Genomic DNA, 70,875 nt, shown 5'->3' on the forward strand with positions numbered 1-70,875 from the left:
AAGTAAGACAACAGTGAACTCTGCTGCATCAATTGACTCCCTTTTTTTTTGCGGTACGCGGGCCTCTCACTGCTGTGGCCTCTCCCGCTGCAGAGCACAGGCTCCGGACGCGCAGGCTCAGCGGCCGTGGCTCACGGGCCCAGCCGCTCCGCGGCATGTGGGATCTTCCCGGACCAGGGCACAAACCCACGTCCCCTGCATCGGCAGGTGGACTCTCGACCACTGCGCCACCAGGGAAGCCCCTGACCCTTCCTTTTATGAACCATTTCTCTGTAGCGTGCTGTGCTATTTGATAGCATTTTACCTGCAGCAGAACTTCTTTCAAAACTGAAGTCAATCCCCTCAAACCCTACCGCTGCTTTATCAACTAAGTTTCTGTCATATCCTAAATCCTTTGTTGTCATTGCAACAATCGTCACAGCGTCTTCACCAGGGGTAGCTTCCATCTCCAGAAACCACTCCCTTTGCTCATCCGTAAGAAGCAACTCCTCACCTGTGAAACTTTTATCCTGAGATTTCAGCAGTTGTCCCATCTTCAGACTCCACTTCTAATTCTAGTTCTCTTGCTGTTTCCACAGTGTCTGCAGTGACTTCCTCCACTGAAGTTTTGAACCCCTCAAAGTCATCCATGAGGGTTGGCACCAACTTCTCCCAAATTCCTGTTGATGTTGATACTCTAACCTCTTCCCATGAATCACGAATGGTCTTCATGGCATCTAGAATGGTCAATCCTTTCCAGAAGGTTTTCAGTTGATTTTGCCCAGATCCATCAGAGGAATCACCGTCCATGGCAGCTGTAGCCTTTCGAAATGTACTTCTTCTTTTTTTTTTTTTTTTTCCTTTTGTTTTGTCTGCACCGCCTGTCTTGTGGGATCTTAGTTTCCTGACCAGGGATCAAACCCGCGGGCAATGAAAGTGCGGAGTCCTAACCACTGGACTTCAGGGAATTCCCAAAAATGAATTTCTTAAAGAATAAGACATGAAAGTGTTAATGACTCCTTGCTCCATGGGCTGCAGCATGGATGTTGTTTTGTTACCGAATCCAAGCTTGTGCTGCTCGCTGTACGACAGGCGAATAAATCAAGAGATGAGGTGTTGGGGAAGGGAATAGCGATTTTACTCGGAAAGCCAGCAGACGGAGAAGATGGTGGACTAGTGTCCCAAAGAACCACCTTCCCCGAGTTAGAATTCTGGGTTCTTTTATACTAGAAGGGGCGGGGGTAAAGTTCTGGTTCTGGGTTGTGTTAATTTCTTCCTGCCTGCAGCCGCTCACAGGTGGGCCTGGTCAGGAGGTTTCCTGCGAGCTGAACTAAGGTGTTTTAAATTAACGCACATGGGAGACCGACTTCCCAGAGATGGGCCATTATGTATAATTTAAGCTTACAGGCAACATCCCTTTAGTGATTAACTTGTAATAGAGCACAAAGTTTCCTCCCTATATTGAGTTAGCAAGCATGAAAACAACATGAATCTCATTGTCCATCACCCTCAGAGCTCTTGGGTGACCAGGTGCATTGTCAATGAGCAGTAATATTTTCAAAGGAACCCTTTTCTCTGAGCTGTAGTGTAACCAAAAGTGGGGTCTGGCTGCTTGCAGCTCAAAAGCCAATAAAGAGGCACGTTTGGTGGAAAGGAAAGTTTGCTTTATTTCGGATACTGGCAACCACGGTGTGGGGGTGGGTGGGGGCAACTGTCCAAAGGCCAACTCGCCCCCCACTGACAATCAGTGGGCAAGAGCTTTTATAGATGGAGGGAGGGGGCTACACGCAGAAACAGCACAGGCAGCTCTGACAGGCATCTTGAAATTGATCATGGGGTGGTCTGACCAGCGTCATCTTGATTATTTTAAGTACAGTTAATCTTCGGTTCCAGGGTCGGTTTTTTCCCATTTCCTTGAGGCCAATTCTTGGAACTGTGGCAGCTTATGTCATGGCCACAGTCTGGTCATCATGTAGTTCACTTCTTCCACCTGGTGGACGTTTCAGTATCTACAAGACAGCTCACAGGATAGGGTTCAAAATATTATCTACAGCCCTTGAGAAGGAACTAAAAGTCCTTAACTATGCTTAATGACTATTATTAGTTAGTCTTGTTGGACTGTTTTCCTTTGTTTCTGCATTTTCTCACTGCTCTGAATAAGCTTATTCTTTGGTCAAAGTTTTTCCACAGACAAAGGCAGGCTGAGGACATGGCGGGGAGTGGCGGGGGTGGGGTGGGGAGGGACCACAGGGTCCTGCTGCATTTCAGTAGGTCTCAACAGTGGGCTTAAAATACTTAGCAAACCACGTTGTCAACAGATATCCTGTCATCCAGGCTTTGTTGTTCTATTTACAGAGCACAGGTAGAGTAGATTGAGCATAATTCTGAAGGGCCCTAGGATTTGGGGAATGGTAAACGAGCATTGGCTTCAACTGAAAGTCACCAGCTGCATTAGCCCCTAACAAGAGAGCCAGCCTGACCTTTGAAGCTTGGAAGCCAGGCATTGACTTCTCCTGTCTAGCTATGAAAGTCCTAGATGACATCTTCTTCCAATAATAGAAGGCTGTTTCATCTACATTGACAGTCTGTTTAGTGTAGCCACCTTCCTGAATGATCTTAACTAGATCTTCTGGAGAACTTGCTGCGGCTTCTACACCAGCACTTGCTGCTTCCCCTTGCACTTTGATGTCATGGAAACGGCTTCTTTCCTTAAACCTCATGAAACCACCTCGGCTGGCCTCACACTTTTTTCTGCAGCTTCCTCACCTCTCTCAGCCTTCAAAGGACTGAAGAGAGTTAGGGCCTTGCGCTGGATGAGGCTTTGACTTAACGGAATGTTCTGGCTGCTTTGATCTTCTATCCAGACCACGAAAACTTCTACCCTATCAGCAGGGACGCTCTTTCACTCTGTTATCATTCACGTGTTCACTGGAGTAGCACTTTTAATTTCCTTCAAGAACGTTTCCTTTACATTCACGGCTTGGCTAATTATTTGTAGCAAGAGGCCCAGCTGTTGGCCTGTCTCAGCTTTCGACATGCCTTCCTCACTAAGATTAATCATTTCTAGCTCTTTTAAAAATTTTATTTATTTATTTATTTTGGGTCTTCATTGCTGCCCGCGGGCTTTCTCTAGCTGCGGAGAGCGGGGGCTACTCTTCACTGCGGTGCGCGGGCCCTAGGCACGCGGGTTTCAGTAGTTGTGGCTCGCGAGCTCAGTAGTTGTGGCGCATGGGCTTAGTTGCTCCACGGCATGTGGGATCTTCCCGGACCAGGGATCGAACCCATGTCCCCTGCATTGGCAGGCAGATTCTTAACCACTGCGCTACCAGGGAAGTCCCTCATTTCTAGCTTTTGATTTAAAGAGACGTGTGATTCCTCCTTTCACTGGAATACCTGAGGCCATTGTAGGGTTACTAACTGATCTAATTTCAGTATGGTTGTGTCTCAGGGGATAAGGAGGCCCAAGGAGATGGGGAGAGATGGGGGAACACCCAGTGGGTGAGGCGGTCAGAACACACATTTATCCATTAAGTTCACCATCTTACATGGTGCCCCAAAACAATTACAATAGTAATGTCAAAGATCACTGATCACAGATCATCGTAGCAAATATACTCACAATGACAATGTTTGAAATTTTGCAAGGATTACCAAAGTGTGACACAGAGATACGAAGGCAGCAAATGCTCTTGGAAAAATGGCGCCGATAGACTTGCTTGACACAGAGTTGCCACAGACCTTCAATATGGAAAAAATGCAGTATCTGCAGAGGGCAATAAAGTGACACACAATACAACAAGGTATGCCTGTTCATTTATTGAGCGCCTACTGTGTGCCAGTCCCAAGATCCAGCAGTGAAGTCAGACAAAATTCGTGTCCTCGCGAAGAAGGCCAATAACAAAGTGTGCAATGAATAAGTGACTTACATTTGTCCAAAAGTGCTAAGTGTTATGAAACAATAGAGCAGGACTTCCCTGGTGGCGCAGTGGATAAGACTCCGCGGTCCCAATGCAGGGGGCCTGGGTTCGATCCCTGGTCAAGGAACTAGATCCTACATGCATGCCACAACCAAGAGTTTGCATGCTGCAACTAAGGAGCCCACCTGCCACAACAAAGGAACCCACGTGCCCCAATTAAGACCCAGAACAACCAACCAACGAAACAAATAAATAAATGAATCTTAAAAAAAATAAAAATAAAAAAATAAAGCAGAGTCAGGGGGATGGGTGGGTGCTACTGTAAATGTATTTTACATGGGGGCTCAAAGAAGCCTCCCTTGAGAGAATGACATTTGAGCAAAGATCTGGAGGAAGTGAGAGAGGGAGCTATGGAGGAATCTGGAGGAAAGACACCATGCAGCGGGCACAGCACGTGCAAAGGCCCTGAGGCAGAACCATGCCTGGAGTGTTGGAAGAACAGCGAGGAGGCCCATGTGTCTGGAGCAGAGTGAGCGAGGGGGAGAGAGGGAGGAGGCGAGGGCAGGGAGGGGACAGGGCACGTCGTGCAGGGCCTTGTGGGCCACAGGGATGACTTGGGCTTTTACCGCAAAAGAGGTGGAAGCGGGCTTCCCTGGTGGCGCAGTGGTTGAGAGTCCGCCTGCCGATGCAGGGGACACGGGTTCATGCCCCAGTCCGGGAAGATCCCACATGCCGCGGAGCGGCTGGGCCCGTGAGCCATGGTCGCTGAGCCTGCGCGTCCGGAGCCTGAACGGGAGCGGCCACAACAGTGAGAGGCCTGCGTACCGCAAAAAAAAAAAAAAAAAGAGGTGGGAGCCCTGGAGGGCCTTGGGCAGAGGAGGGGGCGGGGCCTGACTCAGATGCTCACAGTCTCCCTCTGGTGGCTGCTGCAGGGAGGACAGGCTGTGGGGACGAGGATGGGAGTCCAGGGACCAGGGTGCAGGTGACAGCGCTGGTCCAGGTGGGGGCAGAGGAGGGGAGAGAAGTGGGTGGATTCTGCACAGCTTTTTGAACGCAGAAGCAGGAGGACTGGCTGACAGGTCAGTCTAGGGTGACTCCCAGGTTCTCGCCAAGCAGCCAGTACGGAGCTTCCGTCAGTAAAGATGAGACGTAGGAGGAGCAGGTTAGCGAGGATGGTCAGACACCACGTGGCGGTGTTGAGTGTGAGACCCCCGTGAACCCCCCAAGTGGAGACGTAGAGGGGCAGCTGCACCCTGAGTCTGGAGCTCAGAGGAGGTCCGAGCTGGAGACAGGGCTGAGGGCATAGACGAGGCCGCCAGGGAGGGGTGGGGTGGGGGAGGGGAGAAGCCCGAGGGGGTCCGGGAGAGGCGGGTGGGTGGGTGGGTGGGAGGGAGAGCGAGGCGGGGGGGGAGGAGGAGTATGGGGCCCGGGGACCATGTGACAATGCAGTTCTTAGAAGGAGGCCGACTGGCCCGGTCAGACGCCTCCGAGAGGGGGAGGAGGACAGAGAAGTGACCTCTGGACTTAACAACTCAAAGGCACCCATGACCTTGACCAGGACAGTTTCTGCAGCCTGGGGAGGAAAGAGGGCTGATACTGGAGCAAACACTGCAGGAAAAATCCCACACTGGCCCTTCTCAGGGCTGACCCTACCTTTCAGAAGGCCCTTTATTAGCATGGGCAGAGGAGTAGGGGGTGGAGGTGGGTGTCGGCTGCAGAGCCTGCAGAAACTTCCTCCTTCCGGCTCCACTGGACTTTCAGTTTCCCGAGGCCCTGCCTGGCCGGGGTCTGGGTCAGGGTAACCTTGAGCTCCAGTGTCACAACGACCCCTGGCAAAGGCCCAGCACAAGCGCCAGGGCCTGGTAGGAGGCAGATGCTTCTAGAAGAAAGAGAATAAACAGACGCTCACTGCCTCATCGCGGGCCATCTGCAAACCTCCACACCAGCACCCTGGCAAACAACTCTGCCCAGACGTGTGTTTGTTGATTGATAATCTCACTGACCCGAGAGCCTGGGCACACCAGGTATATATGGCGCAACCAGAAAATAAAAGTAGGATTTCTCATAGTTTTGTTCTGCTTTGCAGTGGATTGCCTAACTGACCCCTAGGCACCCCTCTGCTCTAGCAATGCAGGTTCCAAGGGTGTTTCTCATACTGGTTATGAAGGGGCTCTCTGGAGGTGGGATACTATGCAGCCATGAAAAAGAATGAAGACACACGGAGTGGTGACCAGTGCTCCCGATAATGGGAGTGGCCTAGGAATGCAAGTTTATGTTCTGCTGAATAAAAGAAGCCAGACGCCAAAGGCCACATAGTGTGTGATCCCATTTATATGAAACGTCCAGAATGGGCAAATCCACAGAGACAGAAAGCAGATTTGTGATTGCCAGGGGCTGAGGAGGGGAATGCCCAGTGACTGCTAATGGGGACTTGGCTTCTTTTTGGAGTGATGAGAATGTTCTGGAATTACATAGTGGTGATGATTGCACAATATAGTGAAATATACTAAAAACCACTGAAGTGTACACTTAAAAAATAACATAATTCTCATAACAAAAAAAAATTCATGTTATATTTTTCATTAGGATCTCTGTTCCTTATAGGCTGTGTGACCTTGGCCAGATTACTTAACCTCTCTGAGCCTGTTTCCTCATATGTAAAATGGGAATAATGAAATCCACCTCTTAAGGGTATTGTAAGGATGTGGTAAGGATTGCACTAAAGCTCTTAGAGCAATCCTTGGCCCATAGTAAGTTTTATCGAAGTGTTTGTGCTTGTTATTATTATTATCTTATATAACGTAAGTCAGAGCAGACGAGAGGATTGGAGAAGTGCCATTTAAAATGGATTTTAGGGCATTCCTTGGTGGTCTAGTGGTAGGAACTCTGTGCTCCCATTGCCAAGGGCCCGGGTTCCATCCCTGGTCAGGGAATTAAGATCCCACGTGCCATACCTCGTGGCCAAGAAAAAAAAAGTCACAATCTAAAATATATAAAGAAAAAAGGGGAAACTTTTCAAAAAATTTCCCCCTATTTTTCTTTAAGGCTGTTTGGCCAAGACGGGGCATGGGACTTCTCCAGGAAATACCCCAGGCCCACGGGGCCATGTGGGTTAGGCTGGCCTCCGAGGTGGTGGCTGCCACCAGGGGGCTGTGGGGCAGCAGGAATTGTGGCCGTGTGTGAAGTTGCCCTTCCCTACGTGGTCTCCCCTCCAGGCCTTTGCCCATGCTGTGCCCATCCCCAGGGACACTTTTCCCCACCAATGGCTCATTCCGACTTAGGCCTCTGGTGTCAGCTTACTTCCTCCTTCCAGAAGATTCTCTTAATTCCCCCAAGGCTGGTCAAGGGTCCCCTTTGGGCCTCCACAGCCCCCTACACTTCATCACAGGCCTGATCTCCCCATAACTCTGTCTCTGGCACTGGACAGTGAGCCCTGAGAGGACAGAATGGGGGTGTCTCAGGTCACCTGAGAGGGTGACTACTCAGTCATCCCTGTGCCCAAGGGCCTGCACACAGTAGGAGCTCAATAATGTTGGTTGGCTAAATGGATGGAGGACTCCATGTCCTCTCCACTCACTGCCCAGTGAGCTCCATGGGGGCAGGGACCAGGTCTGTGTCCAGGGCACCCAGCATGTTCTGCACACAGTAGGTGCTCACTAATTGTTTGTCAGAAGGATTTACTTTACTGAACAGTTATTGTGTGCCACATCCTGTGCTGGGTTCTGAAAATACTGCAGTGACCAAGACACATGGGCCCCCAGCTCTCTCAGGGTGGGCAGGGTGTAGTGGAGAAGCCACAAATTAACAAGTAACAAAATGAACAGGAATATTTCAAAGAATTTAAAAAATCTAGGGACTTCCCTGGCAGTCCAGTGGTTAAGACTCTGCACTTCCAGTGCAGGGGACACCGGTTCGATCCCTGGTTGGGGAACTAAGATCCCACATGCTGTGCAGCACAGCCAAAAAATAAAATAAAATAAAAATAAAAAACGGAGGTCATAAATTAACAGGCTGGAGAGTCTCCATATGGGCTAGAATCCAGTAGAGAGATGCCTGGCTCCTTCTCCTGCCCCAAAAGGCTACTTATAAGCTGTGTGACCTTGGATAAATGACGTCAGCCCTCCTGGCCTCAGTTTCCTCATCTGTAAATTGGGAACATTTTTTCTAGCTCCTGGGGCTGTTGAGAGGATTAAGTGTGTTCATCCAGCACGTAAAGACCTTAGCCCAGGGATTTCAAAATGATCATCCTTTAAATATACGGGGTTGGGGACTTCTCTGGTGGTACAGTGGTTAAGAAAGAATACACCTGCCAATGCAGGGGACACGGGTTTGAACCCTGGTCCAGGAAGATCCCACATGCCGCGGAGCAACTAAGCCCGTGCGCCACAATTACTGAGCCTGTGCTCTAGAGCTCACGAGCCACAACTACTGAACGCCTAGAGCCTATGCTCTGCAACAAGAGAAGCCACCGCAATGAGAAGCCTGTGCACCGCAATGAAGAGTAGCCCCCGCTTGGCGCAACTAGAGAAAGCCCATGCGCGGCAACGAAGACCCAATGCAGCCAAAAATTTAAAATAAATAAATAAATAAATAAATGTATAAAAATAGATAAATATACTGGGTTGACACAGGGACATGTAGGTACTGGAGTTCCAGACTGGAGGTCACTATGTCCATGGTACAGGTGAGAAAGATGAGGCCCGGAAAAGGGCTGTGACTTGCGACTCACAACATCTCAGGGATGAAATAGGGGCTCACATTCTGAACGGGCCCACTTCTCCCTCCTCTGCCTCCACCCGGTCCAGCCCCCATCCTCACTGGCCTGGACCAGTCCCCTCTGGGCTCCCAGCTTCCACCCTTGCTCCCCAGTCTGCCCTCCCCGCCCCGGCCAGAGGTCGCCCATGAACACCTGAGTCAGGCCCCGCCCCTCCTCTGCCCACAGCCCTCCATGGTCCCACCTCCCTGGGGGTAAAAGCCCAAGTCCTTCCTGAGACCCACAAGGCCCTGCACGACCTGCCCCGTCCCCTCCCCCTCCCAGTCCTCACCACCCTCTCTCCTCCTCACTCACTCTGCCCATCTTTGCTGTTCATGCAACAACGCAGGCACGGTCCTGCCCCAGGGCCTTTGCACTGCCTGTTTCCTCTGCCCAGAAGATCTAACCCTTCCTTCCCAAGCTTTTCCTCCAGGTCTTGGCTCTAATGCCACCTCCTCAGAGAGGCCTTCCTGGCCACCTGGGCCAAAGTTCTTCCTCCTGAGGCACCCCCATCACCGTGCATGCCCAGTTTATTTCTTCTGAAGTCTCCTCAGTTTCTGAAATTATCTTGCTTCCTCATTTGATGATGATTCATTCACCGCTCCCTTCCCTCCACCTCTACCTGCGATTGAAAAGAGAGCAGGGGATGGTTCACATCTGTCTTCGCGCCCACTGCACCCCAGTGTCTGGGACAATCCTGGCACACAGTAGGAGCTCAATAAATATTGGTCAACTGCAAAAATGGCCTGTTAACTGCAGCTGACTCTAGCCTTAGTGATCCAAAGCCGTCTGTTTAGGAATTCCCTGGTGGTCGAATGGTTGAGACTTGGCGTTTTCACTGCTGTGGCCCAGGTTCGTTCCCTGGTCGGGGAAATAAGATCCGCAAGCCACACCAGAGCGGCCAAAAAGAAAAGAAAAGAAACTGTTTCCACAACCCCACCCGGAGAATCCAATCTCCCCAAGTTTCACGTCATGGCAGGGAAGCCGGAAGCAGACCTTCGACAAAATCTGAGTCAGCGACTAAAATAGTGAGTGGTGCGTGACAGTCTGGGTGACTCACACCAGGCCCGCCCTTTGGGGTGGCTGGTGGAGGAGGAAAGGGCATGCTAAATCAGTGTTCAAATCACGCTGTTGGGTGAGAGGAGGCCTGCAGCTTCCCGGATCACCTGGCCCACATAGCCCTTCCTGGGCTGGCTTTCATTCCCTCCCTTGGAAATCCGACTACTTCACTGCAATCTCCCCACTTCCCATCTGTGTGACTTTGGGGACGAGAATTCACCTCTCTCTGCCTTGGTTTTCCCCATCTGTAAAATGGGGACCAGCAACAGAAGCTTCTACCGTTGGAGGGGGGGTCATTTTTGAGGATTAAAATACGTTTAGATGGTCCAGTGGTTAAGACTGCGCTTCCACTGCAGGAGGCGCGGGTTCGATTCCCTGGTCGGGGAGATCCCTGGTCGGGGAGATTCCGCATACCGTGCAGTGAGTCCAAAAATTAAAAAAAAAAAAAAAAGGTTTAGATTTAAAGCCTCCAAGACGGATAAACGGTGAGTGCTCAACAAATATTAATTCTATTCTCATTCTCAAAAGGTCTGAGACCCTGAAAAAGATTAATCCCCTTCATACCGGGCACAAAGTTAATGAGCACTTACACTGTCCCTGGTATTTCACTGTTATCGCACACGATCTGCTGATGACCTTGGAACAATGGCCTCATAAACCCATTTCTCAGATAAGAAAGCAGAGGCTCGGCACTTGCTGAAGATTACACAGTGTGATCAGAGCCCAGCCTTGGTGGGAGCATCAAAGCAGACCCCCGCTTCCCCCAAAAAGGGCTGCAACAGAAACAGCTAAATGTACTCACAATGTCTTTCTCTCCACCTTCTCTGGCATTAGAACCAACACTTCTGGCAAAGCACGTGACCCATCAGAGGACTACATTTCCCATCTTCCTTTGCAGCCGGAGATGGGCCATGTGACTATAACCTAACCAATGAAATGAAAGCAAACGTGCGCAACTTTTTGGCTCCTGTCCCTTTTATGGCAATAGCAGCTACGTTTTTATCCTGACAGATGGCCAGGCAGAGGTCTCCCAGAGGACAATGGCGCTGTCAAAGCATTCAATAAATATTTATTACAATTAAAACACCATACCCATGGGGCTTCCCTGGTGGTGCAGTGGTTGAGAGTCCGCCTGCCGATGCAGGGCACACAGGTTCGTGCCCCGGTCCGGGAAGATCCCACATGCCGCGGAGCGGTTAGGCCCGTGACCCATGGCCGCTGAGCCTGCGCGTCACGAGCCTGCGCTCCGCAACGGGAGAGGCCACAACAGTGAGAGGCCCGCGTACAGCAAAAAAAAAAAAAAAACACACCACCATACCCATACCCCCAACCCATTCCCCACCACCACGGTCCAGAGAGAGGCAGGGATTGACTGAGAATTTGTAAACAAATCCAATTCTGGCTACCTGAAAGTCATGGGGTCAATTTTCCCGTCAGTGTCCTGAAAGTAGCAAATGACCCCATGTTCCACTGACCCCTGGAGATGGGGAATCAAGGCCGAGGTCATCAGGTCCACTCACTTGGTCATTCCGTTTCTGGCGTCTTGTCCTCGGGCGCCTGCGTCCCTCTCTGGTTCCACATATGGTTGTTGAGTCCCAGTTGTACCATGTGTGCATGATGTATGATGAGGGGCTGCAGCCCAGAGCTCTGAGGGTGCACGGGTGAAGTCTGTGGGAAGTCCGGGGGCTGCGGGAAGGCCTGGGGCTGCGGGAAAGCCACCGGGGGCTGCGGGAAAGCCGGTGGGGGCATGCCCGCCAGCCAAGGAGGCAGGGGCGGCGGCTGATGGCCCGGCCGGGTGGGAAAGGCTGGTGGTGGGGCTCCGAGGGGCCCCGGTCCCCCAAAGGGCGCCTGAAGCACAGAAGGCTGCCGAGTCTCAAATGGCATGTAGCTCCCGAAAGCTACCTGGAGCTTCTCCATCTGCCTCTGGTAGGACAGGTAGTTATGGAAGTAAGCTGACTGCGCGGCACTCCACGCCGCTGCCTGCTGCCGCTCACCCTCCAGGTGTTGGCTGTGCTCCTGCAGGGCCCGGACATCCTGTTCCTTCCTCCACTTGGCCTTGCGGGCCCGCAGCTTCTGGGACTTGAAGGTGTTGGCCACCTTCCTGGCAAAGATCGGGGAGTGCTCGTCCAGCCACACCAGGGCGGTGAGCAGGCTGGACGTGCTGGGGCTGAGCTGGGTCAGGGAACTCTCCAAGGGCAGGAAGGGTATCACGCAATCCTGCCACCCGTGCCGCGTGAGGCTGCTCATTAGCGACTGGTTCGCCTGGTGCTGGCTCAGCCGGCAGTCGAAGTTGGAGGTGAGCAACAGGATGGTGAAGGCCGAGTGGTCTAAGGCGTCCTGCAGGCAGTGCAGCTCGCCGCGCCCTGGCACCTGGAAATCTTCGCAGAAGGTGGCGCCGTCGCTCACGCCCAGGGCCTCCAGCCTCTCGCGCACGCGCAGCGCGATGTGCTCGTCGGCGCCAGCGTGCAGCACAACAAAGTTATAGAACTTCTGCTCCGGCGACTCCAGCTCAGGAGGAGGGGGCCCCGGCTTCGAGACGGTAGGGTGAGCCTTAGGAGGGGTCGATGGAGACGAAAAGGGAGGGGACGTTTGGGGGGCCGATGGAGTCGGTGGGCGTGGCTGAGCCGCCGGGTAAGTGGTGTCTTCCTCTGAAAGTTGGATTGGCGTCTGATCCGCGACAGGGCAGGCGTTTCTGGAAGGCGAGGGGAGAGATTTGGGAGCTGCTGGCACATCCGTGCACTCCACCGAGTAGTGACTGCTGGTTTTTGGAGCTTCCGGGGGGTCGTGCAGGCTGGCGGGGCATGCATCTGCGGCCACCTCGGGAAGCCTGGGGGCTGGGCTGTTTGGCCGCACCGGGGACCTGGCAGCCTCCACTGATGGGGGCCAGCTCATCTCCTCGGGCTCCTGGCAGCCCATAGGGGCAGGCTCGGGCACCGGGCTGGCCCGGGGCTTGTCACACAGCTTGCTGGGCCCGTGGGGGCTGTGGTGACTGCTGAGGAGGGCCATGGTGGGCGACTGGCTAATTTCCAAGTTGCTGGCCAGGGAGGCCGGGCTGCCGGTGGATCTCAGGGAATGCCCTCTGCTCCAGTCCGAAAGGTCCTCGATGGGCCGCGGATCGCTGCGGGTCCCGGAGGGTGATGCCGAGGACGGCAGGAGGCACCCCAGATCGGAGTGGAGAGTTTGGATGGCCTCCAGGTCCCTAAGGACGTCCCATCCGCACCGGTCTCGTGCCTCTTCCTGGAGCTCCCCCAGCTGGGGGTCGTCCCTGGACCTGAAAGCATGGACGGCTGCGCGGTAGGCCTCCTCCCGCATTGGCGCTGGACACAGCCTCTCCTCGGCAAGAAGGTGGTACACCCTGGCAACGGCCAGGGACACGTCTGGGGGCTCCTCTGAGGCCTCAGTGCTGTCCACACCAGCCCACTGGCGGGCCACCAGCTTCGCCACAGCGTCCGCCTTCAGCGCCTCCAGGGAGATCCTGGCCTCGGTCTCCTGGCCCAGCTTTAGGAGCACCAGGGCATGCAGGAGGTCCGCCCCCCGGCAGCCTGGCCGCAGGGTCTTCAGCTTGTGCTTAAGATACAAGAGCTTATCCTGGCCCACCGCGCCTAGAATGTCAAAGGCGCCAGAAAGCGACGGCCTTGTGCTGGCCATGGGCACAGGTGGGTGTGGCCTCCGGTGGCGGGAGAAGCACTGGGTGATGGAGTCATGTTCCACACGCCGCCCCCCTGCGCTGCAGGCCCGGTGTCCCTACCTGCTCACGGGTACTAGGTCCCCTGGGGGCTGCAGAGCAGACCTGTGAAGCAGAAAGACATGGTTATCACCAGAAAGGGGGCTCTGGGAGGCGGCCCAGACAATGCCCCCCCCCCCATGCCTTCAAAACCCACCAGACCTATCACCAGACCTTGACCTTGGGCAAGACTTCTCACCTCCCCCACCTTCCCTCTCCTCCTCTGCAAGAGGACAGCGGAGGCACCTGCCTGGTGTCACCCAGCGGGTAGCTGCTACTATTTTCCCCATTCACAGAGGAAGAAGGTGAGCCAGAGAAGTGAAGTCATTTGCCCCAAGTCACACAGCCGGTGATAGATCTGGGATTTGTTTGTTTTGTCCAAAAGGCATGCGGGATCTTAGTTCCCCAACCAGGGATCAAACCTGCACCCCCTGCAGTGGAAGCATGGAGTCCTAACCACTGGACCACCAGGGAATTCCCAGAGCTGGGATTTGAGCCCAAGCTGTCTGGCTCTAGAGGCTGAGGCTATGTGCGTAACTACAAGACTATACTACCTATTAGGATGATAATAAGCCCACTTATGGGAGTGTTTCAGGGAGCTGAGTTGCGTTAATGTATGGAAAGCTCTGAGCCCAATGACTGGAAGTCATTCAGGAAGGGTCAGCCTCCTAGGTGGCCCCCAGTGACCCCACATCCTGGTATTCAAGCCTTGGGTGGTCCTTCCAATGTCATCCCAGAGTTCTGTGAGATTGATAGAATATGGCAGAAGTCATAGGCTGTCACCTGTGACATTAGGTTATAAAAGACACTGGCTTCCTTCTTAGTCACTCTCTCTGTCACTCTGTCGGGGGTAAACTGTGATGTGAGTGGTCCTCTGGAAAGGCCCACCAGGGGAGAAACTGAGGCTCCCCACCTCCAGCCACATGGGGGCGCCAATCTCAGGCTCCAGCCCCAGTTAAACCTTCAGATGAGGCAGCCCCGGCAGACAGCCTAACTGCAGCCTCATCAGAGACCCAGAGCCAGAGCCACCCAGCTCATCTGCCACCAGATTCCTGATGTTCAGAAACTATATGAGATAATAAATGTTTGTTGTTTTGAAGCCACGAAGTTCTGGGGTAATTTGTTCCACAGCAATAGCTAACTGATACAGGTTGCATTATTACTATGATGAGTTAACCATGACCAAGGGCCAGATCTATGCCTAACACTGCTGCTAAGCCCTTTGGAGGCTCTTTCCTCTTCTCTCCATTTCTTGAAAAATGCCAAGCTGGTTCCCACTTCAGGATCTTTGCATGCACTGTTCCCTCTGCTTGGAGCACCTTACCCCAGATCTTAGCCTGGGTGACCTGAAGCTCATCCTTAGCCCCCAGGTACAATGGTGCAACCTCAGGGAGCCCTCCATGACCACCCTGGTTCTCTATCCCAGTCTGTCTCTCCATGTCCCCCCACAACAGAATTGGCCACTGGGTGACCTTTTCCTGTGTGTTAAACCTTCCACATCTGTCTGCCTCCCAGTCACCTTGGGCATCAGAGGGTTTGTGGAACCACACAGCAGGTACCTAACAAATACTTGTTGAATGAATGAATCAGTGTATGAATGGGCCCAGCAATATTTCCTTCCAATACTGTCGATAAGAAAACAGGCACAGGGCTTCTCTGGTAGCACAGTAGTTAAGAATCCACCTGCCAATACAGGGGACACGGGTTTGAGCCCTGGTCTGAGAAGATCCCACATGCCGCGGAGCAACTAAGCCCGTGCACCACAGCTACTGAGCCTGACCTCTAGAGCCCACGAGCCACAACTACTGAGCCGTGTGCCACAACTACTGAAGCCCGCGTGCCTAGAGCCCATGCTCCGCAACAAGAGAAGCCACCACAATGAGGAGCCTGCACACCACAATGAAGAGTAGCCCCCGCTCGCCACAACTAGAGAAAGCCCGTGTGCAGGAACAAAGACCCAACACAGCCAAAAATAAATTAATTAAATAAATATATATATTTTAAAACACTTAAAAAAAAAAAAAAAACAGGAACAAGGATGTCCACTCTCACCACTTTTATTCAACATAGTTTTGGAAGTCCTAGCCACAGCAATCAGAGAAGAAAAAGAAATAAAAGGAATCCAAATTGGAAAAGAAGAAGTAAAACTGTCACTGTTTGCAGCTGACATGATACTATACATAGAAAATCCTAAAGATGCTACCAGAAAACTACTAGAGCTCATCAATGAATTCAGTACAGTTGCAGGATATGAAATTAATACACAGAAATGTTTCATTCCTATACACTAACAATGAAGTATCAGAAAGAGAAATTAAGGAAACAATCCCTTTTACAATCGCACCAAAAAATAAAATACCTAGGAATAAATCTACCTAATGAGACAAAAGACCTGTACTCAGAAAACTATAAGATACTCATGAAAGAAATCAAGGATGACACAAACCGATGGACAGATATACACCATGTTCTTGGACTGGAAGAATCAATATTATCAAAATGACTATACTACTCAAAGCAATCTACAGATTCAATGCAATCTCTGTCAAATTACCAATGGCATTTTTCACAGAATTAGAACAAAAAATTTTACAATTTGTATAGAAACACAAGAGACCCCAAATAGCCAAAGCAATCTTGAGAAAGAAAAATGGAGCTGGAGGAATCAGGCTCCCTGACTTCAGACTATACTACAAAGCTACAATCATCAAAACAGTATGGTACTAGCACAAAAACTGAAATAGATATCAGTGGAACAGGATAGAAAGCCCAGAGATAAACCCACACACCTATGGTCAACTAATCTATGACAAAGGAGGTAAGACTATACAATGGAGAAAAGACAGTCTCTTCAATAAGTGGTGCTGGGAAAACTGGACAGCTACATGTAAAAGAATGAAATTAGGGACTTCCCTCGTGGCACAGTGGTTAAGGATCTGCCTGCCAATGCAGGGGACATGGGTTCGAGCCCTGGTCCGGGAAGATCCCACATGCCGCGGAGCAGCTAAGCCTGTGTGCCAAAACTACGGAGCCTGAGCTCTAGAGAGCCCATGAGCCACAACTGCTGAGCCTGCGTGCCACATTACTGAAGCACACGCCTGGAGCCCATGCTCCACAACAAGAGAAGCCACTGCAATGAGAAACCCGCCCACTGCAATGAAGAGTAGCCCCCACTCGCCACAACTAGAGAAAGCCCGCGCACAGCAACGAAGATTCAACCCAGCCAAAAATAACTAACTAAATTAAAACAAACAAACAAAAAAACCCAATCCCTTAAAAAAATAAAATAATATAAACTCAAAATGGATTAAAAACCTAAATGTAAGGCCGCACACTATAAAACTCTTAGAGGAAACCACAGGCAGAACACTCTTTGACATAAATCGCAGCAAGATATTTTTTGACCCACTTCTTAGAGTAATGAAAATAAAAACAAAAATAAACAAATGGGACCTAATGAAACTCAAAAGGTTTTGCACAGCAAAGGAAACCATAAACAAAACGAAAAGACAACCCACAGAATGGGAGAAAATATTTGCCAACGAAGCAACCCACAAGGGATTAATCTCCAAAATATACAAACAGCTCATGCAGCTCAATAACAAAAAAACCCCAAACAATCCAATCAAAAAAATGGGTGGAAGATCTAAATAGACATTTCTCCAAAGAAAACATACAGATGGCCAAAAAGCACATGAAAAGATGCTCAACATCACTAATTACTAGAGAAATGCAAATCAAAACTACAATGAAGTATCACCTCACACCAGTCAGAATGGCCATCATCAAAAAATCTACAAACAATAAATGCTGGAGAAGGTGTGGAGAAGAAGGGAACCCTCCCACACTGTTGGTGGGAATGTAAATTGGTACAGCCACTATGGAGAACAGTATGGACGTTCCTTAAAAACTAAAAAGAGAGCTACCATATGATCCAGCAATTCCACTCCTGAGCATATACCTGGAGAAAACCATAATTTGAAAAGATACATGCACCCCAATATTCATTGCAGCACCGCTTACAATAGCCAGGACATGGAAGCAACCTAAATGTCCATCAACAGAGGAATGGATAAAGATGTGGTACATATATATATAATGGACTATTACTCAGCCATAAAAAAGAATGATATAATGCCATTTGCAGCAACATGGATGGACCCAGAGATTGTCATACTGAGTGAAGTAAGTCAGACAGAGAAGGACAAATACCATACCATATCACTTATACATGGAATCTAAAAAAATGGTACAAATGAACTTATTTACAAAACAGAAATAGAGTCACAGATGTAGAAAACAATCTTATGGTTATCAGGGGGGAAAGGCGGGGAGGGATAAATTGGGATACTGGGATTGACATATACACACTACTATATATAAAATAGGTAACTAATCAGGACCTACTGTATAGCACAGGGAACTCTACTCAATACTTTGTAATGACCTATATGGGGAAAGAATCTTAAAAAGAGTGGATATATGTATACGTATAACTGATTCACTTTGCTGTACAGCAGAAAGTAACACAATATTGTAAATCAACTCTACTCCAATAAAAATTTTAAAGAAAGAAAGAAAACACACACAGAGAAAAGGTCTTTCCCTAGGACACAGAACAAAGACACCATGGAGAGTGTCCCAAACCCCCAAATTTAAATCCCCAGGCGCTCAATTTACATCACATTCAGACTTGGAAAAAGCATAGCCTCACGTCCAGTCCAGGGGGCCGAGAACGCTTTCTCTGCCCCTCAGCTAGGCCTACTGCCTGTTCCCCACTGGTGTCCACGTTGGGACCCGCCCCACCCCCGAGCCAAGAACAGTGCATCTGCACCAGGGACAACTCTATCCCCCCAGAGGACACATGGCGACATCTGGAGACATTTCTGTTGTCACGACTGCGTGGAAAAGTGCTCCTGGCATTGAGTGGGTGGGGGCCAGGATGCAGCTCAACATCCCACAGTGCCCAGGACAGCCCTTCAGGAGAATGACGGAGCCCCAGACGTTGCTAAGCACTTACGTTGAGGATGCCTGGTCTAGATGAAGAGCTGACTCATCCATCAACCCCCTTTGCTGATAAATCACAGACGGCACTGTATAAATGACTCAGCTTTTTTTTTTTTTTTTTTAATTCATTCTGAGCGGATGTCAAATGGCCCAGGACCAAGGTCGATGGTTCCAGAGGTGTGACGGGGATGTCACCGAGCAGAGTGGGCAGAAGAGAAGTGGCCGAGAAGCATCAGAGAGAGAGGCGGTGCTGGGGAGGGGGGGGCGGGGGGAGGAAGGACGCAAGGAGATGAGCGGCTGTCTGGCTGTTTCGAAATTGAAAGCGGCCTGACATATTGAAATGCTGATAGGCACCAGCATTAGGGAAATAGCAGAGACCCTAAAATGGAGCTGACTTCCTAGTATGCGGGGACAAATGATCGGCGGATACATGAGTGAAATTCATGATATATCACAGTATGAATGCCGCGGAGAAACAAGGAGGGAAGGAGAGTCATGCACTCCAAGAGTGGGGGGGGAGGGGTGCAGTTTTGGGGTTTTTTGTTTTGTTTATTTGGTTGTGCCGGGTCTTAGTTACCGCATGTGGGCTCCTCAGTTGTGGCACACGAAGTTCCAGTTGTGGCATGCCTGTGGGATCTAGTTCCCTGACCAGGGATGGAACCCCGGGCTCCCTGCACTGGGAGTGTGTAGTCCCAGCCACTGTGCCACCAGGGAAGTCCCTGTGTGCAGTTTTAAACAACGTAGTTTAGGAAGGTCTTGATGAGAAGAGAGATTTCGACAGGACATAAACATGGGGAGAGAGTGGGGACATCTGAAGGAAGAGAGATCCAGGCAGAGGAAACAGCCCGTGCAAAGGCCCTGGGGCAGGACCATGCCTGGTGTGTTGGAGGAACAGCGAGAAGGCCTGTATGTCTGGAGCAGAGTGAGCGAGGGGGAGAGAGGGAGGAGGGTAGGGCAGGGAGGGGACGGGGCAGGTCGTGCAGGAACTTGTGGGCCTGAGTAGGGGGAAAGGGGGGCACTTGGGCTTTTACCTGAAAACCTAGAACCACCTCGACCTGTCTAAATGCCATGGTCTTGCCTCATGTGTGTTGCCGAGAAGGAAAATGGGCTCAGTGGGACCACATCTGCTAACTTTTCAAGAGAAGCCAGAAACGCAGATTTTCAGGAATCTGCTCAGTTGTGTCGAGTTAGCAATCGATTCAAATATTTTAAAGAGACCTTATAAGCTTAAAAGAAAAAAAAAAAAAGCAAGCCAATGTGCCATCCGCAGAGTAAAAACTCTGAACATATTTGTTGCAAATAATAAATAAAGGAAGTGTGTGAAGAGGCGAAAGTTATACATACACAGCATTCATTCATTCATTCGAGCAGTAATTTTCCAGCATCTGCCATGTATTGGACACTGAATGTATCAGGACAGAGAGAAGAATAAAACAGGAATACTCTTCCTTCTTGGAGCTGACAGTCCCCCCCAAAAAAGAAGGGAGATAATTATTGCTTAAGTGCTTTCTTAGTTCCTGAATTATTTTTCCATAAAGAAAGACTAAATGTGAGCCATATATTACTGCAGAGAAGAGTTCCTTTTTCTTTTCATATACTTTTTTGCTTCTTTCAAAAACAAATATCAATATATGGCAACTTACGGCAACAAAGTGGGTATATGTATATATAATATACAAACCTAGTATATCATATCTCTTAACTGCCCCACTGGCCTTCCTGCTATCCTTCAAACTTGCCAGGCACAGTCCTGCCTCAGGGCATTTGCACTGGCTGCTCCTTCTGCCTGGAACACTGTTTCCCCCATGTATCCCCACAGCTCACTCCCTACCTTCCTTCAAATTTTTGGTCAAGCCTGCCCTGATGACACTGTGCACAACTCCCTAGGAAGGGGTCACAAAGTATGGCCCATGGGCTGTTTTAGTAAATAAAGTTTTCTTGGAACACAGACACGCTCACTCATTTACACAGGGTCCATGGCTGCTTTGAGGCTACAGTGGCAGAGCTGAGTAGCTGCAACAGACACCATGTAGCCCATAAAGATGAAAATATTCACTCTCTGGTCCTTTCCAGAGAAAAGTTTGCCAACACCTGGGCTACGAAACAGGCATATGATTTTTTTTTTTTTCCATTCCATAGAGGGGCAAACTTAGATTGCACAGCTAACGACAGGCAGAACAGCCCTATGGCACCAATGTTTGTAACTCTAAGACCAGATGCCTGTCTCTCCAGCCCATATAATTATTACGGGGGATAACTGGCTGTTATTGGTTGAACTGGGTTCCCCCCTCACCAAGTTCAGATGTTAAAACCCTAACCCCCAGGACCTCAGGATGTGACTACATTTGGAGATGTGGTCTTTACAGAGGTAATCAAGTTACAATGAGGTCATAAGGGTGGGGTCCTAATCCAATAAGACTGGTGTCCTTATAAGAAGGGGAGACTAGGACACAGACACCCACAGAGGGAGGATCACGTGAGGACACAGGGAGAAGACAGCCGTCTGCAAGCCAAGGAGAGAGGCCTCAGAAGGAACCAACCCTGCTGACACTTTGATCTTGGACTTCCAGCCTCCAGACTGTCAGGCAATAAATTTCTGGTTTTTAAGGCCCCCAGCCTGTGGGACTTTGTTATGGCAGCCCCAGCTCCATGTGGCTACTGAGTACTGGAAATGTGGCTACAGCTACCGGGGAGAAAGTAAATATTAAATTTTATTCATATTTAATTCATTAAAATGGAAAAACTGGGTCAGTGTAAAAAAAAAAATGTTTCCCCACTAAACCCAACTTTGGGGACTTCCCTGGTGGCACAGTGGATAAGTCTCCACGCTCCCAATGCAGGAGGCCCGGGTTCGATCCCTGGTCAGGGAACTAGATCCCACATGCATGCCGTAACTAAGAGTTCACATGCCGCAACTAAGGAGCCTGCCTTCCACAACTAAGACCCGGTGCAACCAAATAAATAAATAGATATTTAAAAAAATAATTATCAAGGCTTTGCCGTGTGTAAAATACAATGCATTTAAATAATTGTATGTATTAAAAAATAAATTCTGTAAGTACTATTATCTCCTCTTTAAAAAAAAAGACCCAACTTTGTTTTGGTAGGATCAGATTTCACTTAAACTGTTAAAAATGTAGCATCTGAATTGAGATCTGAAAAAATACACACCAGATCTTGAAGAATTAGTCGAGAAAAGGTATGTAAAGGCCGCAGCTGGATTGGAAGCCAGGCTGCCTGGCCCTAGAACCCACTGAGCCTGTGGTCTCCAAAGTGTATCGCCAGAGATTCCAGCTTACATGGACCTGGTTATATGGCTTGAGAAACAGACTTATCTAGTTTTAATTGAAACAGCCCCTGAAATGAGCTCATGGCCAGACTACTGGAAGAAAGTGGAGGACAGACGTTGTTGCCATAACGCAGGCACAAGTGAGCAGTAACAGAAAGGCAAAGTGGGGCTTCCCTGGAGGCGCAACTGTTCAGAATCCGCCTGCCAATGCAGGGGACACAGGTTCGAGCCCTGGTCCGGGAAGATCCCACATGCCGTGGAGCAACTAAGTCCATGCACCACAACTACTGAGCCTGCACTCTATAGCCCATGAGCCTAGAGCCCGTGCTCCACAAGATAAGCCACCGCAGTGAGAAGCCCGTGCACTGCAACAAAGAGTAGCCCCCGCTCGCCGCAACTAGAGAAAGCCCGCGCAGCAACGAAGACCCAACGCAGCCAAACAATAAATAATAAAAATTAAATAAATTAATTTAAAAAAAAAGAGAGAGAAAGGCAAAGTGTATAGTTTCTCCCATCTCTGATGTGAGCTTGCTGTCGGCAACAAAATGGCATAAAAACGATGACGATCAGGTGGGACCACAAGTCAGCCAAAACTTACCGAAATATCAAAACTCCTTGAAGTATCAGATATCTCCCTCTACAGCAATGACCCTCAGATCAACTGTTCTTTCCACCTCTCAGTGGCTCCTGGGAACAGCTGCGTGTATAGTAACTTAAAAAGATAAAATCGCTGGGAACTCTACTCAGTACTCTGTAATGACCTATATGGGAACAGAATCTGAAAAAAGAGGGGATATATGTATATGTATAACTGAGTCACTTTGCTGTACAGCAGAAACTAACACAACATTGTAAATCAACTAGACTCCAATAAAAATTAATTAAAAAAAAAAGATGGATGGACCTAGAGACTGTCATACAGAATGAGGTAAGTCAGAGAGACAAAGACACATGTATATTAACACATATATGTGGAATCTAGAAAAATAGTACAGATGAACCTATTTGCAAAGGAGAAATAGAGACACAGATGTAGAGAATAAACGTATGGACACCAAGGGGGCAGGGCAGGTGGGATAAATTGGGAGATTAGGACTGACATATGTACGCTATTATGTATAAAATAGATAACTAAGACTTCCCTGGTGGTCCAGTGGTTAAGACTCCATGCTCCTACTGCAGGGGGCCCGGGTTTGATCCCTGGTCGGGGAACTAAGATCCCGCATGCCACGTGTTGCAGCCAAAAAAAAAAAAAGTTAAAAAAAATACATAACTAATGAGAACCTACTGTATAGAACAGGGAACTCAATGCTCTGTGGTGACCTAAATGGGAAGGAAATCCAAAAAGGAGGGGATATATGTATACGTAGAGCTGATTCACTTTGCTGCACAGCAGAAACTAACACAACATTGTAAAGCAACTATACCCCAATTAAAAAAAGAGAGAAAAATCAATCACCTGGTGACATGCACCCTCCAATTTTTAACGAATAAAGGGCACAGCTGATAAAGTGTGAAGGACGGGGCATGAACGGGGCCAGACATTAAGTTCTGCATCACGCACTGTTCACTCTGAAAATTCAAGTTCAGTACTTAGGATCTGTGTCCTATTCTGAATTCAGGTTCTAGGTCAATAAAATGTTAAAAGGAAGAAAAGTTCACCAACTCCCGCAACTACACCACAGGCAGCAGTGTGAGAAGAAAATTTGAATTAGCTGCCGACGCTGAACAGAGGAGGTGCTGTGTGAAACTCTGGTGTTCTGGGTTCTCTTGGAATCCAGACGGTCAACAAGAACAGAGTGGCAGCTGCCCTTGTCCTGCCCTTGGCCACAGCCTCCCCCCTTTATGGGACACCCACCCGAAGTGAGTCAGCTCCAGGGCAAGAGAGAGCAGTGGGTGGGAGCATGCGCTTGGGGTTCAAATCTCAGCCGTGTGGCTTCCAGGCTGTGACCTTGGACAGGCCACAAGCACATTGGTGCCTCAGTCTCCTCCTTTGTGGACTGGGTACAAGGATGACCTCTTCCTGCGAGGACTGCCATAGGTCGAATGAGTTAATCCGTGTAGAAATGGTACAGAGCCGTGTCTAGCACACCCTCGGTGCTCCGTGAGCCTTAGGGTACCTGACAGCTGTCTGCCCCCAGCAGTACCCGAGCTGGAGGCCCCCGCAGCAGAGGCTCAGGGCTGGGCTTGTGGAAAAGCTCACAGCCAGACTCAGAATTAGCCAAGCAGGGGCTTCCCTGGTGGTCCAGTGGATAAGACGCTATGCTCCCGGGGACTTCCCGGGTGGGGCAGTGGTTAAGAATCCGCCTGCCGATGCAGGGGACACGGGTTTGAGCCCTGGTCTGGGAAGAACCCACATACCGCAGAGCAACTAAGCCTGTGTACCTAGAGCCCGTGCTCCGCAACAAGAGAAGCCACCGCAATAAGAAGCCTGTGCACAGCAACAAAGAGCAGCCCCTGCTCACCGCAACTAGTGAGCCCACGCGCAGCAACAAAGACCCAACGCAGCCATAAATAAATAAATAAAAATACGCTCCCAATGCAGGGGGCCCAGGTTCGATCCCTGGTCAGGGAACTAGATCCGCGTGCCGCAACTAAAGATCCTACGTCCCGCCACTGAGACCCAGCGCAGCCACGTAAATAAATATTAAAAGGAAAAAAAAAGAATCATGCAGGCAGGCCCTCCCGTGCCTGCACTCCTGGCAAACTGCCTAAAGTCACACCGTGTTTCTCCTCCATCTCCCCACCCGCCAGCCTGAGCCCCGATGCAGCGCCCCCTCCCCAGACACTGTGCCCTGGCATGTCCCCCGTCCACTCCATCTGCCCTGCCCAGCGGCCACCCCAACCTTCTGGAAACCTGGCTTTCATTCTGCCCACCTTCCACAGCCTCCAGGGCAAAGTCCACTCTGCACCTGACAGTGGGTGCCGGGGACAGCGGGGTGGGGGTGGGGGAGCACCCACCGGGGTGAGGGACCCGGCTCTGCCACCTGCCAGCTGGTGGAGCCTGTTTTCTCAGCCTCAGTTTCCTCGTGTGTAAAACCAGCAGGAGAGTGGCCCTCGTCCTGAGCGAGAGTTCAGAATAACAATATAAGAAACCGTACAAATCAGAAATAAATACTGGCAGAATTTCTTTTTTCTCTTCTTTTATATTTGTTCACCAAATCTGGAATCTGCCTACCCCCTCCTCTCCTGTCTACACTCTTGGGCAATCTCTTCACACACAGAGGGAATATTAATTGAGCACCTACTTGTGCCAAGAGCTATTGTAGGTGCTGTTGCAGACCCCCGGCCCTCTTGGAGCTCACAGTCTAGTTGGGGGAAACCCGGGATGAATGAGAAAGTAGTTCACTGCACAGAACGGATAGAGCCATCAAGAAAATGAGCCAGGGTTGGGGAGAAAGGCAAGGACTGGGGGAAAGGCTGCTGAGAACTGGAGATCAAGGGAGACCTCTGGGAGGAAGTGACATATGGGAGCTGAGACCTGAAGGAGGTGGGGGAGCAACTCAGGTGCAGATCTGGGGAAAGAGAGTTTCAGGAAGTGGGGACAGCATGTGCAAAGGTCCTGGGGTGGGACTGGACCTGATGTGTTGGAGGAACAACGAGGAGGCCCAAGTGTCTGGAGCAGAGTGAGCGACGGGGAGAGAGGGAGGAGGGGAGGGCGGGGGGGGGGGGGGGGGGGGGCAGGTCAGGCAGGGCCTTGTGAGATGGAGGAGGGAGCCCTGGGGAGCTGCATGCAGAGCTGGGAGGGGACCTAATTCAGGTGCTCACAGGTGCCCTCTGGCTACTTCAGCGAGGATAGATTCGGGGGTGGGGTGGTGAGGGCAGGAGAGAGGGTGGGGAGGGGACATGGGTGGAGGTGACCACTGGCTCAAGCAAGCAATGATGGGATCCAGACCAGGTGGTGATCTCCAGGAAGGATCTCTGGAGACCAGCACACAGTATACTTACATAAATAAATAAGTATACCTTATAACTAAATACTTATTGGCTGAATAAATCAGTGAGTGGACAGAGCAGTGCCTGGCACACAGTAGGCACCCAATAAATGTTTTCTGCTTGAATCCTTCCTCCCCAAGAAGACAGCCTAATCGGCTCCTACCAGGACTGGCACATAGTAGGGGCACTTCACTCCTTTTGGCTAATTAAGAAATGTTCCAGGGGACTTCCCTGGTGGTCCAGTGGCTAAGACTCCATGCTCCCAACGCAGGGGGCCCAGGTTCTATCCCTGGTCGGGGAACTAGATCCCACATGCATGCCACAACTAACAGTTCTCATGCCACAACTAAAGATCCTGCACGCCGCAATGAAGATTCCATGTGCTGCAGCTAAGACTCGGGGCACCCAAATAAATATTTTTTTAAAAACTAAGTGTTTACTGAGCACCTACTATGTGCCGGGCACTGTGCAAAGCAAAGTACAACGCTGCGAGTTAAGGCTATTTTGACTGCCTGTTTACCAGTAGAAAAGGGAGGCACAGAAGGGTAGAGTGACTTGCCCGGGATCACACAGGTAGAAAGTAAAGGGGCAGTAATTTAAACCAGGCAGCGTGGCTGCAGGGCCCCTGCCTTTATTCACTGAGCACCTACTATGTGCAGTACCCCTCCCATGCCTGGATCTGAGGAATCCTCAAGCCTGGCCAAGGTACCGGATAGCTGCCCTCTGCATTTGGCACACATTACTGTGACAGGTCACACTTTTGCTCCCTGTGGCTCCATGAGGACACTATTTGGCCCCTACTGTGTGCCCAGTGTACTGAACAGTGTCTCCTGGCACGCAGCAGGTGCTCCATAAATGTTTGTTGAGGAATGAATGAATGGCCCTTATTCGGAGGAGGACACAGAGGCCCAGGCAGGTTCTGCAGCCTGGGGCAACCCTCCCCCAAACTCTGGAACCCAGACCTCAGCCTGCCTGGGTCACACTGTGGTGTCCCCTCCCCCAAACCCCTGCCTCAGCCGCAAGGAGAGGAAAGGAACACAGGTACCCTGAAGAAGTCCTGGGCCCAGCCGAGTGGTGCCAGCGGCCTGGGCAGACTTGGATCGACTCCTGGGCAGGTACCAACCAACCCCGTTCCCCACGGGAAGGGGTGGGGAACAGGGGGTTGAAGATTCCTCGAGACCCATCTCAGCTGATGGATGGGACCCGCTGAGGGAAGTGCACTCCCCCAGTGGGAGGGGGGTCACGGAAGCCCCTGGATAAAGTGGGGATTCGGGGCCCTGGAGGAGCTGGGGGAGCGGCAGTGGGGGGTGGCGATCACGGGGCGGGAAGAACCGGGGCTGGGGCAGAGAGAGTGCCCAGTTTGGGGAAGAAATCAGAAACGCGGAGGAGGAAAGCAGTATTGGAAGGTAGTACGTCATGTTGGGGAGGATTCGGGGTGTTGGGAAAGAGTTGGGGGGGTGGGGAGGACTTGGGCCAGGGAGGGGTGTTGGAGCATTGGGGGGCGGGGGGCACTGAACACGCGGCGCAAGGACGTCCAAAGCTCCCAGTGCGGGGCAGCTGGCTTCGAACCCTGGCGAGGGGCGTGGGCAGCCGGGCCCCCTGCAGGCCTGCGGGGGTCCCCTGCCCCTCCCCAGCCGGCCCTCGCCCCTTCCTCACCTACCAGGGATCGCGGGGGCGGCTGGCTGCGCCGCTCGTGTCCTCGGGGCTGGGGCTGGTGGCCGGACGGCCTGGCGGCGGTGCCAGCGGATGGCAGAGCGCGGAAGGCACGCTGGTGCCTCCAGGCGCACGGCCTCCGACCGCCCCTTCCGCGTCCGGAGGGGAGGGAGGAAGGGGATGAGATCACGCTTTCCCAGCGGGACCGGGAAAGTCCCTGAGACGCCCCGAGCGACGCCCTCTCTCCCTCCGCCGGCTGCCACTTAGGGGACGTTTGGGCACCTCCGGGGTGCCCGGGCGCTGGGGACCACAACAGGGGTCAAGGGTGACGACAGCCCTCGGGAGCCCACCGTCTAGTGAGAAAGAACCACAGCGTTTAAATTAGTTCATCTCAATTAGTAATTAATGTTTTCCAGGACACCGAACAGAGGGGATGGGATAATTGGGGGGGACGGGGGTGGGAATCATGGCCACCCTGGAGGGATTTGGGGACACCCATGCGGTTGGAAAAGGGACAGCAAGATGGCATACCTTTTTGGCCGCGCAGTGCAGCTTGCGGGATCTTAGTTCCCCCACCAGGGATTGAACCTGGGCACTCCGCAATGAAAGCGCAGAGTCCTAACCACTGGACCGCGAGGGAATTCCCAAGATGGCATATCTTGAAGCTGCAAACATGACGTTTTAAAATTCACAGGGAGCAGAACTAACTAAAGCCTGTAACTAAAAAATAAATATATATATAAAATAAAATTCACAGGGGTCCTGAACCCAGGGCTTACATATCTATTGGGCATAGTTAAATCACGGTGCTCAGAGCCCGTCATACTTCTGGGACCCACGAAAATGTTTTCATTTCTCTTAAAATCAGAAAGGAAAAAAAAAAAAAGAAAATGAATATAATCCAGCCTGAATTATATGTGTCTTTATACCAACATAGTTGTAAAATGTAATTTAATTTTTTTTTTTAGTGGAGGAAGAGGCCCACAAAAGTCATAAATAATATACCTTTGATTGGGCCCCTTTGTCACCCGGAACCTCTTGTCAAAATACCGTTTGCTATAGAAAACAAACTTCTGGTTACCAAAGGGGAAGGGGGTGGGGGGAGGGATAAATGAGGAGTCTGGGATTAACAGATACACACTACTATATATAAATATATAAAATATCGTCGGTCTTAGGCACCATAGTGTCTTTATTACAACTACCTATGCTGCCGCTGTAGCCCCAAAGCACTCACAGGTGATACCTCAGTAAATGGATGTCAGCTGTGTGTCAATAAAACTTTATTTACAAAACCAGGTGGCAGGGACTTCCCTCGTGGCGCAGTGGTTAAGAATCCTCCCGCCAATACAGGTTTGATAACCAGGTCTTCCCTGGTGGTCCAGTTGCTAAAAGTCCGTGCTCCCAAAGCAGGGGACCCCAGTTCGATCCCTGGTCTGGGAATTAGATCCCACGTGCTGCAACGAAAGATCCCGCACGAGGTGACGGAGATCCCGTGTGCCGCAACTAAGATCTGGAGCAGCAAAATAAATAAATATTTTTTAAAATAATAAAATAAATAACCAACAAGGTCCTACTGTATAGCACAGGGAACTATATTCAATATCCTGTAATAACCTATAATGGAAAAGAATCTGAAAAAAATATATATATATAAAACTGAATTAGTTTGCTGTACACCTGAAACTAACACGACATTGTAAATCAACGATACTTCAATTAAAAAAATATATCATTTGCTAGATGCATCAAGCCCAATATAGGAGGTTACAGGGAAGTCCATTATGTTGAAATATACTTATTAAAAATTTCTTTAACAACAACTTAGTGATCCCTCCTTGGATGAGTGGGGTCCACCCACACAATGGAATATTATTCGATGTTAAAAAGGAAGGAAATTCTGACAAGCTACAACATGAATAAACCTTGAAGACATTGTGCTCAGTGAGATAAGCCAGAGAGGGAGGGACAAACAGTGTGATTCCACTCACAGGAGGTCCCTAGGGAGGTCAGATTCATAGAAACAGAAAGTAGGTGGTGGGTGCCACCACTTCGGAAGAGGGAGACGGTGTTTCATGGGGACAGTTTCAGTTTGGGAAGATGAGAAAGTTCTGGAGACGGATGGTGGGGATGGTTGCACAGCAATGTGAATGTGTTTAATGCCACTGAGCTGTGCACCTAAAAATGGTTAAAATGTGATACTTCCCTGGTGGTCCAGTGGTTAAGACTCCTACTTCCACCACAGGGGATGTGGGTTCAATTCCTGGTCGGGGAACTAAGATCCCATATGCCGCACCGTGCAGTCAAAACCGAAAAAAAAAAAAAAAGGTTAAAAGGTAAGTTTCATGTTTAGTGTATTTTACCACCACAAAAAATTGTTTTCAAATACTTGCAAGACAATCACTTCAAAAAGACTTTTGAAATAGAGCTATACCGAAACAAACAAACAGGCTTAGGGTTCTACGTCTGTGTGTATCACCACATTAACTAACAAAATCTAATCCCCACAGTGAGTGTTCAGTAATAACGAGGGTCAGCTGTATTTTGAGCCACCTGCAGCAGTGTGATCTGATATGGAAATGCCTGTGGCTTTCTACCAGAAACAAAGCCACAAGTCCTTCATTCATAATTGAGGAAATGGCAAATACCAGTTGAGTCAGTGCAAATAAAGATATGAGGGTTTTTTCCCATAGGTTCATTGGACACCCTGAATTTTATCATCAGCTCTCCCAAACGGTGCATGGACTCCAGGCCAAAGTTCACTGAAAGGTTCTTGGGAGGGAAATGCAAATGGTAGTTATCAGGATGCTAAGTCCCCCACCCCCGCCCTGTCCCCCCACCTCAGTGCCTCACTTAGTGCCTGTCGCCTGTGAGGGAGAAATTCTCTTGAACGCCTACTGTGTGCCAAGCATGTCTAGGTTCTGGGGATACATCGGGGTGGGGGTGGGGGAAGAAGTGGTCCCTGCCTTTAGGGCCTCCTGAGCTGGAGGCGGAGCAGGCATGAAACCCATCTTCCCATATGCCTCTCCACCCCACACCCATCACCAATTTTTGGAGCGTCCATTAGGTGCCTGTTCCCAGGCCAAACACATCTTGGTGGTCATCTGATGCATGTCTTTTATTTATTTAGTTAGTTTTTTGGTTGCGCTCTGTGGCATGTGGGATCTTTAGTTCCCCGACCCGGGATTGAACTCGTGCCCCCTGGAGTGGAATTGTGGAGTCTTAACCACGGGACCGCCAGGGAAATCCTTATCCATGTCTTAAAACAACTGTTCCTGGTAGGTTTGACCGTGCCCATTTTATAGGTGAGAAAACTGAGGCTCAGAGACGGTAACACGGCTGGAACATCCGAGGTTTCCATGGGAAGCCATGGGCTGCAGATGGATAAATTTGACCACCTGCAGACAGGTGTGGTTGTGCACCTCCCTTCCTTTAAAGAAAAAAGAAGGTCCTGGTTGAGGTCCACATTCCTACTCCCACTTGGGGGCCCATTCGTTCCGTTTTCCGCTTTTGCACACACGTTTACACGCATCCATGAATGTGATATTTGGTATCCTTTGGTCTGGCTTTGCTTTTTATTCAAATTGGCCAGAAGTCAGCAAACTTTTTTCTGTAAAGGACCAGCTAGTAAAATATCGTCGGTCTTAGGCACCATAGTGTCTTTATTACAACTACCTATGCTGCCGCTGTAGCCCCAAAGCACTCACAGGTGATACCTCAGTAAATGGGTGTCAGCTGTGTGTCAATAAAACTTTATTTACAAAACCAGGTGGCAGGGACTTCCCTCGTGGCGCAGTGGTTAAGAATCCACCCGCCAATGCAGGTTTGATCCCTAGGGATCCCACATGCTGTGAAACAACTACACTGGTGCGCCACACACAACTACTGAAACCCGCGCGCCTAGAGCCCGTGCTCTGAAACAAGAGATGCCACTGCAATGAGAAGCCTGCACACCACAACAAAGGGTAGCCCCTGCTCTAGAGAAAGTTGGCGCACAGCAACAAAGACCCAACACCGCAGGCCAGACAGCGGCCGTGGTTTGCTGGTTTGCTGACCCTGGATATAGATGGTATCAATACTTAGCTTTATTCTGTTGAAGATGTCTCCAACATTTTTCTAAGCCAATATATGTAGCCCGACCTTACTCTTTTTTTTCTTTTTTTGGCTGTGCCACGCGGCTTGAGGGATCCTAGTTCCCTGACCGGGGATCGAACCCGTGCCCCCTGCATTGGAAGCATGGAGTCCTAACCACTGGACCTCCAGGGAAGTCCCCCAACGTTGTTCTTTTTAAGTGTATTATGGTCTCACTAAGCATTGCCATATCACAGTTTGTTGAGTCCCCTGTCATTGGACATGCTGGTTCCTGCCACTCTTCCCCCCAGGCAGGGGAACAGTGCGGGGATGGCGTGAGGGGGAGGGCAGTCTGAGTGCTGGGTTCAAATCCTTATTCTGACACTTGCCGTGAGGTGGGGCCACAGGGGTCCCGCTGAACCCTGCCTCAGTTTCACTCTCTTGTAACACAGCGATCATTACAGCACCTGCCTACTGGGGCTGATAAAAAGGACTAGGTGATGGGACTTCCCTGGCGGTGCAGTGGTTAAGACTCTATGCTTCCACTGCAGGGGGCACGGGTTCCATGCCTAGTCTGGGAACTAAGATCCTGCATGCCTTGGGGCCAAAAAAAAAAAAAGGATTATGTGACTCCGTTGACAGGGTTTCTCTAGGGTGGCTGAAGAGAAAGGGAACTTCTAGGACTTTTCAGACGTGGAGTACATTCTCACTCTTACTAAACACCGCCCGATTTTGTCCAGAACAGTGTACCTGCTTGCACTGCCCCCGGAAGCGAACAAAAGGGCTCATTTCCCCCACCGCCACCTCATGCTACTTTCTCTGTCTTAATTTGTGTTGACGTATAATTCATAGGCACCAAAGTCTATAAAGCTTAAAGGGACAGACAGCTCAGTGGTTTTTTTTGGGTATGTACACACTCCCTGTAGCCAACTCCCTGATTGAGATATAGAGGTCATTTCCATCCCCTAGAAGTCCCCAAGGGCCCCTTCTCCATCCCTACCTACTGGGAAATCACCCTTCTGGTCTCTCATCATAGTTTAGGTTTTTATTTTTTTTATTAATTGAATTATTTATTTATTTTTGCTGCGTTGGGTCTTCGTTGCTGTGCGCAGGATTTCTCTAGTTGTGGCGAGCAGGGGCTACTCTCTGTTGCGTCGCAGTGCAAGCGGTTCTCGTTGTGGTGGCTTCTCTTGTTGCGGAGCACGGGCTCTAGGCCAGGGGGCTTCAGTAGTTGTGGCGCATGGGCTTAGTTGCTCCGCGGCATGTGGGATCTTCCCGGACCAGGGCTTGAACCCATGTCCCCTGCCACGTTGGCAGGCAGATTCTTAACTACTGCACCACCAGGAAAGTCCCATAGTTTAGTTTTGTTCATCAAAAGAGAATCAGCGTACAGATGCGTTTGTGTCTGCCTCCTCTCACTCAGCATCATGCTTGTGAGTTTCAGCCACATTGTTGTGAATATCAGTAATTCACCCTTGTTCACATCTTCTATGGACTGGGAGAAATATTTAAGTCTAAGCAGTAAGATGTAACAGGAAGAAGTCCTGTACAGTGGTCTCAAAACAGGTTGGCAATCTATTCCTATAAAGGGTTAGATAGTAAATATTTTCAGCTTTGCGGGATACAGGAGGTCTCTGTTGTGTACCTTTGCTTTAAAACCCTCTTAGCTTGTTAGCCATGCCAACAAACAAACAACTCTTTGGGTACTTTTGGCCCTCAGGCTATAGTTTGCAGACTTTTAGTCTAGATCATTTTACCACAGTGCCTGACATACAGCAAGTATCTATCACTAAGTGTCGACAGGCAGGTTTTCTGTGGCACCTAATTTTGAATTTGTCATTGCATGTTCTTTTTCATACTATTTCCCCCAAATGTTTAACCTTTTGTTTGTTTTTTTTGAGATGTAATTGACATACAACATAGCATTAGTCTTAGGTGTACAACATAATGATTTGATATATGTATTCAATGTACACTGTGAAATGACCACAATAAGTCTAGTTAACATCCATCACCTCACATAGTTACAAATATTTCTTTTCTTGAAATGAGAAGTTTTAAGACCTACCCTCTTAACAACTTTCAAATACACAATGCAGGGATTTCCCTGGTGGCGCAGTGGTTAAGAATCAGCCTGCCAATGCAAGGGACACGGGTTCGAGCCCGGGTCCGGGAAGATCCCACATGCCACAGAGCAACTAAGCCCGTGCGCCACAACTACTGAGCCTGAGCTCTAGAGCCCGCGAGCCACAACTACCGAGCCCGCCTGCCGTGACTACTGAAGCCTGCATGCCTAGAGCCCCATGCTCCGCAATGAGAAGCCCGAGCACCGCAAAGAAGAGTAGCCCCCGTTCGCCGCAACTAGAGAAAGCCCGCGCTCATCAACGAAGACCCAACATGGCCAAAAATAAATATATATATTTTTTTAAAATTAGCAAATACACAATGCAAGACTGTTAACTGCAGTCACCAAACTGTACTTTATAACCCCAGACTCGTTCATCTTTTTCTAAAAAATTAATTTATTATTTATTTTTGGCTGCACCAGGTATTAGTCGCAGCACGCGGACTTCTTCGTTGTGGCATGCGAACTCTTAGTTGCGGTATGCATGTGGGATCTTAGTTCCCGACCAGGGATCGAACTTGCGCCCCCTGCATTGGAAGCACGGAGTCTTAACCACTGGGCCGCCGGGGAAGTCCCCCGCCTCCCTCTTAAAAGGACCCTTATGATGATGTTTAGGGTCCACCCGGATAATCCAGGACCATCTCCCTGTCTCCAGATCCTTCACTGAATCCCATCTGCAAAATCTCCTTTGCCACGTGAGGGAATGTAGTCACAGGGCCCAGGGATCAGGTCGTGGACATCTTTGGGGGTCGGCCTGCCACACGGTTCCCCAACATGGCCGGGGAGGCCCAGGACAGGAAAAGCAGCAGGCTTCTCGCTTCTGCTGGCTGAACAGAACATGACATGGGGGTAAAACTCTGGCACGTGGGCGGGGGCAGATGAAAGATCCCCACAACCTGGTTCTCTCCAAGCCGAGCAAGCGTGGTGAGTGCATCTCTGACAACCCAGACAGGCCTTGTCCGAGGCACTGGGTACAGACCTTCAGGTCTGGCCCTGTCCCGTTCACGCCCTTGGGAGCAAAGCAAAGAAGGGGCCGAGAAGGTCACACAGAGACTCCAGAGTTGTTTAGCTGCTGAAAAATAAACACACACACACACACACACACACACACACACACACACAACCTGGACTTAGCTGCAGGTAAAATTTATTAAGGCAACACTGAAGCCCCACCAGGCAGGCCTCACCCCCTTCAGCTCTAGAATGAGTATCAGCTGCTCTGCCCCTACCCCATCCCCAGGAGGCCCACTTCACAGAAGTCCAAGTCCCTCAGCTCAAGGCTGATATCCAGGAGCCTTGATGCAGAAAAAGGAGTGGATGTAAGAACTATATTCCTGGTTTTGGAGGAAGAAAAAGAAAAGTTTTGGAACCTTCTAGAAAAAACAATTTTTTTTTTCTGGAAATCTCGTCCTGATGATCGCTGTGATGCTCAGGACATGCTTCCTCCAAGCTCAGACAGGGTGAGGGACTGGTTGGTTCTGAGGACCTCGGTTTCCCAAGGTGGCAGCTGAGGTGAGCTGGAAGGGTTAGCGACGTGTGTTCCCAGTGAGGGGTCCCGGGGCCCTAGGAGCCTCCCTCCTGCTTCTCCTATTTCTTCTCTTCTGGGGCCTTCTCAGTGATTCCGGGGGCGAAGGGTCCCACCAGCCACGTGATGGGCGTGTTTTGGGCCACATACTCCACCACGTGGTCGAGGGCCTCTCGGGCCCTGGCCACCTGCCCGCGGCTCTGTGTCAGGATGCTGCTGGACAGGTCCTTGAAGGAGTGGATGCCGGAGAAGGTGGCTTGGAGGTCCTCCACCTGGCGGCGAGCCTGCAGCGCCTGATCCTTGACGTGGGCTGGCAGCCCCTGGAGGCTGGAGCCCAGCGAGGCACAGGTGGTCTGCAGCTGCTGGGCGACATCACGGAACATGGTGAGCGTCTGGGACTCAACCTGCTGAGAAGGGGTGGAGGGTGATCATCAGGGCCCTCTGAGTTGGGGGGTAACTGGACCCAAAGCCCGGAAAAGAGAAAATGGGGGTTCTACCGCCCACCTTGGGGAAAACCTTTCCCCAGGAGAGGATGTCGAGCACAGGTGGTTCAGAATATGGGCTCTTTGGGGCTTCCCTGGTGGCGCAGTGGTTGAGAGTCCGCCTGCCGATGCAGGGGACACGGGTTCGTGCCCCGGTCCGGGAAGATCCCACATGCCGCGGAGCGGCTGGGCCCGTGAGCCATGGCCGCTGGGCCTGCGCATCTGGAGCCTGTGCTCCGCAACGGGAGAAGCCACAACAGTGAGAGGCCCGTGTACCGAAAAAAAAAAAAAAAAAAAAAAGAATACGGGCTCTTTGAGTTTCGAACTGTGTGAGATAATCACTGATCAAATTGAAAAACAGGTAAAGAAAAAAAAAAACAGGTATAGACATTTTTCCAAAGAAATACGCAGATGGCCAAGAAGCATGTGAAAAGATGTTCAACGTCGTTAATCATCAGGGAAGTGCAACTCAAACCCACAGGCAGATACCCCCTCACCCCCATGCTGGGGAGAAACTGGAACCCTCGTATCTTGTGATGCAGTCACTTTGGCAGATGGTCTAGCAGTTCCTCAAAATGGTAAACTGTAGAGTTACCATATGACCCAGCAACTCCATTAGGCATCCACCCAAGAGAAACGAAAATACACGTCCATGCAAAGACTTGTACACAAAGGCTCAAAGGGGTGTCATTCACAGTAGCGGAAAGTGGAGACAACCCAAATGCCCATCAACTGGCAAATGGAGACACAAAAGGTGGTCCATCCACACACGGGCACATCTCTCAGCCATAAAAAGGGGTGAAGCACCGACACTCACTACAACGTGGATGGACCCTGACAACACGATGCTCAGTGAGAGAAGCCAGACACAGGACACACGGTGTGATTCTGTTTACATGAAATGTCCACAGAGACAAAGTACATTTGTGGTTGCCAGGAATGGAGGAGGGTGTGGAAACAGGGCCTGACTGCTATTGGGGAGAAGATCTCCTTTGGGGGTGATAGGGATGCTCTGAATTACAGTGATAGTCACACAACCCATGAATTGTGTAATTTACATGGGTCAATTGTACAGTATGTGAATTACACCTCAAAACTTTTTTAAAGTACAAGATTCTGACTTTTATATCTCCATAAAATTGTTTTTGTTGTTTTTTTTTTGCGGTACGCGGGCCTCTCACCGTCGCGGAGCACAGGCTCCAGACGCGCAGGCTCAGCAGCCATGGCTCACGGGCCCAGCCGCTCCGTGGCATGTGGGATCTTCCCGAACCGGGGCACGAACCCGTGTCCCCTGCATCGGCAGGCGGACTCTCAACCACTGCGCCACCAGGGAAGCCCAAATTGTTTTTTTTTTTAAGTTTAAAAAAATGAGAAGGTGTGGAAGAACTTTCTAGGCAGAAGTTGTAAGCAGTGGGGGAGACTGCAGTTGAGGTCGGGTCCTTGAAAATTCCCCGGGGCCTGGGAGGAGATCAAAGCAGGCTGGGAGGCAAGACTTTGCCCTGAGCCTGCTCACCTGAGGACTCTGGCTTTGGACCTGGCAGGGAGGTGCCGACAGAATCAATATCTATTTTCTGGCTGCTGCGTTCAGCAGTTGAGGGGGGAAGGGAGACGGTTTTCCGCGGTTGGGGTCTGAATGCTGAACAGTTTTGCATTTATAGAGACATTCACCATACCTTATAAATATTATTTTTTAGCACTTACTATGTGCCTTACATGTCAATGTGTGTGTGTGTATAAAATAACTCATATACCAGAAAATTCACCCTTTTAAGTGTACATGTTTTTAGTACGTTGACCAGGTTCTGCAACCAGCACCTCTAATCCTAGAACATTCCATCACCCCAAAAGAAACTCCCTCTCCATTCCCCCTCTCCCAGCTCCCAACAACCACTAACCCACTTTTTCTGTGTCTATGTATTTGCCTGTCCTGGACGTTTCCCATCAATGGAATCACACACTGTGTGTCCTTCTGTGTCTGGCTTCTCTCACTGAGCATCGTGTTCTCAGGCTGCAACCACGTTGTAGTGAGTGTCAGGGTTTCTCTCCTTTTCGTGGCTGAGTGATGTTCCCGTGTGTGGAGGGACACATTTGTTTGTCCATCATCTGTTGATGGACATTTGGGCCGTTTCCACTTTTTTGGCTGACGTGACTCATGCTGCTGTGAACATGCGTGTTCATTTCACCTTAACAACCTGGCAGACGGTCCTATATCCCATTCACGGATGGGGAAATCGAGGCCCAGAGAGGTAAAGCTGAGAAGCTATTGTGCTAGGATATTATGAGTCCCTAAGAGAGAGGGACTATGGTTCAGAATGAGGCATGAGAATCGTCTAAGGCACTGATTCAGTGAAAGCTTAAATGAGTGACAGCACAGGTGGCAAAAGTCAGGGCTCGTTCAAGAGGCCAATGCCTGGGATAGATTGGAGGGGCCAGAGCACGTTAGTGAGAAGCTGACACTCAGAACCGGGCAGGTGAATTTGAAGGATGTGACGGGACACTGGCATGGGGCAGGGAAGGAGTCGGGACTCAAGTAAATGGGACATGGCTTAGAATTCAGCAGGTTGAGACCCATCACTATCAGGCGTCCCATGGTTCAGAAGCAACGCCTATACCCAAGAGTGGAAATCCAGGCAGGCTTCCTGGAGGAGGTGTCATCAGGTCCCGAAGGCAGTTAATGGGAGGCGAGGCTGGGGAAAGCGTTCCGAGCAGGTAGGTTCATCAAGCAGAGGTGGGGAGGGGGAAGTCAGGGCCCCAGGTATCCCATGCTCCCCCACGGTGGGTACCTCTGGCTTGGCTGCATCCTCCTCTGGGCCCTGGAGCTGCTTCTGGTTCCAGCTGAGCCACATCTGGTGTAGTTTCTCCTGACCCTCCACTAGCTTCTGGTCGACACCCTGCTTGACGGTTTCCATCTGGAGCAGAGAGAGAGAGGGTGGCTGCCTTGGCCCTTGACCAAAACCAGCACAGCGCATGGGAATCCACAGGAATCCTAGATGTGGCATTCCAGAGGGAGCGGGGGTGGTCCTTTCATCTGAGATGGGGAGAGAAGGGGGAGGCATGCTGCTTTTCTCAGAGTGTTTCCACAGGCTGTGGGTTTCAGGGTCACCAACATGCTTGTGCCCCGTGTGGTACTTGCAAAGAAAGTGGCCACAGATTCTCTGCAGCTCCTCCCATCTTGCCTGTTTCTCCCCCCCCCCCACCACCCCGCCCTGCAAGTGGGCCTGGCCACGTGACGGGCTTTGACCAATGGGACACAAGCAGATGGAGCGCAAGCAGAGGCTTAAAAAGCACTTGCAATGGAATATTTTACTCAGTCTTAAAAAGGAACGAGATTCTGACACTCACTACAACATGGATGGACCTGAGGACATGATGCTCAGTGAGAGAAGCCAGACACAGAAGGACAAATACTGTCTGATTCCACTCACAGGAGGTCCCTAGAGGAGTCACATCCATTGAGAAAGGAAGTAGATGGTGGGGGCCACGGGCTGGGGGAGGGGCTGAGGAGTGAGTGTTTCATGGGGACAGAGTTTCAGTTTGGGAGGATAAGAAAGGTCTGGGGATGGACAGTGGGGATGGTTGTACGACAATGTGAAGGTACTGAATGCCACTGAACTATACACTTAAAATCGGTTAAAAATTGGTTAAAATGTGTGTTTTACCACAATTAAAATTTTTTTAAAAAGAGAGAGGAGATAATACTTAGTAGAAGCTAAGCAAACAGGGAAAGAAATTAGAAATTTCCCTCTTTAGAGAACAGAAAAATTAAAAACTTCAGGGGGCAGGATTTGACTGCAAAGAAGCAGGAGGGAACTTTTTGGGGTGATGAACATGTTCCACATCTTGATTACAGTGGTGGTTACATGTCTGTTTATATTTGTAAAATTCCTCAAACTGTATACTTTAAAAGGGGTGATGTTCATTGTATGTAAAATGTAAGTTATACCTCAAATAAGACTGACTTTAAACAAACAAAAAAAGTGCTCATCCCGAGTGCCACAACTAGAGAGAAGCCCGCGCACCGCAACGAAAGATCCCGCGTGCCGCAAAGACCCAACACAGCCAAAAATAAATTAAAAAAAAAAAGTGCTCACGTGTTCCCGCTGTACCTGGATCCCTAAGGCCACAGCCAGGGGAGAGCCTGAGGTACCCTAATGGAGGAGGAGACCACACCGAGAGACCCAGCCTCCAGCCAACCTGTCATGGGCTGAACTGTGTCCCCTCCAAATTCACAGGTTGGAGCCCTGACCCCCAGGACCTCAGGATGTGACTGTATTTGGATATGGGTCTTTAAAGAGGTAATTAAGTTAAAATGAGGTCCTTAGGGTGGGCCCTAATCCTATATGACTGGTGTCCTTATAAAAAGGGGATATTAGGACACAGACATGCATGGAGGGATGACCAGGTGAGAACACAGAGAGAAGACAGTCGTCTACACACCAAGGAGAGAGGCCTCAAAAGGAACCACCGTGCCAACACCTTGATCTTGGACTCCCAGCCTCTAGAACTGTGAGGCAATAAACGTCTGTGTTTAAGCTGCCCAGTGTGTGGGACTTTGTTACAGCAGCCCCAGCAAACTCATCCAGGGCCATGGCCCCGTGAGCGAGCCCAGGCGGATGTGTGGGGAGGAATAAGCCACTAGGCTGCGGAGGGGTTTGTTGGCACACACACTGCTGGCCAGTGCCCCCGTCACCACGGGCCTCACCAGGCTGAGCGTCTGTGAGAGCTGTAGCAGGGCCTCCTGGGCCCTCTGCCTGGTGTTCTGCAGTTTTCCCAGAGAGTGTTCGTAGGCACGCTGGCGCAGCCTCTCTGACAGGGAGCCCAGACGCACAAAGTAGCTCTGTTCCTGCCGCTGCTGGGCCACTGAGGCGATGTCGAAGCCCTCCAGGGATGTGGCGAGGCGGGCTGCGGGGGGAAGGCAGGAGAAGCACTGTGAAGGCCGAGTTTGTGCCCCGGGTCTGCAAGTGTGAAAGGATTTCCCTGCCTTGGTTTTCCCCATCTGCGAAATGGGTATGATAGGGACTGAATATCCCAGGATTAAGAGGCCTTATACTACGGACTTCCCTGGCAGTCCAGTGGTTAAGACTCCACACTTCCAACGCAAGGGGCACGGGTTCGATCCCTGATCAGGGAACTAAGATTCCACATGCTGTGAGGCATGGCAAAAAAAAAAAAAAAAAAAAGGCCTGAGACTGGCGTGAGAGTCTGAAAACTACGGCCCTCGGGACAACCCGACCCATGAATACAACCATCTATGTTTATTATATGTTGTCTATGGCTGCTCTCAAACAACAGAGGTGGCCTCTGGAATATGTGGCTTCTTAGCCTGCAGAGATTAAAATATTCATTATCTGGTCCTTTACAGAAAAAAGTTTGCCAATCCTGCCTGTATTAGCGCCTAACATATATTAATAGTGGCCAATCTTTCACAATGTTCTAGGTGCTTTGCAGGCATTCTTGTTAACTCATAACAGTTCTAAGAGGGAGACACCGTTATCCCATTTTTACAGATGGGGAAACGGGGACTCAGAGAGGTTAAGCAATTTGCCGAAGGTCACACAGCTGGGACGTCACAAATCAGGATTTGAAGCCAGGCCCCACGTTCTTAACCACGATACTTGACGGGAGGAGAAGTCTGAGCCATAGGAGAACCATCTTCACAGCCGTTAAGGGAAAGTCCGGACTATCTAGTCCAGAAAATACTCATAAAGTTACAAGGCAACAGGATGGAAATCCACCTGTCCTGATAATTTGATCCTATCTTATCCTGCTCCCTTTAGACTTTACTATAGTAGTGATAAAAGTTTGAGCTTTGTAAGTAACCCGATCTGAGTTTAAATCCGGTCCTAATAAATCACTGGCTTTGTAAGGCCCTATGGCAGGGTCTGCAAACTATAGACCCTGGGCTGAATGCCACCTGCCTTTATCAATAAAGTTTTATTGACACAAAATCACAACCATTCATTTACCTACTGTCTATGCTTTTGTGCCACAATGGCAGAATTGCATAGTTGCGACAGAGACTGTATGGCCCAAAAAAGCCAAAATTATTTATTACCTGGCCTGTCAAGAAAATGCTTGTGGCCCCCTGGATGCAGAAGTGATTTGGCCAATAAGCCTCAGTTTCCTGAAATCTGGGGAATTCCCTGGCAGTCCAGGGGTTAGGACTCCGAGATTTCACTGCCTTCAGAAAGGCATGCAAATGAACGAGTGTTTAGCTATTCTTATTACCTATTTGTAGTTTACCTGTTTATAGTAAGTGATAAAGTTCCCTTTCTAAAAGAATCTGGCAAAGTTGACTGAAAGAATAGCAAATAAACAGAACAGGGAGTACACATGACCAAGATAACGCAAGAAATGTGCTCTGGTCAGGCAGGAACAGTGGGGCTGGTCTGATGAGTGAGATCTCCACTTTAGCCACCTAAATATGCCTCTCCTTTGGATTGGGCACTGTTCCAGAAATGAAAGAAAGAGGAAAATCACGCAACAAAATCCCACATGGTACCATCGACCCCTTGCTCGATCAAGGTAAGACTTCAGTCAGGGGAATTCGGTTGTTTCTATTGATAAAAAGAAATTTTCACATTAAGATATAGATAGGGAAGTCATTCTGGCTTATACCTGAGTTAACTTGAATTTGATGCTACCTAAAATAGCCTTTTTGTGGCCTATCAAACCTACATTGTGCATCTGCTTCAATTATTAAAGAAAAGGGCACATTGGCCAGAAGTAAAGAATGTCCATGTTCAAAATCAAGATTAAATGCCTCCCTTCCTGGGACACCAAAATGCTGGTCCTCCTTTGATGATAAGATTCCTTCCTAGGTGCCAAGGCCATACTGACTCGTGTACATGCTGGTCTGTTCCTGTTTTTCTTTCTTTTTTTGAAACCTTGAAGAAATGTAACCCTGACTTGTTTAATGTTTTTTGTTCTGACAAGATAAAAAACTGCTGAAAAGTCTGCTTCTCAGGAGCAGTTTCTCAGTTATCTGGGAAGCAGGCTTCCGGGGTATAGTCCTCCGTTTGGCTCAAATTAAACTCTTTTCTCTTATTATTGGCTGTTTATTGATTTTCGTTGACACTATAAACATTAAAAATTTTGGAAGAACATACTCTTATCCAGGGATTAATAAACTTTTCTGTAAGAGGCCAGTTCAGTCAATATTTTCAGCTTTGCAGGCTCTACTGTGCAATTAATCAACTCTGCCATTGGTATTCAAAAGCAGCCATAGAGTAAATGTAAATGAATGGGCGTGGCTGTGTGCCAATAAAAGTTTATTTACAAAAGCAGGCGGTGGGCCGGAGATGGCCTGGAGGTAGTCTAACATAATCGGCTGGGGGACAAGGATGTCACAGAAGGGTCATTTCATGATGACATTTTAAAAACTGAACAAAATAGATAACCAACAAGGACCTACGGTATAGCACAGGGAACTATATTCAATATCTTGTAGCAACCTATAATGGAAAAGAATCTAAAAAAAAATAGATATAACTGAATCACTTTGCTGTACACCTGAAACTAACACAACATTGTAAATCAACTAAATTTCAATTTAAAAAAATATTTTAATTAAAAAAATGGATTATAAAAAGATTAAAAAAATTAAAAACTGAACAAAACCCCCAAACACCTGGGACATTTAGAGGCAGCGAAAATAAAAGCTGGCATCTTGGGAAAAACAGACTCTGCCCCATTCTCCCACCAAAGGCAGGTTTGCAAAGACTAAACCCAAACCAGCAACATTTTGAACCCATCCTAATGGCCAGAACTTCTCCACGGCCCTCTGGGAACCCGGGAGCTCTGCCCTTGGAAGTGAAAGCAGCTTTGTTATTTAGGCCAAGGATGTCTGACAGAGCCTAGGCATGTCAGAGCAAGCCGGCAGGGCCCCTGGAGGGGGCGGTGCCCTTGGCAAAGGGGAGAACTGGGAGAGAGAGGGAGCAGGGCTGTGCTCCCGCCCCGAGCCCACGAGTAATATCCTAGCTCTAACATGGCACCTTTACTCACAGACCTCCCCAGTACCTCAAGCACCACTGTGCACAGTGATTTCACCCTTAGTGGATGGACACAAAGGAAAGCGGAAAGTCAAAGCTGCTCAGACAGATCTGTTCTCTGAAGTGGCTCCCAGGCTTGCTTCACAACCTGCCTCCCAGCAAACTCTGCTTCTCCCCCTACTTTTGGGGGCCAAGACCCATAGCCAAGTGTGACTTGGTCTGAGCACTACAAGAGGCCAGCAGGCACTGAACTTGGGATACAGGACGAAAGACATCAGCCAGGTCCCTTCCTTCAAGAGGTTTGGAGTCAGGTTTTGAAAACACAAAGCACAAGCAACACCTATGCTCAAGCCACAAGCTGCAGGGCTTAAGATCCTTTGCCTGGAACGTCGCCCCACTGGGAACACTGTCCCATCCTGCCCCACCAGGAACATCACCCCACCTAGAACATCGAGTTTCTCCAGAAGGCAAGGGACCATGACTTTCTGCCGAGGATTCCCAGGGAGAATCATGGGGTCTCAGAGTCAGCTCAAGGAGGGCTCCAAGCAATCGAAAATAATAGGACAAGTGAAGCGTCAATAAAATAAATACCTCGGATCGCAATACGTCGTGTTAATCTTCGTGTTCAAACCTATAATGTAAAGACTCCCTAGGCACTCTTGGAGGGTGCTGGTGAACCAGCCTGTGATGCCACAATAAATAAAAACGGGGAACGTTAACTACTTGCCCTGCTTTTCCTCTACAAACCGTACCTTGGGGTAATCAAGATTGCAACAGAGAACTTTGTCCATGGAAGTTTTCCAGCTAACAGCTAGAACAGTGACACGCTGCAATCCCAATGGGAAAAGAGATTAGAGATAATGATTAGGAGCTGTCTACCCATGAGGGAATCACGATTCCTTTTTTTTTTTTGGCTGCATCACATGGCTTGTAGCATTCCCCAACCAGGGATCGCACCTGCGCCCTCGGCAGTGAAAGCGTGGAGTCCTAACCACTGGACCGCCAGGGAATTCCCATGATTCCCTTTATATGAAGTTCTAGAACAGGCAAAGCACTGGTTCTCACCTGGGGGTGATCCTGCCCCCAGGGTATACTGGGTGATGTCTGGGGACATCTGTGGTTGTCACAATTGGGGGTGCTCCTGGCATCGAGTGGGTGGGGTCAGGGAGGCCGCTCCACACCCCACAGTGCCCAGGACAGCCCCCCACAGAGGATGACCTGGCTCCAGTGACAGTTGGGAAACCCTGATCTAGTCTGTCGTCAATTCTTTCCAGTCATCCCAAACATTTGGCATCTCATTCAAACAAACCAGCTCTAGCTAAAGTTGGCCGGAGCCGAGAGGCTGCTCCCTTTGGACGGAGCATGGTGTCTGGTTACACGTGGCCCTCGTGGGCCTTTGCTGCTGTGGGCACTGGAGTCTGAAGCTGCTGGCCCGGCTGGAAGTTCCCAGGACGTGTGCAAAGGAAGGCTGTCTCTAGAAGGCGGGGTCAAGGCCAACCCCAAGAGCCATGGGTATGAGACCATGAGTAAGACTGGATGCTTTGTCTCAACACTTTTATCCCCAGTTTGTCTATTTCTCTTTATTCCTACCACCACCTGGTCCAGTCCCATCACAGCTCACCTGAACCCGGATTTCCCTGGCTCCCACCCTCTCCTCACCCGGAGTCTATCCTCCCAAAAGCAGCCACCAGAGGGCGTGAGTGAGTACCGAGTCAGGCCCCCGCCGCCCCCGCCCCCTGCCCACAGCCCTCCAGGGTCCCACCTCCCTAGGGTAATAGCCCAAGTCCTCCCCGTGGTCCACAAGGCCCTGCACGACCTGCCCGGTCCCCTCCCTGCCCTCCCCTCCTCCCTCTCTCCCCCTCGCTCACTGCTCCAGACACACAGGCCTCCTTGCTGTCCCTCCAACACACCAGGTACGCCCCTGCGCCCAGGTCTGTGTTCCCTATGTCTCTGCCCTGACATCTGCACAGCTCATTCCCTCCCTCCATGCACGACAGGGCAAAGTCACCTCCTCAGAAACATCTCCTTAAATCTGATTTCTGTACATGTTAGACTTTAGGGTCTATGAAGGGAGAACTTTGTTCACTGACGTATCCCTAGGACCTAGAGAGGGCTTGGCATACAGCCAGTGCTCAAGGAACATTTGAACAAACAAATATATACCTAGGGTGGGGGGGGGGAACGACAGAGAAGAGTTTGAGTGATTTTATTTGGGGATTTCGGCACCTGCTAAGTGCCAGGCCCCGTTCTAGACTCAGAAAGGACACAGCTTCTGCTTTGAGGAACTGACGACCAGTGCTGAAGAGGAAAATCAGAGCCGGGCCTGGGGGGAGGTTTCAGGACACAACATGCATGAGGGACGGTGCAATTTTAGAGGCCTTATTGGGAGGTGGCATTTGAGCACAGAGCTGGAGGTAGAAAGAACGAGACATCTGGATGTCAGGGCAGAGTTCCTGGTAGAAGAAACAGCCAGTGCAAAGGCCCTGGGGTGGGAACACGGTCCAGGATGGGCAAGAAGGCTAGTGTGCCTGGAGTAGAATGAATGAGGGCAAGCAGGTAAGTACAAGGGAGCTTCCAGGAGGATTTGGGCTTTTACCCACGGGAGGTGGGAGGCTTGGAGGGGCCTGACTTGAGTGCTCACAGGCGCCCTCTGGAGGCTGCTTCAGGAAGGACAGGCACCACAGACCAGGGCAGAGGGAACCGAGCTGTTCCAGGTGGGCTAAGATAGACGGGAAGAGGGGGCAGGGATGAGATGACAGCATGTGAGGGACTGACTCCTGGTGGCTGAGAGGGACCACACGTCGGGTGGCCTGGGGAAGGGTCCCAGCCCTGTGGGCTGCACTCACCAAGCTCAGCGTCCGTCATGGGCAGGTGGTTGTCTACCCACTCCTCCGATTTGCCCAGCACCGTGTCCATCCCGCTCAGCACCATCTGGCCCACGCGGGAGCCCATGACCGAGTGGACGCCACTGGTCAACATGGACTTGGTCATGTCCACGCCACTCTGCACAGCACCCCGGGTCACCTCCACCGCCTCGGTCACCCGGGAGGCCATGGTGTCCCTGGCGCTGGACACGGTGTTGGACACAGCTTCTCGGGCTCCCGACACTTTGGATGACACGAGCTCCTTGGTGTCTGCCAGGACCTATGAGAAAGGACAGCATCAGTATCTCCGTCCTCCCTTTGTACCTGGGTACCCCCACCCTGCACCCTGGGCCTAAGGGAGGAGTTCCAGCTCCAGGATGACCCTGAAGGGTGAAAGCAGTTAAGATCATGTGCTCTGGAGCCGGACAGCCTGGTTAGAGTCCTTGGCTTGATATATCCTAGCTGTGTGGCCTCAAGCAAGTCACTCGACCTCTCTGGGCCTCCACCTCTTCTCCCCATGGTGTTATGGGCTGAACAGTGTTGAAGCGCTAACCCCCAGAACCTCGGAATGTGACTGTATTTGGAGATGAGACCTTTAAAGCAGTAATTAAGGTAAAATGAGGCCATTAGAGTGGATCCTAATCCAGTCTGACTGGTGTCCTTATACAAAGAGATTAGGACACAGACACGCACAGAGGGATGACCACGTGAGGACACAGGGAAAAGATGGCCATCTACAAGCCAAGGAGAGGAGCCCCGGAGAAACCAGCCCTGCCGACACCTTGTCTCGGAATTCCACCCTCCAGAATTGTGCAAGCATGAATGTCTGTTGTTAGGGGTAATTGTTACAGCAGCCCTAATCGGCTAAATCACAGGGTTAGAACAGTGCTTGGCTCAAGCACTGAACCTGTGTGACACCGGAAACTAGCGACATCCCTAGAAGGGACCACTCCAATCCTGTACTAAGAACTGCAATCCTGTTTGAACAGGTAATCAGTATGTTAAGTCCCTCAGGACAGCACTACTCATCCAGGGTGTTTCTGCCCCCAGGGAACATTGGGCGTTGTCTGGGGACATCTGTGGTCATCACAACTTGCGGGGGGAGGGGCTCCTGGCATTGAGCGGGTGGGGGCCAGGGATGCTGCTCAACACCCTACAGCTCCTGGGATGGCCCCCCACAGAGAATGACTGGCCCCAGTGTCAGTGGTGCTGAGGGAGAGGGACCCCGCTTTAGAGTGAGACGCTCAGAGCTACACTAAAGCAACAGGAGGGGAATTCCCTGGTGGTCCAGTGGTTAGGACTCCGTGTTTCACTACCGAGGGGGCAGGTTCAATCCCTGGCTGGGGAACTAAGATCCCACAAGCCACATGGTGCGGTCAAAAAAACCCCAAAAGCAGGGCTTCCCTGGTGGCACAGTGGTTAAGAATCTGCCTGCCAATGCAGGGGACACGGGTTCGAGCCCTGGTCTGGGAGGATCCCATATGCTGCGGAGCAACTAGGCCCGTGTGCACCACAACTGCTGGGCCTGCTCTCTAGAGCCCACGAGCCACAACTACTGAAGCCCGCACGCCTAGAGCCCATGCTCCACAACAAGAGAAGCCACCGCAATAAGAAGCCTGCACACCACAACGAACAGTGGCCCCCGCTCACCACAACTAGACAGAGCCCGCGTGCAGCAATGAAGACCCAATGCAACCAAAAAAAAAAAAAAACCCAGGGGCTTCCCTGGTGGCGCAGTGGTTGAGAGTCCACCTGCCGATGCAGGGGACATGGGTTCGTGCCCCGGTCCGGGAAGATCCCACATGCCGTGGAGTGGCTGGGCCCGTGAGCCATGGCCGCTGAGCCTGCGCGTCTGGAGCCTGTGCTCCGCAACGGGAGAGGGCACAACAGTGAGAGGCCCGTGTACCGCAAAAAAAAACAAAAACAAAAACAAAAACAACAAAACCCCAAAAAACCCAAAAGCAAACAAACAAACAAAAATAAAGCAACAGGAGGGATTTTATGCACATGCCCAAATAACCAAACATTTTGTCTCCATTAACTGCCAATTTAACACGTTGACTACCTTAAACTCCCCATAGTGAACTGTTGACGTTCCCAAAACATCAGAGCATTTTGTGGACCCTGAAGCTCGTATCAAGACGTTAAGAACCAACACTCAGTGGCGGGCGATAAATTGGGTGATTGGGATTGACGTATACACATTACCGTATATAAAACAGATAACTAATAAGGACCTACTGTATAGCACAGGGAACTCTACTCAATACTCTGTAATGGCCTATATGGGAAAAGAACCTAAAAAAGAGTGGATAAATGTATATATATAACTGATTCACTTTGCTGTACCCCTGAAACTAACACAACATTGTAAATCAACTATACTCCAATGAAAATTAATTAAAAAAAAAAAACAAACCAACACTTAGTATGTTCTCGGCCTTCAGGTGATGAACCCACTTCAGCAAATCTCCAAGACACAAGAGTGTACACATTCCCCAGAAGAGAAAGCAAGGCCAAGAGAGGCTGAACAGCTTGTGTTGAGGGCTGTCCAGCTGCTAAGGAGCAGAGCCTGAATTTTAACCTGGTATTTTGATTCTCCTGCCTGTAACCTTGACTGGTTAAAAGGGGTCAGCAACTTTCTCCAGGAAAGGCCAGATGGTAAATATTTTCAGCTTTGCAGGCCAGAGGGTCTCTGTCCCAACGACTCAAACCTGCCGGTGTTCAGGCAAAAGCAGCCATAGACGATGTGTAAGCCACTGTTTGCGGCTGTGTGCCAATAAAACATTATTTACAAAAACAGGCAGAAGGCCAGATTTGCCCTCCTCTGGACTAGCTTTGCATTGCATCCTCCGAGAAGCTGCTTCAGCACAGTGGGTACTGGTTGATCCATGCCTGGTATTCTTGAATCTAAGTCTTTAAATAGACCTCTACCCACAGAGCACTCTGGAAAGTTAAAAACCATGCCCCCTCCCATCCTACCCTTCTAAGCTGGTGCCCCTCTTAACACCTAAACCCTCCTATTCATGGGAATCAGTCACTCTTTGGGGGGAGAGGGCACGGTTGTCAAATTTGAACACCAGCCCTAAGCTCACTGAGCACACAGTGGGGCTGTCACGTAGCTCACACTGGCCCGGGTTCAAATCCCAGCTCTGACAACACTGTTGTCCCACAGGACCAGGGAGAGCTACCTCATTCTGAAGGGGAACCTCACAAGGCCCAGAATCAGGAGAGCCTCCCACGATGGGAATTCCCTGGCGGTCCAGTGGTTAGGACCTGGGGCATTCATTGCCAAGGGCCTGGGTTCAGTCCCTGGTTGGGGAACTTAGATCCTACAAAATGCAAGGCAGGGCCAAAAAAAAAAAAAAGAAGAAGAAGAGAGCCTCCCAGGAAGTCAGGAGCTCAGAGCAGCCGCTCTGTTGGACAACCTTGTTCAATGTCACCCTGAGCTCATCCCATCTATAAACAGAAGGAATGCTGGCCTGGTGACACCGGCAGGACAGGAGGAGAATGCAAGCACTCAGCCCTAAGGAGGTGGCCCCTGGGCGATGATTCTCCATCCTTCTTTGGATGTGGCCGTTTTCACCTTCCACATGCCCAACTTGTTAACACCCTTTGTGGTAAGACATGGGCTCAGGTTCTGTTCCAGTGCTCCCCAGCCCACTCCACTTCTGTGTAACGGGGCTGCCCTTGGGGGACATGACATATCGTGGTCCCTGGCCGACAGGAGGCGCTTGAGAGCTAGCGGGTGAATAAGCTGCCTGACAAAGTAGGTGGTCTCAGCGGAAAGCCTAAGGGAACCGGAGGAGTGGCTGGCGTGTCCCACTGCCCCCGACCAGGGAACACCTATTTCTGGTGGGAAGATTCTCAACGTGAACAGGTTTGCCTTAGTGCGGCACTTCCGTCCCACCAGGAAAAAGGGGCGATGAAGTACGTGAGTGTTTAATAAGCATCTCCTACATGCCAGGCTGTATGATGGGCACTTGGCACAGCAACAAAGCAGACAGTCTGTGCCCGCACCCCAGCTGGGGAGACAAATAAGCAGTTATGTAACACACTATCTGAAACGTTTTTTAAAAGTTAATGCATGGGGCTTCCCTGGTGGCGCAGTGGTTGAGAGTCTGCCTGCCAATGCAGGGGACACGAGTTCGTGCCCCGGTCCGGGAAGACCCCACATACCGCGGAGCGGCTGGGCCCGTGAGCCATGGCCGCTGAGCCTGCGCGTCCAGAGCCTGTGCTCCGCAATGGGAGAGGCCACAACAGTGAGAGGCACGCGGACCGCAAAAAAATAAATAAATAAAAATAAAAAAAGAGAATAATCCCAATGTTAAAAAAAATAATTAAAATAATTAAAATTAGTATTCGAGTTCCTCAGTCACACTCGCCACATTCTAAGGGCCCAGAAGCCACATATGGTTGTTGGTTTCCATATTGGATGGTACACAGAAAGAAGGTGTACAGAAAAAGTTCTACTGGGCAGAGCTGAACTGGAAGGACCTTCTTTAAGAGGGAAGGGAAGGCCTCTGAAGAGGTGAGATTAGAACAGAGTCCCAGAAGCCTGGTCCATGAAGAAGGAACAGCAGGTGCAAAGATCCTGGGGTAGCACTGAGATGGGTGTGTTCACTGTATTTGCTTTCCCTGCTTTCCTGGTATGAAAGTTCCATGAGGGCAAGGACTCTGTTTCCATCACCGTGTCTGGTACCTATGGGCGCTGATGTGACTGAACAGGAGGATGGAGGCTAGCGCAGATGGAATGGAGCAAGTGAGGTGGGCAGGGAGGGCAGAGAGGCAGCGGGGCCAGATCTGGCGGGGCCATGAGTAAGGCTTTGGCTTTTGCTCTGCACCAGGTGGGAGACACGAGGGGGTTTAGGGCCCATCTGGCTGGTGTTCAGAATGCTCCTGCAGCTGCCTGGTGGGGGTCTGGGGACAGACAGAGGAGGGGTCAGGGAGGAAGCTGTCCCACTCATCTGCTCTGGCTAAGGTGGGGCCACAGACTGGATACCTAGGCAGGCCCCCGTCTCAGCTGAGCATCCCACCCCCCCTCACCTCCCCCCACTGGCGGCGGTCAGTCACCTTCTCCGGTGGCTGCTGCAAGATGGGCAGATTCTCCTCCAGTTTGTCCAGCCCCCTGTGGGCGTATTCACTGGCCGATGTGACTGCGGAGCAGCGGGGGCGGGGAGACAGACAGCTGATGTTACCGCGCATGCGCATCCCTCCAGGGTGGGAAGGTCCTCAGACAGCCGCCCCGCCTCCCGCCCCGCCTCCCCCCACCGCTGGGGAAATAGCCAGGACGGGCGGGTCCAGGCTCTCCCAGGCTTCACTCACGCTGGGGCTCCAGTTTGGACAGGATGGGCTGCGCCCCGCTGACGGCGACAGCCGTGAGGGTCTTCACGCCCTTCTCGGCCGCGTCGCACACAGTCTTGACGTGGGGATGGCTCTCCTTGGTGGACATGTAGGTGGCGGACACCATGTGGCAGGTGGAGCTGATGAGCGGCATGCCGGCCACGCGGTCCACCACGCTGGGCTACGGACAGGGCAGCTCAGGCCAGGGAAACAGCTCGCCTCCCCTCCCTCTGCACCCACGCGGTTGCACAAGTCAGGAACTCTGGGGTTCCGCCGGGCACTTCCTGTATCTTGGTCCCCACAGCCCACTTGTTTGAACATGACCTTGCCACCCACCGTGCGCCAGGCAGTGACATGACACAAAAACCCCATTGTCCTGGAGCTCAGAGTCTACAACTGAAGCCAGGAAACTACGGACCCCTGGGGGCAAAGTCCCATCCACCGCCTGATTTTTTTCTTCTTGCCTGTTTTTTTTTTTCCTAGCAGCACTATTGAAATCTAGTTCACATGTCATTAAATTTCACCATTTTGAAATGCACAAGTCAGAAGTTTTTAGTGTATTCACAAGGTTGTGCAACATTCACTGTCTAATTCTAGAACTTTTTCATCACTCCAAAAAGAAACCCTGTCCCCACTGGCTGTCACGCCCCTGCCTCCCAGCCCCTGATAACCATGAATCCACTTTCTGCCTCTGGATTTGCCTGTTCTAGACATTTCACACCAATGGAATCATACACGTGGCCTTTTGTGTATGGCCTCTTTCACCGAGTAACATTTTCAAGGTTCACCCACGTAGTAGCGTGTCTCAGTGCTTCATTCCTTTTTTAGAAAAAAGTGTGACAGGGCTTCCCTGGTGGCGCAGTGGTTGAGAGTCCGCCTGCCGATGCAGGGGACATGGGTTCGTGCCCCGGTCCTGGAAGATCCCACATGCCGCGGAGCGGGTGTGCCAGTGAGCCATGGCCGCTGAGCCTGCGCGTCCGGAGCCTGTGCTCCGCAACAGGAGAGGCCACAACAGTGAGAGGCCCGCGTATCGCAAAAAAAAAAAAAAAAGTGTGGCAAAATACACATAACTTAAAATTTACCATTCAAATCATTTTTAAGCGCACATCTCAGTGGTATTAAGTACATTCACACTGTCGTGCAGCCATCCCCACCATCATCTCCAGAACTTTCTCATCTTCCCAAACTGAAACTCTGTCCCCATGAAACACTCACTCCCCAGCCCCTCCCCCAGCCCCTGGCCCCCAACCATTTACTTCCTGTCTCTGTGGATTTGAATCCTCTAGGGACCTCCTGTGAGTGGGATCACACAAGATTTGTCCATTTGTGTCTGGCTTCTCTCACTGACTTCAAGGTTTATCCACATTGCATTGTGTGTCAGTACTTCATTCTGTTACATGGCTGAAAAATATCCTACGCTACCTGGTTTTGTAAATAAAGTTTTATTGGCACATGGCCACACCCGTTCATTTACATATTGAATATGGCCACTCTTACCCTACAAGGACAGAACTGAGTACTCAGGACAGGCCTTCTGAGCCTCGGTTTCCAATCCATAAAATGGAAGTCATTTCTGTCCTGAAGGAGTTGCAAAGATGACCCGTGTGAAGACGCAGGCAGAAGGCTTAACTCTCACAGGGGCTATTTGTAGAATTTGTTTTAGCTCACTTAATCGCCAGTCCCAGGAGATTGGGAATATTATTCCAACATTATGGAAGGGTAAACTAAGGCATGGAGAGGCTAAGGAAGTCACCCCCCACCCAAGATCACAAAACAAGCCAGTGGCAAAGCTGGACCTTGGACTCAGGCAGTCCTCCTCCAGGGTTTGCCCAGGAGGTCTCTTCAGAAATTAATGACAAACTTACCACACAATCCAGCAATTCTGCTCCTAAGATTCTACCCTAGGGATAGGAAAACACACGTCCACATAAGACTTGTACACGAATGTTTGTAGCTGCCTTATTCACAATGGCCAAGAAGTGGAAACAACCCAAATGTCCATCAGTTGGTGAATGGATAAAGAAAATGTGGTCTAAAGCATGTTTTTAAAAATATATAGTCTCCAAATGGCTAACAGGTACAAGAAAAGATTCTCCACATCACAGATCATTAGGGAAATGCAAGTCAAAACTACAATGAGCTACAACCTCACACCCCGCACTCGCTGGGATGGCTACTATCAAATGAACAGAAATTAAAAAGTAACGGTGAAGATGTGGCGGAATTGGAACCTTTGTAGGATGCTGGTGGGAATGCAAAATGGTGCGGCCATTATGGACAACATTATGGTGATTCCTCAAGAAACTAAAAGTAGGGACTTCCCTGGTGGCACAGTGGTTAAGAATCTGCCTGCCAATGGAGGGGACACAGGTTTGAGTACTGGTCCGGGAAGATCCCACATTCTGCGGAGCAACTAAGCCCGTGTGCCACAACTACTGAGCCTGTGCTCTAGAGCCCGTGTGCCACAACTACTGAAGCCTGCGCGCCTAGAGCCTGTGCTCTGCAACAAGAGAAGCCACCGCAATGAGAAGCCCGCACACTGCAACGATGAGTAGCCCCTGTTTGCCGCAACTAGAAAAAGCCCGTGGGCAGCAATGAAGGCCCAACACAGCCAAAAATAAATACATTAACGAATTTATTTTAAAAAAGGCACTTCTGACAAGATCTACAGCATGGAAGAACCTTGAGGACATTATACTCAGTGAACTAAGTCAGACACAAAAGGACAACTACTGTATGATTCCACTTACGTGGTACCTAACACAGAAGGTTCTACTTTTATAAAATGATTCCACTTATTCTACTTATATGAGATGTCCAGAAAAGGTAAATCCATCAGCAGGAAGCAGATTAGTGGTCGCCAGGAGCTGGGGGAGAGGGGAATGGGCGTGACTATTAATGGATATGGGCTTTTGATTTGGGGTAATGAAAAAGTTCTGGAATTAGATAGTGATGATGGTTGTACACTGTGAATATACTTACTGCCACTGACCTACACACTTCAAAACAGTTAAAATAGTATATTTTTATGTTATGTGTATTTTACCACAAGTTTAAAAAAGGAACACGATAATTAAAGAACCTAATGTACAGCACAGGGAACTCTACTGAATATTCTGTAAAGACTTAAATGGGAATAGAATCTAAAAAAGAGGGGATATATGTATACGTATAACTGAATCACTCTGCTGTACACCTGAAACTAACATAACATTGTAAAAATAACTACACTCCAATAAAAATTAATTTTAAAATAAAAATAATTAAAAAAGGAACAAAGCACCACAGATATTACAATGCAGATGAACCTCAAAAAGATTACGCTCAGTGAGAGAAGCCAGATACAAAAGGGTCTCGTAGTGTATGTTTTCATTTCTATGAAATGTCCAAAATAGGCAAATCCATAGAGACAGAACCCAGGGGTTCCCAGGAGGAGAGAAAATGGGGAGCGACTGCTAATGGGTATGGGGTCTCTTTGGGGGGAGATGAAAAAGTTCCGGTGTGGTGGTGATGGCTGCATAACTGGGCAGTTTACTAAAAAATCACTGAGTAGTACTCTTCATAAGGGTGAATTTTATGGTATGTGAATGATACCTAACTTTTAAAAAGCTGTTTATTAAAAGGGGCTTTTATTTAAACTGGGGAAAGGAGGTGAAATAGAAACTGGCTTCCTAAAAGGAGGACCCTAAGAGAAGCTGCAGAGACAGGGAAGGTCTGCCTGGGGGGAGCCAGGCAGTTTCAAACAGAGCTGTACCCCTGCTCTCCCAAGAGCCCTTGGAATCCCCAGCTCTCCCACCTCCACCTATTAGAGGGGCACCTGTTAGGGGCTAGTATAATGGCTCTGCCCAACCCACTCAGAAGGGTGTCTCTTGACCCCCACCCCCCACCCCCGTGCTGGCATCAGCTCCCTGCCAAGGCACCACCAGGTGTGAAGCCTCATCCCACAGATCTCAGAAATTCCTCACCTGCTGTACCGGTTCTTCCGCTGACACCTGGGTGCCGGCAGTGGCTTCTGTCTCGTTGGTAGACATTTCTCAGAAGCAGGCACTGTGAACAGAAGGACCAGTCAGGGTACAGCCTGCTCCTCTCTTCCCTCCAGGGGGATGTCCGGGTTCACACCTGCCCTCTGACCACCCCCGCCCCCAATTTCCTAGAGCCCTGCCTCTCAACTGTTGACACATACCTGTGAGCCTGTTCAAAACAGGTGCTGATTCAGCAGAGCAAAAGTCTAACAAGCTCCCAGCTGCTGCTCATGCAGCTGATCCCGGGGGCCACACCTTAAAGGGCAAGGTCTGTGTGCGGCCCTCCAAGGGCTCACCTCTATCAATACTATGGTGCAAAACCCCTGCAGACGGCAATTTGTCGATTACTACTGGGTTTTAAGAGGCATCTTCCCTTTGACCCAGAAACCTCACTGCGGGGACAGTCCCACACTGGTACTGCCACGTGGACAGAGATGTGTGTACCTGTCTTGGCCACAGACACTGGAAACAATCTGGTGGCCCAACAGAAGGGGACTAAAGGAAATAACAGTGGTAGCCCAGGGCAGTGGCTTAAGTGTGGAAGCTTACATGTAATTGACTGGGACCAAGATATTGTTAAGAGACAAAAGGTGTGAGTGGGGCTAAAGTTTTTGCTTGTATGTGACAGAATCTTTAAAGAGACACAGGAAACTGTTACAGTGGCCACCTTTCAGGAAGGAAGATCGGGTAGCCGGGGCAGGCCTCTGACTTTTGAGCCAGGTAGATAACATTACCTGTTCAAAAAAAAGTTAAGTTTTTTTTTTTTAAGTTAAATAAAAAAAAAAAAGAGAGACTATTCCTGGCCCCTCTGCAGACAGTCAAGTCAGTCTCAGGGATGTGGGGAAGGCAAGGGAGGCTCCCTGGGTGAATCTAATGCACACATTTGCAGGCAAGATGGCAGCCACAGGTATGCTCCATTTTCCTGGCCAAATGAGATGAGACACCTAGAGCATTGTCAGATTAGATTTCAGGAGTCCCAGCTCCACCCATGCTGTGCTATGTTGGGCAAGGAGCTTCCTCGCCCCTAGCCTCAGTCTTCTTATCTGTAAAATGGGGCTAAACCTGCCTTAAGTCTGGTTCTCCAGGTCCTTTTTTTTTTTTTTTTTTTTGGCTGCACCACGCAGCATGTGGGATCTTAGCTGACCAGGAATCGAACTCATGCCTCCTGCAGTGGAAGCACAGAGTCTTAACCACTGGACTGCCATGGAAGCCAGCCCACCCCAGGTCATTCTGGGATAAGCCTGTGGTGAACCCCTGACCTTGAGTTTGAGCATTTCCTTCCAGACACCGTGTTTTGCTATCCCCCAAGTGGAACCCAGCAAACTGATGCTTTGAGAGCACCAGTTCTACAGTCCAAACTGGGTTCTAATCCCAGCTTTGCAACTCCCTAGCTGTGGGAGATTGGGAAGGCAGCACCCCCTCTCGCAGCCTCACTTGCCACGTCTATGAAATGGGGATAACCGTTCCTAGTACAGAGTCCCTGTAGACTGGAGGAGAGTCTGAAACGTAGCTTGGTGCCTGGCACACAGTAGGTGCTCAATAAACAGATCCATTTCACACCACTCTGCCTGCCACAAAGAAACGGGTGAAACTAGCCAGGATTGAGCTTCTGCTTGGTACAAAGGTCCCCCAACTGGGAAGTGGGGCAAGGAGGCACACCTACCCCTAGTGATCATCACCTGACCCCTGTTCTTCCCCTTACCTTCCCTGCAGCCTGAGCCCACCTGGGCAGCTCAGAGGTCCTCCCTCCCATCCCTTTTGTCCATCAACTCCTTTGGAAATGGTTTAACCAAGGACACCCATTGCAGATGTCAGCACCCCCATTAAAGTCCTTGGGGTCAGCAACCTGCCTGCAGCTGGCCCCAGCAGCGAGAGCAAGAACTGGCTGAAACTGGCTGGAGTCACGCAGTCGTCCAGCTGCAGCCAGGGAATGTGAAGATCCAACTTCCGAAGTTCCCAGGGACGGACCCCAGGCCTAGGCTCTGGTTTTACAAAGGTCCCAAGGACTCAGAAAAGGGGGTAGGCCTTCCCACCACCACTTTGTGCAATCCACTGGCCATACCCACCCAGGAAAAGGGGGCGGGATTTGCCCCAAGACCTCGCCAGGGTCAGCTGGGTGGGTCAGAAGATCAAGGGAGGGGCCGAGTCCCCAGGCGGCAAAACTATTTGGAAGGGAAAGGGCTTTGCTAGGCAGAGGGACTGCCCCCTGGTGCGGGGAGGGAGGGGGCCCGCTCTGAAGACCCAGAGAGGGCGGAATTCCTGTGCGGAATGGGCTGTGGCTTGCCTCCAAAGTGCGTTTGCAAAGCAAGAGGATGTGGTTGGGACTGGAGACTTAACCCTCCCCCACCGCTTGATACTGCCACTTCTAGGGGGCTCTTTCGCGCACCCCACCCCGAAAGTCCTAGATATTGAGAGAAAGTCTGAGCCTATTCCAGAAGTTGTATTTTTTTTGCGGGGGAAGGTGTGCTCAGCCCAGGCTGGAGACCCTTCCCCAGGCCGCGAAGACAAGCAGAGCCCCCAGGAAGACCCTTCCTGCCCTTCCTCCTCTGGGGCACCCCAGGACTCGGTGGCCCCCGCCCCCACTTAATCGGGGGCCCTCGCCTCTCACCGTGGTCAACGGGACGTCCAGGGTACGGCTACCACTACTTCAAGGCCAGCTCCAAAACCGTCCTGGGCCAGCCCAAGGCAGGCTTTTATGCTTGGGGGCGGGCACTCGGGACTGACGGGCTGAAGGACCAATCTGGTTGGGGGGGCCGCCCGCCGCCAGGCCACGCCCCTCGCCCGGCTCCGGACGTTGGAGCAACAAGTGAAGTCCGGGAAGGGCTGGAATTTCGCGGGCGCGCGCCCTGCCAACTGTGCACCCAGTGGGCGACCATTGTACGACGCTGGATCCAGCCAAGGGACGCCCCTCCCTGCCAGGGACCCTAGGAATTCGGCCCTGGGAGGTGAGTGCGATCCTGGGGTCCCCCGCCCTTCTTTCTCCAGTGGCCAGATCGAGGCAGTGGGAACTCAGAGAGCATTGCGTGATGCCTCCTGCGTGTCAGGGGCCAGCCCTCCCCCCCTCCTCCCCCTCCGCCCCTCCTTCCCCTCTCCCCACTCCGCGAGAGGGTGATGGAGCCAACCTGGACCCAGCATTATGAGCAATTTGCCCTGACCAGCGTCACGCCACTTTATCCTCCCAACACTGTGTATCCCTTTATCATCCCCATTTTACAGATGAGAAAACCGAGACCCAGAGACAGTCATCCAGGGACAGTGCAGGGGCCAACTCTTGGATCTCTGACTCCTGGATCAACCCCTTCCTGAAGGTGCTCACTTGGATTTTCACCACCGCCGACCAAAAAAAAAAAAATCCTTTATTCTCTTCGTCTATAAACCAAGGTCTCAAACTCAGATGGCCCCAGGGGCCAGGCAGGAGGTAAATGCCTCTGCTAAAAAAGTGACAGCATGTCCTGCCTAGAGGGAGCAGAGCTTTACCTTGGGGGAGACCCACCCACGTATTCACAGATCCATGGGGATTCCAGACTGTAGACAAAGTGTCCTGCCTCTTTAAAAAAAAAAAACTCTGGACCAAATAAAACCCAATGGAGCCATATCCAGTCCAGGGGCCACAAGTTTGCCACCTCTGCTAAATTATTTGTGTTGGGGTGGGAATTCTGGAACCTCCGGAAAGAACATGGAAAAAATTGGGTATCTGTGACTAGTGCATTTTTTTTTCTTTTTTTTGAGAGGGTCTATACTAGCATTGTGTGATAGAGCTTTCTGAGATCAGAGGAATGTTCTAGAACTCTGTACCACCCAGTATAGTGGCCCCTGGCACCATATGGCTGTTGCCCACTAAGAAACTGAATATACATATTTAAGTAACCACATGCAGCCTGTCCGATTCCTAAGTGACTCTGAAACCCCCAAATGATTAAAGCAATTATATAAAATTATAGCAGATAAAAATTTCACATTTGCGGCAGGGCTTTTTTCCCACTCACTCATTCATTCATTTTTCCTACTCATTCATTCAACAATTCTTACTGAGCTGCTGTGCTGGGGAGGGGAGCACAGAAGTGAGTAAAATAGATCCCAGCCTTGTGATGCTAACCACCCAGTGGGGAAATGGATGATAAACTAGATAAATGAGTGAAATGCATAACGGGTCTGGTGTTGGTAAATGCTACCAAGAAAAGCAAAGAACTGGGATTGAGAATGTGGGGGCTACACTTTTTAGTAGGGTGGTCAGGGGTGGCCTTTCAGAGTGCCATTTGAGCACAGAAATGAGGGAGGAGAGGAGGGAGACCCATAGAGATCCGGAGAAGAGTATTCCTCATGATAGCAACAGCACGTGCAAAGGCCCTGAGGCTGAACCACGCCTGGTGAATTGGAGATGCAGCCAAAACCCTATGTGGCTGAGGCAGAGTGGGGGGGGAGAGCACTGGAGGAGAACAGGTCTGCGATGTGTAGAGCTCAGAGAGGTAAAGTGACTTGTCCAAGGTCACACAGCTGGAAAGTCACCAGGAGATATGCCTGGTAGCCTTCAGCTTCCAAGTGGCCTTCAGTGCTGGGATGTGGTCAAAATATCCCTGGTCAAGGGGATGTAACTCAATTTTGATGTGGAATATAAAGTCCTGATGATTTTGCCCCACATCTTCTGAACAAAAGGAGAGCAGCCTCACTCACCTTCTTCCCTGGTGTGGAGATCAACCCCACCTCCAGTCCCTTGTGAACCCAGTCAAGGGTGCACGTGTAGGTGGGGGAGGGGAAGGAAAGGTGGCCACACCATCAGCTCTTAGCACCACTGCCCCTTCCTCCTGGAAGCCTTCCTGCCTGCCTCCCCAGGCTCCCCCAGGCTAAGGTTGCCAGATAAAATACAGAATTCCTGATTAAATTTGAATTTCAGGTCAACAACAAATACCTTTTGGGGGTTTAAGTGTATTCCATGCAATATTTGGTATATACTTATACTAGAAAATTATTCATTGTTGATCTGAAATTCAAATTGAGCTGGGCATCCTATTTATTTTGTTGTTTTTACTAAACCTGACAACCCTACCCCCAAACCCATGTCCACTTCTCTGCCCCAGCCATGTCTTCATGAAAACTCTGTCACTTCCCAGCCTTGGGGGGCTCCTTGAGGACAGCACCTGTCCAGGAGTCCTAGGGTGGGAGGTAAGAAATAGCTGCTGTCTCTGAGCTATTTCATTACGTTATTCAGAGGCCAGATTTGGATTTCCCCCATTTTCTGGATGAGGAAGCTGAAGAATTAAGAGGTGATGTAGTTTTCCCTGGGACACACAGCCACAAACGGGTGGCTGCGGGATTTGGACCCAAGGTCTTTGTTTCTAAGTTCACTGCCTGCTGCTTCCTCCTCCTCCTTTTCCTCCTCTCCATCCCCTTCCAGTGGAAAGGCTCTGAAAACTCCCCAGAACTTTTCCACTGGAACCTAAGAGAGGGAGAGGCAGGCAAGCAGTGTGCCACAAGGCGGCGCTGCTGGTCCCAGATTGGTGTCCTGGTCAATCTGCCTTCTGACCCTCCCTCCGTCCATCCACCATCCATCCATCCATCCATCCATTTATCAAGCATCTCCTATGATGTGTGAGCCAGGCCTGGCTGTGAGGACCCAGCGATTCACTGGATATTCAGTTATTCAACACAACAATTATTAAGTGCCTGCTGTATGCCAGGCCACTGCCAGGCAGCCGTGGGGACCCAGTCTCGACCTCTGCCTTTGCAGCACTCATAGTCCAGTGGGGAGACCCACATGGGATCAGCAGGGCCCCTTTAAGAACTTCACGGGGGGAATTCCCTGGCGGTCCAGTGTGTAGGACTCCAGGTTTCCACTGCAGGGTTCAATCCCTGGTCAGGGAACTAGGATCCCACATGCCACGTGGCGCGACCAAAAAAAAAAAACCCAAAAATAACAAAACAACAACAGCAACAAAAAACCTTCACGGGCCTGAGGCACTTGACGCCTCCCTTCATGAAAAGATATTACAAATGATCTCTTACAATTGAATTGGTATTATTTTATTCATTGTTTCTTTTGATTTTAAGAGAAATTAAAATGAAGCCATTTTGTGGGTTCCTGAAAGTGCTGTGGACCCGGGGTCTCCTTTGTCTGATGACAAGTTGCCTCTGGTGACCAGGTGGTTAAAATAGAAGTGGTCAGGGCTGTGATGGGGATGCTCAGGCATGGTGGAGCCCAGAAAAGGTGCTGGACTTAGGTGTGGGTGGTGGTCCTGGAAGGCTTCTAGGAGGAGGTGATGTCTAATCTGAGGCCTGAGAGATGAAGTCAGGTGAAGGTACTGGAGAAGCTGTTCCAGGCAGAGGGAACAGAGAGGGTGAAGGTGCAGAGTGAGGCTGGAGGGTAGACCGTGGCCAGGGGATGGGGAGTATTGGTGGGGGAGAGATGGAGCTAGACAGGTTGGCAAGGGCCAGGCTAACAGAGTCCTGAGGGCACTGGGGAGCCACAGAAGGTTCTGCAGTAAGGTCAGCAGGGGCATGTTGGAGCATTCGAAAGCTATCTTGGGCCATCCTGTGGATAAAGGAAACCTGGGAGAGGAACACGAGCCCACCTGCTTCAGGTAAGTCTTGAAAGGTGGAAGGGGGGTGTGCAGGAGGCTGTTCCAGAAACAGTGATGGTTATTCATTCCGGAAGTATTTATTAAACACCCCTTGTGTACCCTGCTCAGGATATAACAGTGAACCAGACAGAACATCCCTGCCCTCACGGAGCTGATGTCCTAATTGGGGAGACAGACCACGTGCAACAGTCAATGCACAGTATATTAGAAGATGATAAGAGTTGTGGAGAAAAATAGAGCAGGAAAGGAAGATGGGGAGTCGGGGTGGTTTACAGTTTTAAATAAGGTAGACCAGGGACTTTCCTGGTGGTCCAGTGGGTAAAACTCTGCGCTCCTAATGCAGGGGGCCTGGGTTCGATCCCTGGTCAGGGAACTAGATCCTGCATGTATGCCACAACTAAGAGTCTGCATGCCGTAACTAAAGATCCTAGGTGCTGCAACTAAGACCCGGCGCACCCAAATTAAATAATTTTTTTTTTTTTTAAAGGTAGACCAGGGAGACCTCACCGAGGAGGTGACAGTTGAGCCGAGACCTGGAGGAGGGAAGGCTGTTGGACTGTGTAGCTTTTAGGACGAGGTGTGCTCCAGGCAGCAGTAACAGCATGTGCAAAGGCCCTGGGGCAGGACTATGCCTGGTGTGTTGGAGGAACAGCAAGGAACCTGCGTGTCTGGAGCAGAGAGCAAGGGGGAAAAGAGGGAGGAGGTAAGGACAGGGAGGGGACAGGGGCAGGTTGTGCAGGACATTGTGGACCCCGGGGAGACTTGGGTTTTTACTCTCAGGAAGGTGGGAGCCACCGAGGCCTGTGGGCAGAGAAAGGATGGGACCTGACTCAGGTTGGGGGTGACGGGCCATACCTGGGGACCTGAGAGAACAGGCAGCTTTTGGGAAACCACAGCTCATTTGAGGAGAGGGGGGCTGGGAGTTGGGTATAGGGGTTTGTTGGAGCCCTGCTGGGGAAGGGGCTTCCAATGTCCAGCAGAGGTTTTGGGCCTTTATTGTGGGAGCAGTGGGGAGCAACTGTCGGACTCAGAGCAGAGGAGGGGCCCCGTTCAGATCTCTGGGGATGGAGGCGTGGAACCTTTGAGATTCAGGGAAGGGGGGCCGGATATCTGGGGGGCAGGCAGGAACTCATGGCCCCCTCTGCTGAAGATGAGGGGCAGGTGGGAGAGAGACTGCAGCGGGAGAGTGACGGGCCATGGCTTGGAAGGTGAGGCTGATACGGGCCTCTGGCTGGGAATCCAGTGAGGGGTGAGGGTGGAGGGACAGTGGGACCACCCCTGAGGCTGGGACCAGAAGAGGAGCAAGTCTGGGGGGATGTTGGTAAGCAGTTTTGCTTCTCCCAGAGCCCCTGGCCTCAGGTAGTAGATTTAGCAAGTAAAAATATAGGACCCCCAGTTAAATGTGAATTTCAGATACACAGTGAAATTTTTTTTTAGCATAAGTATGTCCCAAGTATTGCAAGGGACATACACTGAGTAATTACTTGTTTACCTGCGGGACCTGTACTTTTTTCTGGCAACCCTACCCCAGCCAGGACAGATGTGCCCACGATGTCCCCCCATACCGCAGCTCTGGCCAGTGGGTGGACAGCCTGACCGATTGTGGCCCCAATGGCCGGAAGACAAGGTTTTGTCTCCTTGTCCCGCTCGCCGCAGGAAGCTGGGGGTCTTTTAACATGCAGGCCCTGGCCTGTCCCCGCCCCCCCCCCCACCCCGCCCTGGTGGCGCCAGCTGCCCGCTGCCCTGTGCGTGGCTTGGGGGAGGGGAGCTGCTCCCAGAGCCACTGTCCCCTGGGCCGGCCCCTCCCGGGGTGGGGTGGGGGGTGGGGTCCCACTGGGTACCCCCGGCCCCGGGATGCAGGGCCAGGGGTGCAGGCAGCAGCAAGGCCTCCACGTGGCCTTTGTCCCCCTCCATCCTGGTGGCCCATCCAGCTCAGAGCCCGACATCGGAGGCCTCCTGGCCTTTCTGTGAAGTTCTGCAGGCCGAGCCGGCAGACTTCCTTGTCAGAATGTACTGGAAGGACAGAGGCCTACGGGCAGCTGACCAGGAACCAGATCCCTCGGGACCGCAGCCATTCCATCCCAGTGCCCCCATACTGAGTGGCCTTGTGTCGGGTGGCCAGGCCCAGAGGCTCTGGCCCAGCCCTCCGAGTGCCAGCTGCCAGGATGTCACGTTGTCGGGGAAAGAACACGCAGTCCTTGGCTCTCCCGCCCTCCCCTTTGTTCCCGGGAAGAGGAGGGGGCTTTTGTCCTGGCAGCCAGCCTCTCCCCCCTCAAACGGTCCCTTGAGGTGAAGATCGGAGGCACCTCGGGTCTGGGGGTTCTGGCCGGAGAGGGTCCCTTGTCACCCAGCATGGCAGAGGAGTCCCCTCCCCACCAGCCAGCCCTGCCTGCTCAGAACTCCTGTGTCCGGACCTTGGGGGAGGCCAGGTCACCCCCTCGGGATTGGAATGCCGGAGGTGGCAGCAGCGGGGGGTTGGGGGGGGACATTCCCAGCGGGACAGGCGCCGTGATGACAGCTGCTGGCCCCCGCCTGTCCTGCGTCCCCTAAGTTGGAGGCTGCAGCTGGCGCGGGTGGCTTTGGTTTGGGGGGGCATGTTATTTTGGGGGTGGCGGCAAAGGAGCGCGAGAGGCGCCTCCACCCAGGGCAGGAAGTGGGGCGGCCCCAGCTGCGTTCTCCCGTTGGCACACCTGGCCCAGCGGGCACTGGCGGCCACCGCACAGGAAGTGTTCCCAACGCCCGCCTGTATGGTCCCCCAATCGGAGGCCCGGAGGGGAGGCGGCCAGCAGGGAGGGTGCAGGGGCCCTCTGTTGTGGGCCAGAATCTTCCAGAAGACCCCCCCACTGGGGTAGCAACGGTGCCTCTGGAGCGAGTGCTTACTGCGGTTGATACCGGTTATAGACGTTAATCCAGAGACTTCGGAAGGGAGGGGCTATTGATGAATCCGAGTTCTACAGATGAGAAAACTGAGGCTCAGAAACAGAAGCAACTCCCCCAAGGTCACACAGCACAGAAACCGCAGAGCTGGGAATCTCAGTAGCATTTAGGATCAGTTTACAGGCCTCCAACCTGATAGTGTGGACAGGGGGTCCCAATCAGGGCGATCCTTGGGGTGTCTGGAGACATTTTTGGTTGTCTCGGTTGGAGGTACACCTGGCATCCAGTGGGTGGGAGCCAGGGATGGTACTCCACCCCCCACAGTGCCCAGGACGCCTCCCACAGAAAACAGTCCAGCCCCAAATGTAGTCTTGCTGAGGTGAAGAGTAATAATAATATTATTAATTATTATTAAGTATAATCTTCATTTTATTTTATTTTTAAACAAGGTTTGTTTGTTTTTGGGGGGGCCGCACCTCACAGCTTGTGGGATGTCAGTTCCCTGACAACCAGACATTGAACCTGAGCCCTCGGCAGTGAAAGTCTAGAATCCTAACCACTAGGCAACCAGGGAACTTGCTAACCTTCATTTTATTTATTTATTTTTTAAAGTCTTTATTGGGGCTTCCCTGGTGGCACAGTGGTTGAGAGTCCGCCTGCCGATGCAGGGGACACGGGTTCGTGCCCCGGTCCGGGAGGATCCCACATGCCGCGGAGCGGCTGGGCCCGTGAGCCATGGCCGCTGAGCCTGCGCGTCCGGAGCCTGTGCTCCGCAGCGGGAGGGGCCGCAACAGTGAGAGGCCCGCATACCGCAAAAAATAAAAAAAAGGCTTTATTGAATTTGTTACAATATTGCTTCTGTTTTATGTTCTGGTTTTTTGGCTGTGAGGCACGTGGGATCTTAGCTCCCTGACCAGGGATCGAACCTGCAGCCCCTGCACTGGAAGGCGAAGTCTTAACCGCTGGGCCGCCAGGGAGGTCCCCTTAGTCTTCACTTTAAAGATGAGGAAACTAAGGCCCAGAGAGCCTGTGTTTTGGACTCCTGGACCCCAGGTACCCATTTCCCTTGGCTGCTTCCTTACTGTCCTTTCAAGCTTTGCAGTAAGGGAAACTGAGGCCCAAAGAGGAGATATAAGTGAAGACTGGAACCCACAGCCCAGCACAGGCCCCTCTGCTCCTCACAAATCGAGCCTGCAGTGGCTGTGTGGGCTCAGACTCTCCAGGGTCCCCATCCCAGCTCAGCCACTCACTGACACCCAGGGATCCTAGCAGGCAATGTCACCAGCCTCAGCTGTGTGTCTTCCTTCTCAGCTGAAGCAGTAATGATAACCACCGTGGTTCATGGAGAAGCAGCATGTACAAGGGTTAGGGCATCTAATCCTGGCTGCAAGCACTTGGGCAAATCACTGCTCTCCTCTGAGCCTCAGTTGTCTCAACTGTAAAATGGGGTGATAATCATTGTCCCTAACTCACAGATGATGGAGGGGATCAAATGAGGTAACACATAGCTTAGCATGGTGCCTGGGACATGGGAAGCACCATATAAGGGTCGGATATTTAAAAAAGAAAATTTTTAACTGTGGTAAAATACACAGAACATAAAATGTATCATTTAAACCTTTTTAAAGAGCACAGCTCAGTGACACTAAGCACATTTACATTGTTGTGCAACCATCCCCACCATCCATCTCCAGAACTTTCTCATCTTCCCAAACTGAAACTCTGTCCCCATGAAACACTGACTCCCCAGCCCCTCCCCCAGTCCCTGGCCCCCACCATCTACTTCCTGTCTCTGTGGGTCTGACTCCTCTGGGGACCTGCTATGAGTGGAATCAGACAGTATTTGCCCTTTTGTGTCTGGCTTATTTCTCTGAGCATCATGTCCTCAAGGATCATCCACGCTGTAGCAGGTGTCAGAATTTCCTTTTCAAAGCTGAGTAATATTCCATTGTATGGATGGACAGCATTTATTTATTCCTCCATTGATGGACACTCGGGTTGCTGAACCAGGGTGGTGTTAAGGGAAAGGGTAATAGTCTAGAAGGAATTTGAAAGTGGATTCAATAGAATTTGCCAAGGAATTGTTGGGGAATGTGGTTTTTATTTATTTTTTTATTATTATTTTTTAACATCTTTATTGGAGTATAATTGCTTTACAATGGTGTGTTAGTTTCTGCTTTATAACAAAGTGAATCAGTTATACATATACATATGTTCCCATATCTCTTCCCTCTTGCGTCTCCCTCCCTCCCACCCTCCCTATCCCACCCCTCTAGGCGGTCACAAAGCACCGAGCTGATCTCCCTGTGCTATGCGGCTGCTTCCCACTAGCTATCTATTTTACGTTTGGTAGTGTATATATGTCCTTGCCACCCTCTTACTTTGTCACAGCTTTCCCTTCCCCCTCCCCGTTTCCTCAAGTTCATTCTCTAGTAGGTCTATGTCTTTATTCCCGTCTTGCCCCTATATATGTGTTAGCATACGATATTTGTTTTTCTCTTTCTGACTTACTTCACTCTGTATGACAGACTCTAGGTCCATCCACCTCACTACAAATAACTCAATTTCGTTTCTTTTTATGGCTGAGTAATATTCCATTGTATACATGTGCCACATCTTCTTTATCCATTCATCTGTTGATGGACACTTAGGTTGCTTCCATGTCTTGGCTGTTGTAAATAGAACTGCAGTGAACATTGTGGTACATGACTCTTTTTGAATTATGGTTTTCTTAGGGTATATGCCCAGTAGTGGGATTGCTGGGTCATATGGTAGTTCTATTTTTAGTTTTTTTAAGGAACCTCCATACTGTTCTCCATAGTTGCTGTATCAATTTACATTCCCACCAACAGTGCAAGAGGGTTCCCTTTTCTCCACACCCTCTCCAGCATTTATTGTTTCTAGATTTTTTGATGATGGCCATTCTGACCGGTGTGAGATGGTATCTCAGTGTAGTTTTGATTTGCATTTCTCTAATGATTAATGATGTTAAGCATTCTTTCATGTGTCTGTTGGCAATCTGTATATCTTCTTTGGAGAAATGTCTATTTAGGTCTTCTGCCCATTTATGGATTGGGTTGTTTGTTTTTTTTATATTGAGCTGCGTGAAGGGAATGTGGTTTTTAAAAATATGTCCACACATTTTGGACACTGCTTTAAAAGGTGGAGCCTAAGTCTATTCCCTGTGAGTATGGGCTGAATTTAGTGAATTGTTTCTCACAAACAAAATATGGCAGAAGTGATTGTGTCCAATACCCGTGAGGCTTCTGAAACTAGGTCATAAAAGGCACCATAGCCTTCTTGCTCTTTTTCTCCCTCTCTCTCTCTCTCTCTCTCTCTCTCTCTCTCATGTCAATCGCTCCAGGGGAAGCCAGGTGCAATGTTATGAGGATACCCCAGAAGCCCAGGTAGCAAAGAACTGAGGTCTCCCACCAACAGCCATGTGAGGGAGTCTTCTTGGAAGCAGCTTCCCCGACCCAGCTGAGCCTATAATCACAACTGCATTTAGAAAAGCTGTCTCTCTGACTGCTGTGTGGGGAATGGACTGTAGGGGGCAGGAATGAAAGCAGGGCCACCTGGGAGGTGGCTACTGCAATAGTCCAGGGAAGCCTTGATGGTGGCAGAGGAGATGGAGAGAATTAGATGGACAGATTTAATAGTTATTTGGGACTTGGGAGAATAAAAGGTCAGTGATGACCCTCAGGTGGGGTCTTCAATGAAACGGAGGGAGGAGCAGGTGGAGGCAGGGATGGAGGAAGATATGATGGCAGGTTTAGCTGTGGCCACACTGAGTCCATGTCCCCAAAATGTACAAGGGTGTCCATAAACGTAGCTACCTGCATGATAAGAATAGACTAGAGACTCTCCACTAAGGGTGATTCTACCCACCCAGGGGACATTTGACAACATCTGGGGAAATTTCTGTTGTCACAACTGTGGCCGGGTGGGGGTGGGGTAGGGTGGGTGGGGATGCTACTGGCGTGTCTTGGCTAAAAGCCGGAGATGCTGCTTAACATCCTACAATGCACAGGGCTGTTCCCCATAAAAAGATTTATCTGACCCCAAATGTCAATTGTATGGAGGTGGAGAAATCCTATGGCTGGAATAAGAAAATCTACGATGTGGTATGTATATATATATATATATATATATATATATATATATATATATAATGGAATACGACTCAGCCATAAAAAAAAGGAACAAAATAATGCCATTTGCAGCAACATGGATATAACTAGAGATTATCATACTAAGTGAAGTAAGTCAGAAAGAGAAAGACCAATACCATATGATATCACTTATATGTGGAATCTAAAATATGGCACAAATGAACCTATCTACAAAACAGAAACAGACTCACAGACATAGAGAACAGACTGGTGGTTGCCAAGGGGGAGGGGGTGGGGGAGGGAGAGATCGGGAGTTTGGGATTAGCAGATGCCAACTATTATATGTAAGATGGGTAAACAACAAGGTCCTACTTTATAGCACAGGGAACTGTATTCAACATCCTGGGATAAACCATGATGGAAAAGAATATTAAAAAAAAGAATGTATGTGTGTAACTGACTCACTTTCTTGTACAGTAGAGACTGGCACAACAAACTATAGTTCAATTAAAAAATAAATAAAGACAATCCCAACTTCAGTGGAGGTCGTTTATTCAGTAAAGTTTTATTTCTCGGATATGCAACAATCAAGTACAGATCGAGTTTCCTGGGCAGCTCGCCTCCAAACAATCTTGGCCAAGCAGCTGGCAAAAGGAGAAAGAGCAAACAAGTCTCTCAGGAGAAGATTTTAAAGGATCAGGCCGGAAGTGACTTTTATCACTTCCTCTTACACCCCATTGGCCAGATCAGTCCCATGGTCTTGCCTAAGTGCAAGGGGTGCTGGGAAATGTAGTCCAGCCACGTCCCCAGGAGGAAGAAGGAAACAGTTGGATGGAAAAGGAGCCAGTTTGTGCCACAGTATTATTATCATTGTCCTCATTATTTCTGATGTTATTCCGAACTAGCGGCTTCCTGGATGTATTGTATTCCATCCACAGGGTCAGTGGAGTGATTTTTCAAATCTCCTTTCTCAAATCCTCACTCTCTAGCCCGTCTCCAAAGAAAAGTACTCCAAACATTTCTGCATAAGCCATAGGATCAAGTCCAATGCCCTTGACCTAGCATTTCCAGAGTTCAAAATGTTGACCAATCAGTGGGATATGGATGTCTGCAGAAATGAACCCTGAAGCTCATCTATGTTTCAGGACCTGGTAGAGGAGGGTGAGAGGCTCTGCTCGGCAGGACTGGAAGGCTTCCTGGAAGAGGAGACCTGGGTGCTGTGACTTTGAAGAAAGCAGAAGCCCCTTATCCGAAATCCGAGGAGCGGGAGAAGAATGAGAAGGGTGTGGCATCAGTGAAATCAAGGGAAGTGGATGTTTGCGTAAAGAGGAAATGGTCGGGAACTTACCTGGTGGCGCAGAGGTTAAGAATCCGTCTGCCAATGCAGGGGACACAGGTTGGACCCCTGCTCCGGGAAGATCCCACATGCCACGGAGCAACTAAGCCCGTGCGCCACAACTACTGAGCCTGCGCTCTAGAGCTCGCGAGCCACAACTACTGAAGCCCACGCGCCACAACGAGGAGCCACCGCAATAAGAAGCCCACGCACCGCAACGAAGAGTAGCCCCGCT

General features: G+C 50.4%; 2 protein-coding genes across 6 annotated transcripts; both read right to left on the bottom strand.

The window, feature by feature from the left end:
* Positions 1-10,992: 10,992 nt before the first annotated feature.
* TICAM1 (toll like receptor adaptor molecule 1) lies at positions 10,993-27,453 on the bottom strand. Its single transcript, XM_029219184.1, has 2 exons — positions 27,325-27,453; positions 10,993-13,498 (listed from the first exon to the last, which is right to left on the bottom strand). The coding sequence occupies exon 2, from the start codon at positions 13,354-13,356 to the stop codon at positions 11,233-11,235; it is 2,124 nt and encodes a 707-aa protein (XP_029075017.1). The 5' UTR covers positions 13,357-13,498; positions 27,325-27,453; the 3' UTR covers positions 10,993-11,232.
* Positions 27,454-34,643: 7,190 nt separating this feature from the next.
* Positions 34,644-58,407, bottom strand: PLIN3 (perilipin 3). 5 transcript variants are annotated; one of them, XM_029217499.1, is made up of 8 exons: positions 58,349-58,407; positions 55,684-55,765; positions 51,701-51,899; positions 51,449-51,531; positions 46,358-46,655; positions 40,223-40,422; positions 38,304-38,429; positions 34,644-35,397 (listed from the first exon to the last, which is right to left on the bottom strand). In XM_029217499.1, the coding sequence occupies exons 2-8, from the start codon at positions 55,747-55,749 to the stop codon at positions 35,101-35,103; spliced, it is 1,269 nt and encodes a 422-aa protein (XP_029073332.1). In that variant the 5' UTR covers positions 55,750-55,765; positions 58,349-58,407; the 3' UTR covers positions 34,644-35,100. The 5 variants fall into 5 exon arrangements, with proteins under 5 accessions (XP_029073332.1, XP_029073331.1, XP_029073330.1 ...); XM_029217498.1 differs by having other exon boundaries at positions 34,644-35,400; XM_029217497.1 differs by having other exon boundaries at positions 34,644-35,442.
* Between the last annotated feature and the right edge of the window lie 12,468 nt (positions 58,408-70,875).

This window comes from Monodon monoceros, unplaced genomic scaffold (genome assembly GCF_005190385.1).
Source record: "Monodon monoceros isolate NGI ecotype Baffin Bay Population unplaced genomic scaffold, NGI_Narwhal_1 Super_Scaffold_12, whole genome shotgun sequence".
Taxonomy (NCBI): Eukaryota; Metazoa; Chordata; class Mammalia; order Artiodactyla; family Monodontidae; genus Monodon; species Monodon monoceros.

Coding starts and splice junctions, on each gene's coding strand:
- TICAM1 (XM_029219184.1), bottom strand. CDS start 13,356: ATGGCCAGCACAAGGCCGTCGCTTTCTGGCGCCTTTGACATTCTAGGC.
- PLIN3 (XM_029217496.1), bottom strand. CDS start 55,749: ATGTCTACCAACGAGACAGAAGCCACTGCCGGCACCCAGGTGTCAGCG. Junction 38,430..40,222: donor TCTCACAGACGCTCAGCCTG/GTGAGGCCCGTG, acceptor TCTCTGCTCCAG/ATGGAAACCGTCAAGCAGGG. Junction 35,446..38,303: donor AGGATGCAGCCAAGCCAGAG/GTACCCACCGTG, acceptor ACCCCTTCTCAG/CAGGTTGAGTCCCAGACGCT.